Consider the following 70,382-nt stretch of genomic DNA (forward strand, 5'->3'; position numbering starts at 1 on the left):
ACGGAGGGATCCTGCATGGCCTCCCAAAAGAGAATGATGAAAATCTTGTAGTAACCGTTGTTTCAAATCGGCGTTGTCAGGAATCACTAAACGACCTTTCCAACATAATAATCCTTGCCGCATAGAGTAGCCAGAATTGGGATTGCCTGCTGCCTGTAATTTTACAATCATGGGTCCATATATCGGATCCTGACTCTGCAACAGTTGTAATTCATGGAGAAAAGATTCTTGAGTCTGAGCCGATGTGAGAGCAAAACAACGAGACAGTGCATCCGCCGCCACATTATCCTTGCCTGGTTTGTATTCAATTACAAAATCAAAGCCTAGGAGTTTAGGAAGCCAGCGTTGTTGCTCAGGTGTTTGTATGGTTTGCTAACAAATGTGTCTCAATGCCTGCTGATCTGTGCGGATGGTGAATCGATGGCCCAACAAGTAGTGCCAAAATTTAGTCACAGCTTCAGTGACTGCAAACAATTCCCGAACATATGCGGATTGGTTTTGCATTCTTGCTGACATTTTCTTAGAGAAATAGGCTAGAGGATGATTATTCTGACTCAAAATAGCGCCAATTGCCACACCTGAAGCATCAGTTTCTAATGTGAATGGAATAGAAAAATCAGGTAATGCTTACACAGGAGCAGAAACCATTGCTTGTTTGAGATTCTCAAAGGCCAACTGAGCTGCATCAGACCACCGAAAAGAGTCTTTCCTAAGCAAATCAGTTAATGGGCGTGCCAAAGTGGCATATTGTTGGATGAACTTCCTATAGTATCCACTTAAGCCCAAAAATGCCCGAACTTGTTTAACAGATTGAGGCAGTGGCCATTGGATAATAGCTGAGACTTTGGAGGGATCCATTTCCACCCCTTTAATAGAAACCAAATGACCCAAGTACTCGATTTGCTGTTGGCCAAAACTGCATTTTGACAATTTAGCATACAGTTTATTCTGGTGTAGGGTTGATAAAACTGTCTCCAAGTGTGCTAGATGAAGGGGCCAAGTCTTACTGAAAATCAGTATGTCATCGAAGAAGACCAAGACATATTTCCTTAGAGCAAAGTGAAAAACTTGATGCATGAGAGATTGGAATGTTGCTGGAGCATTAGAAAGCCCAAAGGGCATAACCAACCATTGATAATGCCCTTGATGAGTTCTGAATGCCGTTTTAAATTTGTCATCTGGATGCAATAATATCTGGTGATAACCCGATCGCAGATCCAATTTAGAAAAGAAAACAACACCATGAAGTTCATCAAAGAGTTCATCCACTGTAGGTATAGGATAAGCATCCTTAATGGTAATCGCATTTAATGCTCTATAATCAGTGCAAAAACGCCATGTTCCATCCTTTTTCTTTACTAGAATAATTGGAGAAGAAAAAGGGCTCGTACTGTGTTCAATCAACCCATCAAGTAGCATTTGATGCACCATTTTCTCAATTTCCTCTTTTTGCCTATGAGGATACCTGTAGGGTTTTACCTTCACCGGTGCACTGCTTGGTATAAAAGGTATTTGGTGATCACAAGCTCTAGAAGGAGGTAAACCGGCAGGACTTGAAAAAATTGAATGATATTTCAGCAACAATTCAATGAGATCTTGTGGAGTAGAAGGAAGTAATGTGTCACGAATTTCTGTAGATAAGTTGTGTGAAGTCGGATCCATATGTTGTTGATGAAGATTATCTGAATAAAGTTGTAGTGAATAACATTCTCGTACAGCATTCGTAGCACAGAACCTGTGGAATTGATGTAAGCTTGCAAAAACAGGCTTCTCCACGTGATCACCTTATAATTTCATAAATTAACTATTGTGATAAAATTGAATCACTTTCTTGTCATAATCCACAACATGTGGTCCCAATTTGGCTAACCACGAGGCCACCAATATTAAGTCAGCTCCAGCAATGTCCAATACATAAGCAGGGACTAATAAGGTATAGCCCTGAACTTGAACAGACAATTCTGGAATATGCCCTTCCACTTGCAAGGTTTGTCCATTTCCAACCAAAACCTTCAGTGGTGATGTCGGCAACACATCCAAGTGCAAAAATTTAGCCAGGCTTGGTTGAAGAAATGTATCATCACTGCCTCCATCTAGTAAAATCTTAATTTGTTGGCCTCCCAAGGATCCTGTGAAACGCATAGTTCCAGAAATCATTGTACTGGACATGGCATTTAAGGATAGTTTGGTTCCAGGACCTATGTCACACCCACCCCTTCTACCGAGGTAAATGTGGCACCCATCAGTTAAAATTCCCTTTTAACCGAAACCCGACAACCCTGCTTTTAAAACAAAAATCGCACTCTACAAATCACAATTTACAATTTTCACCAAGTACATGTTCAAATACATAAATACAATAAATATAATCACTCTAATTTATGCGTACAACCGCTACAAGATCACAACACCAACGACAAGAAATAAAGAAATGGGGACCCACCGCAGCTCCCGACTCAACCCCCGACTAGCTCTATACTCGATCAGCAATCTAGGGTCCCGCCTCCGCAGTATCAAAGACATTCATGGGCTATGTCAGAGTGGCTTAATAATTTCAAATACTTAAATACAAAGATATATAAAGTATATAAATACCAACCGCTAAATAATTTTCCAACTTTTCCAAAAATAATAGAATTCTAGCAAAATACATTTTTAAAGAACTTTTTGAAACATAAATTCATCATAAATCAATGTCAAAATAATCGATAATATAAAAATCATTCTCAAATCCATAGCCCCGAAAAACTCTCCCCGACTTAGCCGCGTCAGCGACTAGGCTGGGAGCCGCCAAGGTCTCGTGACTCGACGCTGGCCCATCTGGGTCCCTGTGGTGACCTCGGGATCCCGATGTATCATCCAATCGTGGCCCCTACGCTCCCACCGATCCGGACAAATCAACACCCTGTGTCCACCACGCCACCTCTAAAGGTCCGCCCGGGAACCCACTCATCGCAGTAGGTCGTGCCCAGCTCCGTCACCATCCAAAACCAACATGTAGATGCAAAGAACAATACAAACCGTATAAATCATATCACATGGTCCTTATCCGTGACATCTCACAAGACGATACACGCATAATACCAAGAAAGTCCAACATACAAAAATACCATTCCTACGCCAGAATGAAAACCACTCCCACAAATATCATTTTCAGAAACATTTTAATACACGCATATGATTTCACAAATCATTCCAAATCAAAGCATATATAACCATCCAAAAATAAATTCATGAACCGAATAATTAAATCACATATACATGTATTTCCACTATTCACAAAATACGTATAATTATACAAAACCGATGTATCAATACGATTGTCATAAACATCAACTGCAAGTAAATATACATATATTTTCAATATTATATGCAAATTAAACATTATAAAATGAAATAATTAAACAATTATTTCCAAAATACTAGCCATTAAACAATTATTTCAAAATAATAATAATTAATCAATTATTTAAAAATAATAGCCACTACTAACTCACCCGGTGTCCTTGGGTTCCTTGCTAGACCCTGAACTCCCTCCCAAGACCGAACAACACCCAATGTAATAATATAATAAAAAAATAAATAATATATTTAAACTCAAAAGAAAAATATACAAAAATAATAATCAACCTCTATCGGGCCCACTCACTCCAATCTGTTAAAACACGACTCTGCATAATCCAACTGGCCTCAATTGTATTTAAACCAGCTCAATTTAGGGTAAACATCCTGAATCAATCTCAACCAACCCTAATTCCACTCGAACCAAGTCTCAATTGCACTGAACCAAGCTTAATCAAACTGAACCAGCTTGAACCAACTCAATTCTTATTCAAAAATCTATTGAACCAACTTGGTTCAGTCCAAAAACCCTTAACCCAAATCAACTCGAACCAAACCCAAACTATCTCAACTCGATTTGATCTGCCCAACTCAACCAAATCAATTCAACTCAATCAATTCAATCCAACTCTGGTTTAATCCAACCAAATCAACTCTGGCTAACTCAACCCATTTCAATCTAACCATTATCATTAACACATTAATCATCATCATTATCAACTTAATTAATCAAACCAAACCCTAATCTCGTCGCTACAAGAATCAAGCTACAGAATTCCTAGTAATCTCATCTCCATTTCAAGAAATTTTCAACTCAAATATAGGCTTTTCTCAAAACAATTTCATACACTCATCATCTACAACAACATACCAAGTTTTTCTACTCAAATCCATCATATTTCTTCATCAAATCCACCAAATACACACACACATACATTCAAGTATATAAATAAATAAATCATCAAAATACTTACCAAATAATACTTCATCCATTCTCCCCTCCAAATACCAAACTTAATCTCTTCCAATTTCTCTCCAAATCTCTCACCCTTTTTTTCTTTTTAACTCTCGGGTTACTGTAGCAAAATGGTGGAGAAGAAGATGAACAACACTCAAGCTCTAGATTTTTCTCCAAATTTAACTTTCAGCCGAAATTTACATTTAGTCCCTCAAAACATAATTCCTTACAAAACAGTCCCTGAAAAACTCATGAATGGTCCCTGAATTACAACATAGTATTCTCAAAAGATCCTTTTAAATTATCCAATGGTCCTTGGATTATAGTACAACATTTCAAAAAGATCCCTTCCATCTTACCTTTCAGTCCTTGGATGCCAGAAACATTTTATATCAATCCTTTTTCTATTACTCTTTAACCCAAAATCTTTTATAAACTTTTACACTTAGGTCCTTGTTATTTCCACTTGGGGTTTCTCAACAAGATTACTCAGAGAAAAAAATTTTCATCAGAATCGTAGTAATACCCCCGAATATATTTTCCAACGGTATCCAAAGGTTCGTGGTATTACAATCCTTCTCTTAAGAAAAATTTCGTCCTCGAAATTTCCTTAGCACGCATCAACTGATATCACCGAATTTCACTTACTTGTTCCAAATCTGTTCTCTTGTTCCAAATATGCTCAATAGTAAATAATAATATCGTGAAAGGATGTCCAAGTATCCTCGACGATCAAAGTGAACTCGATTCCTTCTATACGGTGTTATACACTGTGATACAACACTCTTCCTGATGTGTTACTCCGGCTTCCTCACTTCCAAAAACTCATACAATAAAATAATCTTAGTATTTTCCACAATCCGTAAGAAAAAGCAACTTCTTATTCACAAGTAGGAATACATCATACTCGAAATACACTGTAGAATACAAACATCTCAAGCACACAAACGATAATACAAACAGATTATTCTACTATTCACAAGTTCTCATACGTCTACTGAACCTCATCCTTGTCTACTGTGTCATGGCTCAACCTTTCTTGCCCATCTGCTCAACCGGCCGCACTCATAGTTAAGGATCTGCACGGGCATCATCATACGCCGCTGCAAACTCCCTCGAAACTCCATAGCCTCCTTCACTCGCATACGACTCGCCTCAGCGTGAAAAACGCTCCATGTAGATATTCCTCATCCAAGCAACTATAGAGCTAAAATCTCGTATTCATGGTTACCACATAACGAGCTTCAGGGACATAAACATCACTCATCGCTTGTTCTTGATTACCATGTGCAATAATAGAACTAGAAGATGTCGAGGCAACAAGAGCAGAGCTAGAGGGTACTTGCGTGCCAGTGATGGGTTTCCATCTCTTCTTCCCTCTTTCGTCCCCTCCTCTCTCCTCCTCCTGCTCCTCCACTTCTCTCTCTGCTCTTCTTCCTCTCTTTCCCCGCCTTCCAGAAATATCTCTACTCTTTCTATTATACCTGGAGGAGGTCCTCGCCCCGCCTGCCCCCAAACGCCTCTGGTTCCATTACTCAAAAAAATCATTAAGACACTAAAAATTCCAATCGATGAAAAAACGCAAGTCCGATCTTCTCCTCTATTTAAACACAACTAAACTACACTTAGAGGAGCTCGGCCATAATTCATCCAAAGTCCGACAAATCAAACTCGAATCAACGCTCACATCATAACACACCTTTTAAGAATCAACGAAAAGGTGATAAAGAAGACTCGGTTACTCACGTGCTAATCTCCATATTCTTAAGCAATGTATGTCTCAAAGTATCTTTCAAATCAAATCAAGAATCATCGCGTGCCAGTCAACAAAGAGAATGCCAAATACCCTTCTTCGCAACTTTTAAGTTAACTTATTTCGATAAAACCAATTCCAATAAATATCTCAACCTCGTGATCCCGATCACAGCAGCACCGCCGCCTTCACGAAAATGTCAAAAACCTACTACCAACCTTATTCCTAATACGCAACTTAGGTTTTAAACCCAGATCGAGACTCTTAATACTTCTATCGGGCCCTTAACTTTCGCTCTAATCCCTACTAAACCTCTAAGTCTAGACACGACTTATAAACTTAGGGCTCGGATCACAACCCGTGATCTCTACCAACCAGTGATATCTCAACCCTACACTCGATACTAAAAGATGTCACACCCACCCCTTCTACCGAGGTAAATGTGGCACCCATTAGTTAAAATTCCCTTTTAACTGGAAACCGACAAACCCGCTTTTAAAACAAAAATCGACTCTACAAATCACAATTTACAATTTTCACCAAGTACATGTTCAAATACATAAATACAATAAATATAATCACTTTAATTATGGGTACAACCGCTACAAGATCACAACACCAACGACAAGAAATAAAAGAAATCGGGGGACCCACTCGCAGCCTCCGACTCAACCCCCGACTAGCTCTATACTCGATCAGTGAATCTAGGGTCCCCGCCTCCCCGCAGCTTTACAAGGATATCTCAGCTGGTTTCAGAGTGGCTTAATAATTTCAAATACTTAAATACATGATATATAAAGTATATAAATACCAACCGCTTAAATAATTTTCCAACTTTTCCAAAAATAATAGAATTTCTAGCAAAATACATTTTTAAAGAACTTTTGAAAACATAAATTCATCATAAATCAATGTCAAAAATAATCGATAATATAAAAATCATTCTCAAATCCATAGCTCGAAAAACTCTCCCCGACTTAGTCACTGGCCGCGACTAGGGTCGGGAGCCGCCAAGGTCTCGCACTCGACGCTGGCCCATCGGTCCTGCGTGGGCGACTCCGGGATCCCGATGTATCATCCAATCGTGGCTCTACGCTCCCACCGATCCGACAAATCAACACCTGTGTCCACCACGCCACCTCTAAAGGTCGCCCGCGGGAACCCACTATCGCAGTAGGTCGGCCCTTAGCCCGCCCGTCACCATCCAAACCAACATGTAGATGCAAAGAACAATACAAACCGTGAGTAAATCATATCACATGGTCCTTATCCGTGACATTCACGAAAGACGATACATACATAATACCAAGAAAGTCCAAATATAAAATACCATTCCTACGCCAGAATGAAAACCATCTCCCACAAATATTGCTTGTAGAAACATTTTTAATACACGCACATGATTTCACAAATCATTCCAAATCAAAGCATATATAACCATCCAAAAATAAATTCATGAACCGAATAATTAAATCACATATACATGTATTTCCACTATTCACAAATACGTATAATTATACAAAACTGATGTATCAATACGATTGTCATAAACATCAACTGCAAGTAAATATAATGTATATTTCAATATTATATGCAAATTAAATATTATAAAATGAAAATAATTAAACAATTATTTCCAAAAATACTAGCCATTAAACAATTATTTCAAAAATAATAATAATTAATCAATTATTTAAAAATAATAGCCACTACTAACTCACCCTGTGTCCCTGGGTTCCTCGCTAGACCCGGAACTCCCTCCCAAGACCGAACAACACCCAATGTAATAATATAATAAAAAAATAAATAATATATTTAAACTCAAAAGAAAATACAAAAAATAATAATCAACTCTCATCGTCCCACTCACCCAATCGGTTAAAACACGACTCTGCATAATCCAACCTGGGCCTTCAATTGTATTTAAACCACTCAATTTAGGGTAAACACTGCCGAATCAATCTCAACCAACCCTAATTCCATCGAACCAAGCTCAATCTAGCACTGAACCAAGCTTAATCAAACTCGAACCAGCTTGAACCAACTCAATTCTTATTCAAAAATCCATTGAACCAACTTGGTTCAGTCCAAAAACCCTTAACCCAAATCAACTGAACCAAACCCAAACTATCTCAACTCGATTTGATCAAGCCCAACTCAACCAAATCAATTCAACTCAATCAATTCAATCCAACTTTGGTTTAATCCAACCAAATCAACTCTGGCTAACTCAACCCATTTCAATCTAACCATTATCATTAACACATTAATCATCATCATTATCAACTTAATTAATCAAACCAAACCCTAATCTCGTAGCATACAAGAATTAGCTACAGAATTCCGCAATCTCATCTCCATTTCAAGAAATTTTCAACTCAAATACAAGGCTTTTTCAAAAACAATTTCATACACTCATCATCTACAACAACATACCAAGTTTTTTTCTACTCAAATCCATCATATTTCTTCATCAAATCCACCAAATACACACACACATACATTCAAGTATATAAATAAATAAATCATCAAAATACTTACCAAATAATACTTCATCCATTCTCCCCTCCAAATACCAAACTTAATCTCTTCCAATTTCTCTCCAAATCTCTCACCCTTTTTTCTCTTTTTAACTCGGGGTTACTCGTAGCAGAAATGGTGGAGAAGAAGCATGTAACAACACTCAAGCTCTAGATTTTTTTCTCCAAATTTAACTTTCAGCCGAAATTTACATTTAGTCCCTCAAAACATAATTCCTTACAAAAACAGTCCCTGAAAAACTCATGAATGGTCCCTGAATTACAACATAGTATTCTCAAAAGATCCTTTTTAAATTATCCAATGGTCCTTGGATTATAGTACAACATTTCAAAAAGATCCCTTCCATCTTACCTTTCAGTCCTTGGATGCCGAAACATTTTATATCAACCTTTTTTCTATTACTCTTTAACCCAAAAATCTTTTATAAACTTTTTACACTTAGGTCCTTGTTATTTCCACTTGGGGTTTCTCAACAAGATTACTCGAGAAAAAAATTCTTCATCAGAATCGTAGTAATACCCTGAATATATTTTCCAACAGGTATCCAAAGGTTCAGGGTATTACAACCTACCTCTTGGTCCTGTACCTTTGAAGACGGATGTGGATCAATAATAAAATCAGTGTCAAAGGTTTCAGTGTCATTGTCGTCCCATTGCAGCAATAGTAATCGCTTATTTGGACAATTATGGGTCGGAGAATACTTGGCATCACAATTAAAACATAAACCCTTTGCTTTCCTGATTTGGCATCTCTTGGAAGCCCATTCGACGAAATGCTGTTGGTGTAGAGGAACCCATGTGTCTAGAATTGGAATTAGGAACACTCTGCAGATTCTGTCCTGTAGAGCCAGTAGCAGGAGAAGTCAGCATAGGTGTTGGGCCTGGTAGGGGTTTCATTCTAGTGTCCGGAATATATAGATTCTTGGTGTAAGTTGATGTCTTCCCCAATTGGAGCTTTTCTTCAACAATTCTGCTAATGAAATGGCCTGATCCATGTCTTCAGGATGCCAAGGAATAATTTCAGCTTGCAATTCCTTTTTTAAGCCACTGATAAAGCTATCCAGTAATATGTCTTCAGGTACACCATCCACCCGATTAGCCAAAGCAGTATATTGATCATAGAATTGAGCGACCGATCCCTCTTGAGTTAGGCGAAATAAGGAGTATCTTGGGCAATCAAATGCTGATGGACCATAAGCACACTCCAACGACTTTGTGAGAATTTTCAAGGAAGTCAATTTTCCTGATTTTCGGAGTCGCTGAAACCATGGTATAACTGGGCCATCGAAATGTACTGAAGCAATCCGCAATCTATGATTATCCGGGACTTCATAATAGTCAAAGAATTGCTCAGCATGAAAAATCCATTGCAAAACATCAGATCCTGCAAATCTTGGAAAATCTATTTTAATGTTCTTCACAGGATAACTGTCTAATTCTGGCTGAATTGCTACTTGTGAAGAATCATCCACCAAGGATTGTGATACAGGAACATCATTTGGAGATTTTAGATTCGGTAAGGCTTCCATCATTTGGGACAATCCAACTAAGGATTGTTGAATTAACGGCAGTGATGTGAGGGATTGTTCAATGATTTTAAATCGCTGCTCATTGTTGTCCATTAATGTAAACAATGTCTCCACCTTAGCATTTAGTTCCTTCAAGCGAGTATTATCAGCCATTGAAGGGAGGAAAGGACAACGAAAGCACCAATTGTTATGCTAATAAATATCAAAGAAGTAATTCACAGGTAGATCTACTTGTGAGAATTAATTCCACAACAATTTCACTAAATAACTGCAGAAATTAAACCCATTACCCTGCCAATCCAAGAGAATTCAATGCAGCAAAACACAATCCATAACTCCCATTCATAGATCATTCATCCCTAGTATCCAGATCTATGAAACTAAATGCAGTGAAATTAAGTACCCAAAAAGAAACCCAGGATTCAAGTTGAGAACAATCTCACCCTGATTACACACATTCAAGCAGAGAACACCGATCTGGAAAATCTGAAGAAATTCCTAAGAGAACCAAAAAACCAGAAAACCAAACTCCCTGCTCTCACAATGGAGAGACACCAGGGCCTTCAATCAATCACCAGAGTCAAGCTGCCCCTCTCCCCTTGCTGGCCTTCCTTTTATGTTATTTGGAGTGGTTGGTAAGATGTACCCCCGCAGCCTCGAGCTTAACCTCCTCTCGCGTTTACTAAATCGACGCGTGTCTTCTTCTTTTTCTTCACTCATTGTCTCTTTTCCCTTTTCGTTGACCAGTTTGACTGGCAACATAACATCAGTCCACCTCCTCGACCCCTAGCTTAGGTCCCACACGACATCTACTCAACGAAAGCACCAATATTGTAGCACACAAGGGTGGATCCACGTCCCAAAAGACTGGTTTAGTAGAAAGGATTGCCCACCACTTATATGCACATGACTCTCTATCAATAAACTAATGTGGATAAACTTAAAATGGATTATATAATGAATTAAATAAATAAAACAAGCCAGATGGAGAAAAATATTTCATATAAAACACTACTATAAAATCTAAGAAAGTCACAGAGCTATCTCATTTTTATATTAGTCGGATTTTTATTTTTTAATAAAAATTGATAACCCACAATTTTGTTAAAGAGCAAAAGGCGATTACATCAAACAAGGAAAAAAAGAAAAAAAAAAAGAAAAAACAAACAAACAAACAAACAAACATACGTTTACAAAGACAAATGCATAATGTAACAAATGAAAACAAAGATGAATGCAAGACGGTACAAACATAAACAAAAACAAGAATTGAAACATACACAATAATGAAAAGACAAAACCATAGGATCCATTAGAGTTGGATAGCTAAAATCACAAAAAGATAAAAAATAGTATTGCCTCGGAAACAACTAACAAAAGGATCATTTGTCCATAGTCGCACTATTAGGATGAGGATAGCTCTTAGTCGATACCAGAGATAGTCGCAATCTCCTAATGATTGGCGGCACATGATCCAAAGAACTCGCGACTTTGCTTGACAAGGGAAGTTCAATTTGAGAGTTTACCCTTATTGCATTAGGAGCTACAGAAACCCAAAGAAGAAACAAATGATTAATTTTAAAATAGTCCAGAATGGCAAGAAAGATTTGCCATTGAAAATTTGATCAATCATTCCAATCAAATATGCCACACAAATGACCTTGGAAAGCAAATCCCATGTATAGAGGGGATCAAGATTCGATTGTTAGGAACCCTATAATTTGCCCAAAGAACTGGGAAGCTAGGAGAGATTGAATAGCTAGCCAAAGTAGTTCCAAATTTGGGAAACAAAAAGGCAAATTAGGAATAGGTGATTGACAATTTCAATCACCTTATGGAAGAGCACACAAGTAGTAGTTGGAAGTTTGTTACAACCCTTGATTGCAAGATTTTCTAGCGTTAGTATCTTGCAGTTCGAGGTAAGCATTTATTTTCTTGGAGCAGGTCTCTTTTCATAGTATTGTAGTCAAAGGACATCGCATACCTCCATAACTAAGGAATGTATTAAATAATTTAATTTGAGAATTGTTCATTGGAAATTAACTCTTAAACTATGCGAACCTTACTATTGGGCCTAAACTGAAAAGTTCTCCAACTAATCTTGAAAAGGATGTTATCAAGCTAGGGAGAAGAGATTAGGATGGAAAAGAAGGTCATGAGTTGTTCCCATTGGAAGTTGTGAATTTTGGAAGAGCTTTAACTAAAATTCTTGGGGGTTCAACTGTTAACCTTGCAATTATGGCAAAAGAGTGTAAAAGCACCGTCTCTAATGACTAGAGAAACTCATGATTGGAAGGCAAGCATGAAACATGTGATCTCTCTCCATAAATAAGAATTCCTTTCCGAATGATTAAGGTGGAGTTTCTAGGGAGGATGATTCTAGTAGTAGTTAAACTGGATAATCAGAGACCAATAATATTGAGAACTTGATGTGATCTTCCACCACTATTTACCTAGGAGAGTATTATTAAAGTCCGAGAAGTTAAGAATTCCTTAGCCTCCTTGTTTAGGGGATTTACAAAGTCACCTCCAATAAACTAGTTTGCAGCTATGGTTGCCAAGGTTAGGCCCAAACTATATCTAGAGAAGTCTCTTCAAATCCTATCAATCGACTTAATGACCTAATTAGGTAGCTTGAATACTGAAATCCAATAAGTTTGGATAGATTAAAGAATTGAGTTAATAAGTGTCAATTTTCAGCCCACAGGGAAAGAAGTTTAAAGAATCGAGTTAATAAGTGTCAATTTACCGCCCATAAGGAAAAAAGTTTTAGACTTCTACAAGCCAAGTCTGGGTTTGATTACAATTATGAGTCTTAACCAATCTTGACAGCAGGAACTCCTCCCAGATATTAGCACCCCAAGATAGGTGAATGGGAAAAGTTTGGTAGGGTAATTGTGGGTCCCGACAATAGATAGCGCCAGGTTAATCTAGGGGCCCATGTCGTCACCCATGTATAGGCTAGAGGACCTCGTCATAAAGCTAGCCAGTCAGTTGTTATGCTAATAAATCTCAAAGAAGTAATTCACAGGCAGATCTACTTGTGAGAATTAATTCCACAACAATTTCACTAAATAACTGCAGAAATTAAACCCATTACCCTGCCAATCCAAGAGAATTCAATGCAGCAAAACACAATCCATAACTCCCATTCATAGATCATTCATCCCTAGTATCCAGATCTATGAAACTAAATGCAGTGAAATTAAGTACCCAAAAAGAAACCCTGGATTCAAGTTGAGAACAATCTCACCCTAATTACACACATTCAAGCAGAGAACACCGATCTGGAAAATCTGAAGAAATTCCTAAGAGAACCAAAAAACCAGAAAACCAAACTCCCTGCTCTCACAATGGAGAGACATCAGGGCCTTCAATCAATCACCAGAGTCAAGCTGCCCCTCTTTCCTTGCTGGCCTTCCTTTTATGTTATTTGGAGTGGTTGGTAAGATGTACCCCCGCAGCCTCGAGCTTAACCTCCTCTCGCGTTTACTAAATCGACGCGTGTCTTCTTCTTTTTCTTCACCCATTGTCTCTTTTCCCTTTTCGTTGACCAGTTTGACTGGCAACATAACAATACCCCGCTCATAATCGAGGACCTTGTCCTCAAGGTCCAGCTGAGGATACTGAATAAGTAATTGATCAACGTCCTCCCATGATGTCTCTTCAGGTGCTAGACCATGCCATTAAATAGGTATAAAATCAGACATGCCTTTAAGTAGGTATAAAATCAGCTTAATTAATGATCCTTAAATCCTTGATCCCCAGTTATGATAACAAGTTCATTTGCATATATATTAAAGATGACATATATTACCTTATCCCAAGAGGCACCCCATGAAATACTCTAGAAGTGAGCACATGTGTGAACATAGAACTAAGTGCATCGGTAACCATAACAAAATGGTCTCTTTGTCTGAGCTCAAGCTATGACGCTGATAATGAATATTTATACTCACTTGGGGCACCATTAATGAGGATACTCATTTGGAGTAGTGGAAGATGCTTTTAACCCATCTCTACTATTTTCAAGTGGAATGTATTATTATAATTATGATTATTTTATTATTTTATTTTATTTTATAATGTAAATAAGCCACTACACACGCATTTATGTCTCAACTATACATTGGGAGTGATTTGAGTTCTTAAACTTTTGCATGGGAGTCAAATACTGCGTGAGCTCTCAATTTTTACAACAGTGGTGAATGCATTGTGCATTTATATGATTTTAATAACCATGATCCATATCATCTCAAGTGCCACATTAATAGTATAAAAAACAGTGAAATATGGAACATGTGACACGGATAAGATGTGAATTAGTTAATATTAATTAATGTGTTTAAAGTTTGATTAGAATAGTTGATTCATTTCAAGGTTAATTAACTTAGGCCATCTCCAACTCAAAACTCTATATTTGACGTTTCAGTACACAAAAAATACAGCTTCTACAGTGAAAATTTCTCCAACCACCATCTCTATTTTTAACTCTAAAATAGAATATTCTTAGAATATTTCTCTCACTTCACAATTTATATATCTGGAAATGAACAAAAAGTCCCTCCAAAGTTCAGGTATTCACAAAAAAACCCCATGACTTTGAGTATTTCCAACAGATCCTTCCTTTTTTCTGACAGGTTATTTTTCAGACCTTTCTGACATAAAGGTGATTGATGTTGACATAAAGATAACAGATATTAACTGGGCTGACTCTCGGTTTTTAAGGGAAAATACCAAATTTTAAGCGGAAACCCATAATTTTAAGCGGAAAAGTCAAATTTTAAACGCAAATGTGTTATATGTTAAGTGAAAACTTATGTAGTTAAGCGAAAACACCAAATTTTAAGCGGAAACTAATAATTTTAAGCGGAAAAGTCAAATTTTAAATGCAAATGTGCTATATGTTAAGTGAAAACTTATGTGGTTAAACGAAAACACGCAATGTTAAATGGAAACTATATATTTTTAAGCAGGAAGTACATGTTGTAAAATAGAATAAACTAACAGAGTAAGCTGCATTAATTGAAAAGTACACTGTCAGGATTGAAAAATAAGCTGTCAAAAAAAGAAGTGACTGTCTGGCAAATTCAAATGTCAGAGGGTCTGTCTGAGATGTTTTGAAACTTTCAGGAACTAAAAAATAATTTTTCCTTTATATATTTATACTATTAATAAATTTAATTCTTTTTAATTCTTTTTCAGTTTTAACATTGAATTTAAATATTGTATTATTTAAAATATAAATTTTATTATATATATATATAATAAATATTTATTAAATATAAAATAAAATATGGTTGATAAAAAAACAAATATAAATTATAAGTTATTAATTTGATTAAAATATAAAATTTTAATGAAGTTATATTTGGTGTCTTATTTTTGTTAATTTTTTATTTTTTATTAATTAAAAAATACAAACTTAAATTATAAGTTAATAATTTGATTAAAATATAAAATTATAAATATGAATTTTATAAAAAAAATAGAAAGACAAAAAATAAAAAAAGAGAAAAAATAAACTGAAAATTAAATCTGAAAAAAAATAAACTGAAAATTAAATTGAAAAAAATAAATAAATATTAAACTAAAAATTAAAACTGAAAATAAAAATAAAAAAAGAGAATAATAAACTAAAAATTAAAACTGAAAAAATAAAATAAAATAAACTGAAAATTAAAACTAAAAAATAGAAAAAAAAAAATTAAAATTAAAAAACAACAAAAGAATAAAAAAACTGAAATTAAAACTTAAAAAAATTATAGCCCTACTACAGTGACACGCAACATGATGTGGGTCACTGTAGCAACTTTCATATTTGGAGTTCATCTTACACCAAATATGATTAAAAACTTTATTTTTGAAAGGCAGGTTGGAGATGGCCGTAGGGGTGCAAGAAATGGATCCACATTGCATGTTACTCCATGTGCCTCTTTGTTATTTCTATTTTTTTAATTATTTATTTATTTTGTTTTTAAATGAAATCCGTAAACTTTGTTTTATGCAAAGTCACTCTTACAATAATTGGGTGAGTAACTTATTTGACTTTCAGTATGAGAGGTCACTCAATCAACTCCCATTTTATGTAAGATTAAAGTTTAGTAATAAAAACCAGGTTTATGTCATGATTTTATTCATATTATTAAAAAAAAAAATACACACACAACAAAAGCACAAATTGTCCTGACATGTATATATGAAGGAAATTGAATAAATTTCAGAGTACCAAGGACCAAAAACACCATCATATGAAAGTTGCCATGTTTTTAATATCATCATGATGTTTTATCTCCAAAAAAAATATCATCATGATCTTTCTTCTTCATGTGACATTTATTCACCTCTCAATTTTATAAAGAAAATTAAAAAAATAAGGTTAAAGAGAAGAAGAAAAAACAGTAGAAACATATCAAGTACAACCTTCCTCTTTAATTAATGTGGTTTATCTATTTTTTTCAACATATCAAGTACAACTTAGACATAAAATGGTCCGAGTTTATGTGAAGGAAATCAAGGGATTTAATAGTACCAAGGATTAACAACACCACCATATGAAAATTATCATGCTATCTTCTTTGATCTTGTGACATTAATTCCACCATTGATTATTCATTTATATATATATATATATATATATATAAATATGAGGTTTCATTTGTCCATGTTTTTTGTTTGTTCTTGTATTTTCAAGGCCCTGATCACTATATAAAATCATGATATAGAAAAAATGATCAATTTGTATTTTTAGACATAACATTACAAATTATATCCTTAATTTTAAAAAATAAAATAATTGTTAGAGTAAGTATTTTTAATAAAAAAAAAGACTCTTTTATGCATTTTTTTTTTGTTCAAGCGAAGCTTCATTAATAAAGTGATTGTTTATGAGGTCCAGTTTAAACTACAATGATTTATTCTATATATATATATATATATATATATATATATATGCCATACAAGGAGCATCAAAGATTTTCATTAAAAACTTAAATATTGAGGCTAATATATACATGGTATTGAAAAATAGTCTATAGAATGAAATCTAAGTGAAAATTAATTTAAAAAAAATATATATATCTGATATTTCCATGCAAGTTAGGCTTCACAAAATTTTAGAAAGACACCTTAATTAGTAATTAGAATTAAGTTTTGAAAAAGCATGTTTAGAAAAAAAAAGGGTATCTTAATATTTCCATTCAAGTTACTCTTATAATTAGGATTCAAGAATTTCTCAAATTAATTAGCCAAACATTTGTATGAATTGAAGCTCTTGAAGAGTTGTACTTTAAAGGATTAATTTGGAACTTGACCTTAACTTGAAACCAGTTGGCGTTCACTAGCCAGTCACTGTTACAATGGCAGCCCCTCATCTCACAATCAAACTCATGCAGTGCCACATTTATACTAACATATAAATGCATCTGCAAGCCAACACCAACCACATAATGTCTTCATCTATTGCCATTTATTATTTCATGAGAAACCACTACCAACCATATATATGCTCTCCCTAATTGTTATATATATATATATATATAGACACCAATGCTCTCTCACTCTCAAACTCCACTTCTAGTGATCATCGTCTCAGTGAAAATGAAGGTAGAGATGAGTGGAAAATGTTTTCTCATATACTGTTTCTTAGTCTTAGTTCTTGTTTCTCAGCAAGCAGCAAGCTCAATGACCAACAATGCTGATATTCAGACAAAGAACACCTACTCTCCAGTCTTGTGTCACTCTGCCAGACGTAAACCCTTAAAGAACACACCTCTCTACTCTTTCAAAAAGTATGCATGATGTATGGGTTGTCTTGTTGCAGGATCACAAAAGAAGCCACCTTGTGATCAGGACCCATCTCCAAGCACTGGAGGAAGCTATGGAAGCAATACTCCACCACCATCTCACCATGGTGGCTACTATAACTCTCCTCCAAGCTATGGCAGTAGCCCTCCACCATCTCCAGTGGATCCTGGGACTAGAACTCCTTCAATCCCTCTAGTCCCTCCAACTCCAACTACACCTCCATCACCTTTCATTCCAGATCCAAACACTCCACCACTCATCATAGGCCCTGTCATGTAAGTCATTCATTTATATATCTTAAAAACAGCATGCATGCATTACGTACTGAGTCACAAACTCACAACTCATGAACTTGCCATGCATCATGCATGCATTTGTGTGCAGTTACTGGAGGACACACCCAGGAGCCATTTGGGCTCTCTTCGGATACTGGGGGACCATTGGCCACTTCTTTGGGGTGGCAGCCACGTCAACGTTTGGTTCAAACCTAACTTTACAAGAAGCACTTGCAAACACACGTAGAGATGGACTTGGTGCTCTTTGTAGAGAAGGCACTGCAGCTTTGCTTAACTCCATGGTTAGCAAGAAGTATGCTTATTCTTCTCTGCAGGTGAGGGATGCCTTCACTGCTGCTTTGGTGTCAAACAATGCTGCTGCTACCCAGGCTGAGCTCTTTAAGCAAGCTAATGATGCCCACTTTGCTTGAGTGTTAAATGTTGTATTTGTGCTACTTTGTCATGCTGTGTTTCTGAATGTTTGAGTGTTTAATGAGATTTTAATTAGTAGTCATGTCATCTTCAATGAAATTTAATCAAGTTCATGTCCCTTTTATCACCACAAACATGCATGCTCAAGTTCATGTCCCTTTTTTTTTTGAAAAGGACATGCTTATATATATCCTTCTCCAAAATTATTTTATTTTATTTTATTGTTTTAGAAAAAATAGATGGACCACTTCCATAAAATAAAAAGATCAAATACAGTCATCAACCGCACTCAACCCAAAATAAAATTTTGAGTTTATATATTTATTTTCTATTTGAGCTAGCAAATATTAATTTAGCCTATAGACATAAATTAAACATAATTTTAAATTTTTGTAATCAAAAGAGATATATATTTGAGTGGAGTGGCTCTTTAATAAATTGAGTAATTTAAATACGTATAGTACTTGTCGTTTTGTATGCTAACAGAATCTCGGGTACATTAGTACAAGTACTTAATGTTATTTACCGTAAGATTAGTGTGAGTAATGAACATTTTCATTGTTCCAGTTACTGCAGCAGCTTTAAATGAGAGGAAACGTTAGCATTAATTAATAGTGGTTATAAAGTAGCTTCATGATGTCTCCAATTCAACAAAAGGAAACACCTTCCTTGATGGAATTATAAGGAAGACCAAATGCTAGGTAATTAATAAAAGCAACATTGCTGTTAAAAAGTGTCAAGATTGGGACTTGAGACATCTAGTTAAAAAAATGATAATAAATTTTTTTTCTCAAAGTAGATAAATTACACTTATAATTAAAACTTAAGATGCATATACACAAAACAAGGAAAACAGTTACATAAGAGATAAGAATAAAAGAAGGCAAAACTTTATAATATATATATATATTTATATATATTTATATATTTATATTAAAATGTTACTAATTCAAACTCTATGAATCTATGATAGCCATTGTTGTAATGGCCACACATAAAAAATAAAAATAAAATAAAATAAAATAAAAAAACTCTATTATAAATTTTTCAAAAATCTTTGGACCCATATATATAGACATGGACTTGCCCCCTTCGGTGAGAAGCAGCTGATAATTTATAACCTGGGCCACATGGCCCACGTAGGACCCATATATCTACTTTTTTTTTGTTTTTTTTAAAAGGTGGATAAACCACAAATATATTACCCATGTATCTACTTCTCCGTGCTTTCTAATTATTTATTATTTTTTTTATTTAAAGAATATCATCTTATTATCAAGCAATGAATAGCTGAAACAACATAGAAATTTATTTTATTGTTGATCATATCTAGACCGAGCCTGTTTTTATTTCATTCTTTGAATTGTAGTCATCAAGTACAAACCATTAAAAAAAAAATCTCTTGTAAAAAAACATACATAAGCAGCTTGATTTAGAATATATATATATATATATATATATATATATATATATGTATAATGTTATATGACTTTTTAGTAGCTTTATTATTTTTTATTTTTTTTAAGAAGTGGATAAACCACGTGCATTAATTAAAATAAAAGAACACAAGATCCACTAGAAGTAGAACAAAAAAAAGAATACAAGGAAAAACAAAGCAATTAAAAAGATAACACAGATCACTTTGGCTCAAGAGAGTACCAGAAGACCACAAAAAAACTAGAGAACTATTCCTCCTGATCGCCTCCCACCCTTGTCTTGTCTGGCCACTAAGGAACTCCAGACTCCGCTTAACTGTAGAAGTGACCCCCTCTAGATTAATTCTTTTGGCTTCTGGAATTGCAGAGAACCAATATAAGAACATATAAATAAGTTTCAAAATCACAGATTGATGAACAGAGAACTTGTTGTTGAAGATACGAGTATTTCTTTCCAACCAAACATTTAAAAACAATGATTTAATCAATAAGTCCACAACACTCCTGTTGGAAGCAGGAAAAAGAAGGCACCAACTCCCCCACAAAATTGCTAAAGAGTAAAGAAGGGGAGGAAAATTAAAGTGAGTAGTAAGAAATGACCACATCTTCTCACCAAATGGACAGAGCAGGAAAAAATTGTTCACTGTTTCAATGCCTGCATTGCACAACACACAGATAGCTGTTGGAAGCTTGTTACAACCTCTAGCAGCAATGTTGTCCAAAGTAAGGATACTGTTGTCCCAAGCTAACTAGTTAAATATACTAATTTTCTTAAGACGGTGGGCATTTCAAATCATAAGAGTAGTTTTGCAGCTGACACCTGATTTTTTATAGCATTATTCCCAAAAAAAAAAAAATAATAATAATAATAAATTTATCCAAATTTCCAAAAAAAAAAAAACACCGGAGTTGGAGATTGTCTGGTCCCAGCGAGTAATTCCTTCAAAACAAGGGGGCAATTTCGTAAACGTAGAAAAAAGAGACGACGTATTTGACCATTGAGTTAATTTTGATTAATTATTTTTAGAAAACAAATCGTGATTAGGAGGTTTTACTTAAATAAGAAATGGACCATGTCCAGCCGTCGTCAACCTGACACGTGTCTCATTTCTTATCGTTGGATTCGGCGGAAATCAAGCATCCACATGAGATCTATTTTCCCCTTTATTCCCAAAATACCCTTCGGCCCCTATTTACTCCATTCCCAACCCGCGTATGACTCTTGTTTCACGATCCACACCGCCATTGTTGCGAGCTCTCTCGGCTTCTCGTTGCTGGTGAGTTCTTCTCCTTCTCCTTCTTCTTCTTCTCTTCATATATGTCTTCTTCTTCCTATTGCGCTGGTTCGCTAGAAGTTAGATCTGGTTCTATATGTTGGTTTTTTCGTATTAGATCTCTCTGAATGTTGCTTTCTATGATCCCTAGTTCGGATTGATGTTGCATCTCATTGGTATAATCTGGATCGGATTAATGGTCAGATGATTTCGCTTGTTTGATTTTCAACCCCTTTTTTTTGTTTGTTTTCTTCGAGGAGATCTTCCTGGATTTGGATCTTGGGAGTGAGATTGTTTGATTGGTTTTTTGGAATGCGGATATTCTGTGATTTTGTACGCTTTTTTTTTAAAAAAAAAAATTTATTTTTTGTTTTTCAAGTGAAAAAAAAGTATTGATCTTCGAATAGGACTTGCTGGAAAACGCATGAGTTCACAAGTTTTAAAAATGAGTTTTTGATGAGAAGCCACAGATCTGTTGTCTTGAATTATCTGGGGATTCTAGTTTTATTGGGCCCTCTTTCTTTGGTTTTTTTATTTTGGGAAAATGGTGTTTGAAATTTGTCGATCTGTTGCCTAGGATGTAAAGTTAAATTTTTTGCAGAATTTTCACTTTGGAAACAAGGAATTTAATTTGATATTGTTGTGAATCAGCAGATCGTCCATCCATTTGTAACTTGGTTTCTGCATTATTGATTCAGGAAAAGATAGGACTTTCAAATGGCAACGTATAAGCCAAAGAACATTCTTATCACTGGAGCAGCAGGGTTCATTGCTAGCCATGTCGCCAACCGCCTCATTCGTAACTACCCAGAGTACAAGATTGTGGTGCTCGACAAGCTTGACTACTGCTCCAATCTCAAGAACCTCATTCCCTCTCGGTCTTCCCCTAACTTCAAGTTTGTCAAGGGGGATATTGCCAGTGCTGATCTTGTTAACTACCTCCTAATTACTGAGAACATTGATACTATTATGCACTTTGCAGCTCAGACTCATGTGGACAACTCCTTTGGCAATTCTTTTGAGTTTACCAAGAACAACATCTATGGAACTCATGTACTTCTAGAGGCTTGCAAGGTTACTGGCCAGATCAGAAGGTTTATCCATGTCAGTACTGATGAAGTGTATGGTGAGACTGATGAGGATGCTGTTGTAGGTAACCATGAGGCTTCCCAGCTCCTTCCAACAAACCCATATTCTGCAACAAAAGCCGGAGCTGAGATGCTTGTAATGGCTTATGGAAGATCATATGGTCTGCCTGTCATAACCACACGAGGAAACAATGTTTATGGGCCAAACCAGTTCCCTGAGAAGCTTATTCCAAAATTTATCCTCCTTGCAATGAGAGGACAGGCGCTTCCCATTCATGGTGATGGATCTAATGTGAGGAGCTACCTTTACTGTGAAGATGTTGCAGATGCTTTTGAGGTTGTTCTTCACAAAGGAGAAGTTGGCCACGTTTATAACATTGGGACAAAGAAAGAGAGGAGGGTAATTGATGTTGCCAAGGATATCTGCAAACTTTTCTCTTTGGATCCGGATAATGTTATCAAGTTTGTGGAAAACAGACCATTTAATGACCAACGGTATTTCCTGGATGATCAAAAGCTTAAGAATTTGGGCTGGTCAGAGAAGACTACTTGGGAGGAAGGGTTGAGAAAGACGATGGAGTGGTTTATCAACAATCCTGACTGGTGGGGAGATGTCTCTGGGGCACTCTTGCCTCACCCAAGGATGCTAATGATGGCTGGGGTTGAGCAGCAATATGATGCTCCTGAGGATATTGAGAGCAAAGTTTCTAAGTTAACAAACAGTCCTAGCCAGAACAAGATGGTGGTTCCTACTTTAAGGGCAAATGTTGGTTCTCCTCGGAAGTCTCCTCTGAAGTTTTTGATTTATGGGAGGACTGGGTGGATTGGAGGCCTTCTTGGGAAGATATGTGAGAAGCAGGGAATTCCATATGAATATGGAAAGGGGCGACTTGAAGAACGCTCGCAACTCATCATGGATATCCAGAATATTAAGCCCACACATGTTTTTAATGCTGCCGGAGTGACTGGTAGACCTAATGTTGACTGGTGTGAATCTCACAAGCCAGAAACAATACGCACCAATGTTGTTGGTACTTTGACATTGGCAGATGTATGCAGGGAGCATGGTTTATTGATGATAAACTATGCTACGGGGTGTATATTTGAGTATGATGCTGAACACCCTGAAGGTTCTGGCATTGGATTCAAGGAGGAAGACACACCAAATTTTGCTGGCTCATTCTACTCGAAGACAAAAGCCATGGTAAACTATCAATTTCTTGATAATAGTTTGGCCTATCAATTCTTTATTTTATTACTTTCATGCAATATTGCCATTTGTAACAACTGAGTTAATTAATGCTTATCAATCTCAATGCAGGTTGAAGAGCTTTTAAAGGAGTATGACAATGTCTGCACCCTTAGAGTTAGAATGCCAATATCCTCTGATTTGAGCAATCCTCGCAACTTCATCACCAAGATTTCCCGTTATGATAAAGTTGTGAACATTCCAAACAGCATGACAATCTTAGATGAGCTTCTTCCCTTGTCTATTGAGATGGCAAAAAGAAATTGTAGGGGTATATGGAACTTCACTAATCCTGGTGTTGTGAGCCACAATGAGATTTTGGAAATGTATAAGAAGTACATTGACCCCAGTTTTGAATGGAGTAACTTCACTCTGGAAGAGCAGGCCAAGGTCATTGTCGCTGCTCGAAGCAACAATGAAATGGATGCATCAAAGTTGAAAAATGAATTCCCTGAGTTGCTAGCTATCAAGGAATCGCTAATCAAGTATGTTTTTGAGCCCAACAAGAAGGTTGCTGCCTGAATAAAGTCCTCCATCTATATTTCAGGATTGACCTCCACATTATCTAATAGCACGATGCTCCTCATTCTTCTGTTTGGATTTATAGTTACTGTAATGAGGTACATTGTTTTAATGAGTTCTGTTTGATTGCTTCAGAGTAGGGCAATTGTTCTGGCATATATATCCAAATTATAGATTAGATTTTTCAAGTTCTGGTGTGCTTGCCTACTTTGATTTGAGTGGCAGATTTAATTGGTTTTCCATCTTCTATATTTAGTCACGCTGTAACTTATCAAATATTGGTAATGAAAGTTTTGACTTTGGGAATCTATTCCCTTTTTACTTGTATTCTCAATTTTTTATTTTTTTGTTCTTTAATTCTATTATTCTGTTGAAGTCATGTCGGGTAGAACTAACAATGGTAATCTAAATCCTTAATTAAAGTGTTTTGACATTTTTTTTTTTGGGTGCAATACTGCTGAATTTGTTGAAAGTTCCCTTTTGTTACAACTGTGCCATATTTCTTCCCTTGTTTAGGAGTTTGATTCATTCATTTTTGTGCATTGTGTATGATTATGCAGACTGTTCCATGTATGGTTGGGTTAAATAAATACACACAAATGTAGTTGTTTATTCTTTTATCATAAAAAATTGACAAGCTTGTGGACTATATGCTCCGATAAAGGACACTATAAAACAATATTAATGCCCGATTTTTGTTAGTCAATTTGGTCTTCATTGTTTGTAGACTAGTTTACTTTTGTTTTTCTATTGCTCTTTTTCCTGTTTAAAATAGAAAATAAAATCATTTCTATTTTCATAGGAAGTGGAGCATGGTTATAATATGAACTTATTCAGTGACATAAAAATAGCCTTTGTAGCTCATGGAACTTGCATATCTGAATACATGTTTTCATGCTAGTTTCTGGAAATCTTCTGATCTTTTAGCGTTGATTGCCTGTGCCACGCCAACGAAGAATATTGATATGTGTGTTTCATGTGTTTATCATATTTGGATATTATAATACATAAACCATGCTGTTCATGTATGTTTCATGCGTTTATCGTCTCTGTTTTGCTATGAATTGTGTCAATTGTAAGCAACAGAGTTCAGATCACTCAGAAACTCCCTTTGAATATTTGGGAATGTATTTAGGTTCAGTCCAGCTGCATTACACCTGTACTTTGTTTATTTATCTCTTATGTGAAACTGTGAGCCAACATGCTACATGCCAACAAGGAATGAACTGAAGCAACAAAGAGAGGATTCCTTGAAAACGTGAAACAAGTGTATATACTTTGTCTATTTAGGTGACTATCATTGCACAGCTGCATCACCCCTTGCAAAATTTGACCTTGCATTCCAATGGTTTGACTGATGGAAGGTTGAAATACATTTCATCAGATCCATAACTATCAGTAATTGAGTTCATTGTCTGTATTTGGATAAGTCAATGAATTGTTTCCTCTGAATTGCAGGAAAACTAGCATTTTCAGGCATAAGGAAACAGAGAACTGCATCCATCTGGAGATAAGAGGTGATATTATCATTCTCCATACTTATTCTTGTGAGATTTGCATGCAGTCTCCTGTGGTTTCTCTTTATGTTTTAGGATGGAGTTTCAGGGTGAATGCCTCAAGCTCTGGCATTTAGCTTCTCAAGCCTTTCCACACTTTCTCAAAAAAATATTAGATTCAAGTTCTGAAAGACTGGGAGATTTACTACAGAAATCATAACTTTTTTTGCCACCAGATGCTTCAGGGAGGAAGAGCTCTTAAGAGTTGGAGGTTTTGGCAGGGCTCTTCTACCATCAGTGTCCTGTTCTTTTACATTGTCCTAGAGCTTACTAGGATAGGCCGGGCCACCACTGGCATGGATGTCTTTTTTATTTTTTTAAAAGGGCAATAAACGTCTATCTCTATGATGCATAAGTGTGACTTACGACATCACCCATGAGTTAAATTCCTCCAACAAGGATTCAAACCCTCACTGCTCCGTACATTGATGTCTTTGTATGGAGTGTTGTTTTTACTTGAGGTTGCATAGATTGGGTGAGGAGATATTGGAGAAGAAGAGTTCTTGCAGTTTACTAACACCCAAAACTGGGACTGATTTTGAGGTGCAGGAATTGAAGTTGATGTCAAAACTTGTGTTGATATGTTCACTGCCTTAGGATATGAATTCCATGATCCTAAAAGATATGGTAATTTAATAGTTTTGTTTTCAGGTTCAGTAAGCAGCTACTTCAAATATTTATGATGATTTGCCCCTAAAGGAAAAAGAGATGAGGTTGGGGCCACAATTGAACCAGGTGAACCACTCCTTGATTAAATGAACTGCTTGTGACTGCAGTAACATTTGAACATGATTATATTTACATTAGACAAACTCAGATTTCATCCCCCCAGATTTCTTGATGCTTGAATGATGTGGCAAATATTCTTAGTGGACTCAACGCGCCATCTAAAAAGAGCCAGAATTTTCCAGCCAGTTATGAAATCATAAAAGTGCGTATAAGAAACGCGGCTTTTGACGTCAGTGTAACATGAAATATATATATATATATATATATATATATTTGAAAAAATTTATGTAAACCATGTGACAGTTAGATATAAAACAAAATTACATGGGTATAAAATATTATAAATATTATAATAAGGCAAATATCTTCTCAAGCTTATCATGCTTTAAAGTTTTAAACCAACAACCCACTTCCTAGTTCTCCAAAATGAATATCACCAAAAATTAATCAGTTCTTAATTTTACATTAACCATTTCCTAATCAGTCTTACTTAAAAACCTCTTCCTTGAAAACCGGGAATACACTTATTCAGTTTACCCCTTTTTGTCGGTGGTTAGGTTTTCAATTTTCACTAATCACGAGGGGCAATCTGCAAAACTTGCCACCTCATTTCCACACTACTTAATAAACGCGCCTTCACTGCGTTTTTCTCACTCTCCTTCAAAGCTAAGAACCCTCGATTTCAATGGCGATCCTTCTTCTCCACTGCGAAGGGCGGAGCAGAGGATGCCGATGAAGTCGAAAGACAAGGTGGGAAGGCGGTTCTCTTCCCGGTCGGTGTTGCCGCTTGTCTTGGCCGCCGGTTTGATCCTCCTGCTCCTCTTCATATGCTTCTCTTACTTCGTGCTCGAAGCCGGCGCTTCCATCTGCCTCTCCATCGGTAGTTGTGTATTCATTCCTCTTTTTGGGAGAAAATAAGTGATTATTTTCTCATTTATTAGGTTTTTTTTATCTCCAATTTCGTGCAGGTTGTTTGCGGTGGAGGATCGGTCATGCATTCCTTGGCAGTGGTGATCCGTCGGAGGTGAGCGAAAAACAAATCATTGCAATCTTGCTTTGTAGATTAAATAATAGTAAAAAAAAAAAAAATTACAATAGAACTGTTGAATTTGATGACGCCGTGATGATGGAGATGGGAAAAAGTTGAGGTTTTTTTAATTGTTTGCCACGCATGGTTCTGTTTGGTGGTCGATCACGTGCATGCGTTTTTGTTCCATTGTCTGTTTGCCGGCATTGTGCGTCTATTTTAACATAATGTGACTGTGATTTCTGAGCAGGAGCTTGTGAGGGAGCTGAGAAAAGCTTTTGTGGGTGATGAGGATGGGAAAGATGGGCCCTTGGTGGATCAGATGGCTTTGGATGCTGCTGCTGAATCATTGGACGCTTTGATTGCGGAGATGGCCATTTCTACGTCGGACTATAATCAACACATTGATGTCAAGACTTTTGCTCACAAGGCCATGGCTATGGTACTTTTCCTGTTCTTCTTTATTGAATTGCTTTCTTTGCATTTAATGCTTGTCTGGTATTTAATTGTGGATATAATTGCTTTGGAAGATCACATGCTTGTCTGGTATTAAGGACAACGGCTTGCCTGTCTTCAAATTTCTAAGCATGGAATCCATGTTTGTTTCTTTTTTTGTTTGAGAAAATGTCTAAAACATGTTACTGAACAAACTGTTTTTGATGAATCTAGAATGGCCCTAAGTGTTTTTTGTTCCAATTCTGTTAATGAGTCCCATACCAGCTGGCAACTGAACTGTAGTGCATCCGTTTTAGAGTTTGAATGGTGATCCAAACCACATAATGGTTTTTGGGAAGTATGTTTCTCTTCCCGCTTTATTTTTCACTTGCACAGTTAATACTCAACCAGATCAAATTCCAGTTCAATTGATTTGTCTTTGTGATGAAAATGAAGAAATTTAAGTGGATTCTGTGTGTATGTGTATATATATGGCACAGTAACTGTTTTAATAATATAGGAGAACTATGGAAACTAGTCTTAACATGATTTCTGAATTGCAAATCAGATCATGAATATGGATCGAAAAGTGAAGAAGGCAAGGCTGCAGGAACTGATTTATCAGCAACTAGCATCAATTGGGATCCCAGTGAGCATGCACTGCCTTACTCTACTGCTTGCTGATGAATACACAGCGAACTCACTTGCCAGATCCTCTCTGCCACCACCTGAATATTCCTCTCGCCTGACGGATGACTCCTATATCCACATAGCTCTCCTAACCAACAATGTCCTTGCAGCAGCTGTAGTGGTCTCCTCCACCTTGGCAAGCTCCACCAGCCAGGAGAACTTGGTATTTCACATTGTCACTGATAAGAATACCTACACAGCCATGCACACATGGTTTTCTCTCAACCCTGTCTTTCCTGCCATCATAGAGGTCAAGGGCTTGCACCAATTTGACTGGCCTGCTAATGTGAATGCATTGGTAATGGAAACAGTACAAGAGATCCACCATAGCTCACTGGTTCATCATCAACTCGCCAGAGTAAATGAAGAGTTTGGAAGGCTTCAAACTTTAAATCCAAGTGCCTTTTCACTCTTGAATTACCTGAGAATTCACCTCCCTGAGGTAAAACATGGAATGTTCAAATTGTACTAGGATTAGTGAAAGCAGAAAACTGTCCTGATTCATTATAATTGTGCTTGATATCATCCAGCTATTTCCAAAACTCAGACGGGTGATTTTTCTGGATGATGATGTTGTTGTGCGGCAAGACTTTACAGAATTGTGGAACTCTGATCTTAATGGGAATGTTAATGGTGCAGTTACCGCAGCAGTAATTAATGACAAGGGCTACCAACAGTGCCTTGGGAAGCAATATCAGGATTACTTGAATTTCTCAAACCCAATTATATCATCCCCTTTATTAGGACTAGAGAGTCAGAAATGCGCATGGCTAGGCGGAATGAATGTGTTTGATCTTGAGGCTTGGAGACAAACCGACATCACCAAGACCTATCAGCACTGGCTTAAACTGGCAAGTTCTTCTAACCAAATAACTTATACAATTAAATGTTAACAATTGAAATAAACATTGGTTCCTATATTAAGATAACTAGCATGGTCTTGCAGAAATTCTATGATCAGGATGAATGATAAACTGCCACATTGATTTCCTTTTTAAAATTATGCAGAACCGAGAATCTGGTTTTCACTTGTGGCGAATGGGAGCTCAACCACCGGCTCTAATAGCATTCAGCGGCCAAGTGCAGCTGATTGATCCCTCATGGCACTTATCAGGACTGGGTCGAAGACTGCCTTATCCTGAACTCCTTGAATCATCATCTGTTCTGCATTATAGTGGACCTCGGAAGCCATGGCTTGGAACTGGTATACCTGAGCTACTAGTCTTCTGGAGAACTTATCTTAATCATTCCAATGATTTCTTAAGCAATTGCAAAGTTATGGAGTAAATTAATCATCAGAATAAACCATCAAATAAAGCACTACTCTGCAGCTACATACTGGTTTGAAGTTTGAGCAGAGGGAAGTTGGTATTGCCTTCAGTCTCTGCTTAGACTAACTTTGTATATAATGTGTATGTATTGTATTTGTAGTTGGAGCAGGAGATGCCAATAATGGAAGTGTAAGTACTACATGTTTATCTTGTGTTGATGAATAAGAAGTTCTAATGATCAGTTCTCTAATCCATTGCCTAACATTGACTTAATGCAGGAATTTTATCTGAGAAAGAGAGCAATGAACATTACCTAATCATGATTGAATTGTAGTGAGCCATGGATCCAAGTCAAATTTGGGATTCATTTTCAATGGTGGGATAATAGTTGATTTCAAGGTGATGTGTTAGCTTTTGACACTACTTGCTAGATCAGGATTTTTTATTAAAATTTATAAAATTATTTGTGTTTTGAAATAAAATACCAAGTCTTGTAGGGGTGGTTTAATTTTTGTTTTATTATGTGATTTTTTTAAAAAATATTAATTATATATATATTTGATAAATATGGATGAGCCACGTAATAGGGATGGACACGTGCATGGAACACAACAGTAAGCTCAATAAAAGTTGTGCTTTCATTCAGTGCAAGTTGACATTCAAACTTGTTTGCTCATTGAGATATGAACATTTTATACAAGCGATTTAATGTCTACAGACAAAATTTATTGGAAAATGGATATAATTTTTTTTTAGGTCATCCAAAGCTTCAAGATTACAAGTTAATTGTTTTGCAGTACACTGTAATGAAGTAAAAACCATGGACAGAGCACCTAGAAATAACACCCCATCTTTCTTTTGCTAGAGAAAGTGGATAAACCAAGATTAGATTAAGAGCATTATCTAGATTATTTTAAGGGAATATTGATAAATGCCTGTTGATGAATTGATGGGGATATATACTAGTGGATGCCAGAGTCAAACTAACTTTTTCTAATGATACTGACATGTTTTAAATTTGGGTGGAGATATCCATTAATATGTAAATCAAGAAGCTTCTCCTATTAAAATAATAACTTCAAGGACGCTTATGCAATTACTTAGACTTCATATACAAGTACTTAATTTCTGGGATGTGGCCCAATCATGTTTGTTTTGTGGTCATTTCAATTCAGACGCAATACATTATCTTTATATAATTAACCACCTTCAAGAAGTTAGGTACTATACCCAAAATTGAATTGCCTCATCAAATAATCTTACGAATTAATTCCAAATAAATATCTTATATAAACGTTATTTGTTATATAAAAAAAAACATAGCTTCTAATATATAAAAGACATCCGTCTGGATGGATGATCTCTTTCATTATTCTCCAGGATATCATTTGCTCTCATTTAATTAATGATGTTTTCAATGTTATTATTTTATAAATATCTATTTTTAATGGACTCAATATCTCTTTTTTAGTCGTTTGTTCTATGGTTTTCTTTATTATTTTTTAATATACTGTTTTGTTTTTATAAAACAGTGATTTATTTTATTTTTATAAAAAAATAGAAAATAAATTAAATTATGAGAGTGAAACATGCAGCTTAGCAATCACAACTTAGCTAAGAGTGTACATACATGTTAAATTGGTAATATTTCGAGTTCATATTAAGTATTATTAATTAATTCATCCCTCAAGGTAGCCGGTCATACGGAGCACAGAATCACGGACATGTCTTAAGTCACGGCCCTTAAGTGTACGGCCATGACCGGAGCACAATGAGAAGGCCATGTTGCCGGTCTTTCCTCGCCGTGAAACTAACACATGTGGCGGTATCATCTCCGTCTTACCATCATCATTAATACCTTCATCTTCATCTGTAAGGTTGCAATTGAACTGTCTCCGGTGTCTCGTTTTCGGGACGCTCACGGCCGTGCTCTTCGACGTTGTAGTTGATATAAAGCTCACGGCGGTGCTCCGGTGTTGCTCCTTGTTCTCCGGCTCATATAGCTCTTCCATATCACATGCACATAATTGTTTTTTTTTTTTTTAAATGGTTTTGATTGAAATGGATGAGATTGGTGAGTTTATATAGGCATGATAAGTGGTAGGATTGATGATTATGACACATGATTATAGTATGTTTGTTGTAAACAATTATTGTGGCTTTTAATTAATATTTGTGGTTATAGAACGAATATCGTAAGCGAGATGCTGATTGATGCTCAAGGGTAACTACTAGTGTTATTATATTGAAAGGATAAACTAATTTTTAATTTTATTTTTCACTAATTTCGCTTTTCTTTTTAAAAATGTTTAATATGATACTAATATTATATCTTTGTTTTTGTTGGTTTGTTTGTTTTTTTTTTTATTTTTTTGCCTCTAGATTTGAAAAATACAATTATTTTAGAAAATATTTTAATTTATAATAAATTTAGAGTAAAAGTAAATAGTGATATAACTTTAAGGTAATCAGATTTTGTCATATTAGCATCTTATATATAAAATGTTTTAAAATTTTTAAAAAAAAATTCAAATTAGTGAAAATAAAATATACTAAATTAACAGCCCATAGGATAATTAATGCATTCTAGTAAAAGAAATGGATGATCAATAGTTGACATTGATGGCTAATGAACATTAACAATAAAAAATAACAACACTATTTTAATTTATATGCACTAATAAATCAAAACCAAGAAAATACTTTTGACACGGATCTAGAAGTCTTATTGTCTTACAAAAGACAGCAAACCTGAGATAAGGATAAATACAACATGATAAACTCCACTTTAATTAAGTTGCATCAACAAATTAAAGCGTGCAACAATCTTGGCATGAAGTAGGTGTGAGAACTAAGGAAGGAAGTAGAGACGTGGAGTTAATCTCTACAAAACCATGCATTGCCACGTGTGATATGCAATAATATTGTGATTTAAATAAATAAATTCCTAATACTTCAACCAGTGGATACAGCCCAAATATATAAGTCTTATCCGAAAGTGAATCATTACCATTGCCATCAAGACAAAGAGAAAGGAGTGAACTCTCAAGCTTAAGGAAACCATTATATATATTTATATATATATATATATATGGCTTTAATTTGCTTTTAGTTTTCCTTAATGAGTTTGCATTGCTTGAAAGAAGAGTTCTAGAACAAGGAAACCACAATTGGGCTTCTCACAAAGTGGGCCCCATCACTCCACGAATAAGAACCTGACACGTGGGTCCCACTTAGGCTTGGATTTGCTGTGGCTTTGAGTGTGATAGTGAAGTTCTTCTTCTCTCCCACTCGTTTGAAACGGAGAACCTTGGGCTTGATTTCCACAGAGATATGGGCCGGTTCAATGATGCTAACGTGGTACTTTGCTTTGGCCCGGCCCACGTTGGTGACTGTTCGATGGACGGTGATGGTGCCGTTGATTAAAACAGAGACGGAGATGGATGGATGGTTGAGATTGGAAGGAGAGGGGGGTGAGTCAGGGCAAGGTGTGGTTGGATCCATCTGGGCTTTAATACTCGCGCATACGAAAAGGAGGTAATCCTCGTATGATGCATCGTAAATCAGGCCTGGATCCAATGCGTATGTGGGCCTTAAATGTCCAGAACCCATATCCAACGGCCCAGCCTCCTCCATGTCCGCATTTATTATAGCCAAGCCCTCATTGTTAAATATATTTGCTGAAAAAATAAACATTATTATTATTATTATTAATTTACTATAATAATAAAATTATTATTATAGAAATGGTTAATCAAGTCAGGTGTGCAGACCAGTGGTCATGAGTGCGGATCTAATGGCAGCAGAGGTCCACTTAGGGTGTATTGACTTGAGAAGTGCAGCAGCTGCAGAGACATGTGGGCAAGACATTGACGTGCCTGACATGATGTTATACTTGACACTTCGTTTGTCATCTTGAAGCTTTGTGGGTGAAGATGATTCACTCCATGCTGCCAATATGTTTAGCCCTGGTGCTGTTATGTCAGGCTGCACCCACAACACACAACACACTCAACATTCATCATATATATATATATATATTATATATATCATCATAATATGTTAATTTGTACCTTGAGGATGTTGTGTTCAATGGAGTTGGGTCCACGAGAAGAGAAGGCAGCCATGACTGGAGCTGGACTACTACCAAGAACAGTGTTGGCTCTCTCAATCATGGCAATAATTGGTTTACTTCTACTACTCCTGCTACCATTGATGTAACTTAGAACAAGAAGAACGTCCTTGGATGATATAGCGGTCGCCGGAAGTACGTGTGCGTCCACTGGAATCTCATCGCCGTTAGCAGGAGCATTGCCGAGTATCATGGCTACACCTCCTGCTCTCTTTACCTCCATTCCTTTTGCCACCCTTGTCCCACTCCCTCTCATACACACTACTATCTTTCCTTTAACCTTCTTATCCTCCAACGAATTTGGAAGACATTGCCTGTCGTATGTATAGAGTTAGTTCAAAGAATGAAAACTATATAATAACTTACTAATTAAGGTTTTGCATGTATATATATATACCCTGTGACGTTGTTTGGAGTGCCATGCAAGACGACGTTGGCAGAGTAAACCAAAGGGTAGAGCTTCTTTTTAAGTTTATACGGTGTGACTGTTTGTCCCTTGATTTGAAGTCCATTTCCAAGCAAGACGTGGGAGGTGAATGCACGGTCAATGGTGCTAGCAGCAACAGTGATCATCCATGGAGCAACGTTAGACACGGTGGCCGGAGTTGGCCCAGAGTTACCTGCACTGCATGCTACTATAATGTTCCTCTTAGTTGCATGCAAGGTTCCAATAGCAATGCCATCATGTGAGTACATTTGAGGTGAACCATTAGCACCAATGGAGATGCTAAGGATGTGAACTCCATCTCCGATGGCGTCGTCAATGGCGGCGAGCATATCGGCATCAAAGCAAGTGTTTTCAAGATTAGGATTAGGTCCTGGGATAGGCCAGCAGACCTTGTAGATTGCCAGACGAGCAAGAGGAGCTCCGCCGGATGCCGTTCCCCGGGCGAAGCCACCGAGAGCTGAAACATTACGGACAAGCCGGCCGGCCACCGTTGAAGCAGTGTGTGTACCATGACCATCATGATCTCTAGGTGAACGGTAGGCATATGACATGTTAAGTGCACCATAATAAGCTTCATATCCTTTGAGATAGTATCTAGCTCCAATTATTTTCCTGCACAATATATTCATATAATTAATCAAATTATATTAATATATTAGAATATTGCTCAATGATTAATATCATTCCATTGTCCTGTGCAAACTAAGCTAACCAATAATTGAACCGTGATGGAGTTAGTCAAAAAATTTAAATATTTTAGATTACAGACTTGCAGCATTGTCATCAATATGTAGATGAAAGTATATATATATATAAATAGTGGGAGTTTGTCCTGTTCCAAATGGGTGGAGAGATACAGTGAAAGCCAGAACCATCCTTTAGAGAAGGTAGGGACCAATGCATGTTGCCTAACAAAGTGAGAGGAGTTGAAGTGGAAGGTGGGTTCTTCTTCTTCTATATACCATATGGGACCAAATTAAAAGACTGGAAAGAGTTCACGAGATGAAATATTATACATGCACGGGATCATTTTCATCTCTCTCTCTCTTTAATTGTGAGTGTTGTTGATGTTGCTATATCACATCTATCAATAGAGGGTGGCCGGCAGGACAGGCATGCAACCATTGTTTAGAGTTTGGACCTTCTCAGAAACTTAGACAAGACAAACAAGTCCCACTGTCCAACATCAGAAAAAAAAAACTACAAATAGGGTTGGAAGAACGTGACCCTTTGGAATTTTGTGTCTATATATATATATATATATATATATCTTTATATATTTCATGATCATAATCCATTTTTCTTATGTATTTTAATTAAACTATTTGTATTAGACATAATAAATGAACTGTTAAGTAAAATTCAACTATTCTGGTGGAAAAATGTGTGTGTACTTCTATTATATTTTATGTCCATTGTTTGGACAAAGAGAAAGAAAGAAAGAAAGAAAGAAAGAAAGAAAGACTTATTATGTCTCCATCTCTTGGTAAGAACTTTGTATGAAGTATATAGAACACTATGTACTCGAATAGATGAATGATATTGATGTATGAAAACAGAGTAACATTTCATGAGATTGTATAGTAGAGGTCTCACCTATTGCAGTTGGATGAATTGAAGGCATCTCCAGCTTCACAGATTCCTTTCCATTGTTTGGGTATAGGTCCCATTCCATTATCTGCAAAACTTCTTGACTCTGGCCATATACCTTTATTCCAATTAAACTAATGTCTTAATTGTTTGCATAAAATATATGGTTCAAATCATGCACATGAGGAAGAAATAAGAAATGAATATCCAACCAGAATCTAGCATGCCAACAATGACATCTTCTCCATGTTTAGCTCTGAAGGGCATTTTGTAGTTCTGTGAACCTTCAGTTCCTTCTTCATGTCCTATGAAGTCCCATGACCTTGTTGTGTGCAGAGACCAACTCCCTGTATTGCTTGGAAAAACAGAGACCACATCCACTATTTCTATTGACCAACAAAAAAAAAATCATAGAAAAACATATCAAACAATGAATTCTACTATTTATATATATACAAACACTAGTAACTGATTACCAGTTAGTTTGGCAGCTTCCTCTTCAGTTAGCAATGCTGCAAACCCATTGATGCTGTTCTTGTAGCTGTATATAAGTGCTTCCTGTGCCTCCTCTTCACTAAGAGACAAATAAATGGATAAGGCTTGATAAGAGTGCCTAAACAGAGAAGCAAAGAAGAGATGAAAAGAAAGAGAAATTAAATAGTATGTCACCTCACCTGCTCTTGATAGAGATCAAGTTTGAAAGATGATCTTCTTGAATTTGTTGTGTGGTTTTAGTTCCACTATGCTCTCCCATGTACACAATGTAGACCTATAAATATTGACACAATTAACATTGAATCTCAGACATGAAAGCAAAGTAATGAAGTAATACTGGCCTGAGGCTTGTGAAGAGAGAAAACAGAGGAGAAGATTGAGAGAAATAGGAACAGAATGGCTTTGTTCATCTCTCAGTTTTTAAACTTCAAGAATGGTTTGTTTGGTGCTTTGTTTAGAGCCAATGGGCTGTTTATATAGGGGGAAGGAAGGAGAGAGATAGTGTCCAAAGATACATGGCACTACTTGAATGGAATGAGCTTATGGTCCAGTAACTTATCCATTGAAACTGGGCAAGTGTGGTGTTCTTGAAGTTCACCCACTAATTAGAATTCTTCTCCAGGAATCTGAGATAAAAGTTGCTTGTATTACATTTCAGAAAAATATATTAGTCCAAAGAGTTCACCATGCAAAACTGTAACTGACGAACCCATTTGAAAATGTATTAGTTTTGGCTCATTTTATATCTGATGCTATGCATATAGTGAGTAGTATTCTTAGTTAATTAATATATATTTTAGTAAGTAGATTACACCTAATCACATCTAATTTACTTTCCAAAATATACAGTCATTTATCAAGAATACAATTTAGTACTATATACTTACCCAATATTTTAAGTAATAAAAATGGAATGGTAATTCAAGTTATATATATAAACTTTTGATTTCTTTTCCTGCAATTGCTCACAATCACAGATTGATTAATTGTCCTAAATCATAGTTTTCACAACATATTCAATAATTCTATATGCTAAATATAATGAAATTTTAAAACCGTGGATCAAGTTGTATTCATTAATTATTTTCATTTTCATTCTCAAATAGCCCCTGCAAAATCAGCAAGCATGCAGCAATGAAGCTTTTGATTAAGAAGACCAGACCAGAATAACACCCCAAATGAACAGAACAAACAGAAGAAACCAATGTGATCCAGACCTGATGATCACGGCACAAGCTTTGGCTCTCAATTTGCAGCAGCAACAAGCAAGACAGCCACTAACTTAAAAATTTCCAAATCTTCCAGTACTACCACAAGGATCTCCTTCATCTTATCAAGATAGAGTAGCTTAGATTCCTTTGTTTTCTTATCAATAACTTGGCATCTAAGTGTAACTATCTTTAGAACATTCATATAGGTTGAGCATTCTTGTTTTGCCGGTATTTCTTCTTAGTGTCCATCATCATCATCATCATTAATCAACAACAACAACAACAACAACAACACCAACATCAACTTGATGGTGCCTTCCAAACAAGGGAATGCATGCACAAGTTCACTCTTCCAATTGACTGCCCTATTTTCAACTCAAAGTAACCATCTAACACTGTCCCACACCATGCACGCCCTGAAAGCTCAGCTCAGTAAGTGGCTACAATTTGATCTTTCTAGGTTCTAGCTTTCATTCATGATAAAGGCCTAGAAACAGACATTGAAACTGAAAAAGGTGCCATATTTACAGTGGCTATGCTTGCTGTAAAAATTGAAGATCATCATACTATAGCCAGCATGTTCTTTTCCTACAGACTTTCATGAAGGTCATGTACACATGATTTTTTTTTTTTTTTGGGTCATGTTGATTAGCATCTGGAATCATTTAAGAACTGTGCAGGTGAATATCATACTCCTGTCATGTGATCAGGCAAAGGCTTTTATTCTTGGGCAGATATCCGCCGCAACTAGGCTGATTCATGATTTCCCATCGGCTTCATTGCTTGCTTCAGCCAATTGCTTGATGAACATAACGACATCGTCGGATGAGTTCAGCAGGTACCTTGCATTCGAGCGTTTCCTTCCCACCGCGCAAGAGAAGTAGTTCTCGCCTTTCAGATCGAGCACTGATGATCCTTCATGCCATGCTGTAATCTCCTGAGGAAACTGTCCTCCTATTTGGGGACTAGCAGGCATTGCTACTTTCCTTTCTGGACCCACTGTAACCTTCTGTGTTTTTCCATGAGATGGCTTTGAGTTGCTTTTGTTATTAAATGGCTTCACTGCAGGGCCCCTGTCGTTGGGAGCCTTAGCATCGGCTGCCTTTGCTCTGGTTGAACTTACAGATTCAGGAGGAAGCTCTGGCTCGAAAAATGTATATATGTCTTCATCCTGAACCACAATATTCACATTCTTTGAGACTTAAAATGATGATAATAGACCATAAAATAAAGACGCATTTAGTACTGATGCAAAGCTAATGCAAAGTAGTAGGATAAGCATCGAGACCAGCCACTTAATAAAGAAAATTTACCTTTCCTAGGAAGTGGCCAATGCACAAAACATAATCAATTGGTGTAACCATGCTTTTGCTGTGAACTATTTCTCCCAATATTCGATCAATTGCGGCACCCTACATGAAACAAGAAAAAAAAAAATTTCAATGAAATAAAGTAAATTTTCTGATTTTGCCAACTAGATTAGTGTGAGAAGTGAAACTTCAACTGTTCTTTCAACATATACGTAACAGGTTCAAAATTATAAAATAGTATGATGCCAACAAGAGACTCATCACAGTATCACGATAAGAAGCAATGAAATATTCTGAAGCTCTCTACATTCACCAAACGGGGCAAAAATTAGGCAATCTGTGTATCCCACTTGATGGAAACAATCTAAAGTACTGTTCCTATTGTATAAATCAACCGAGTCATAACCATACCTTGGTAACTCCAACTGATCGGACCTCAACAGATCGACTACCTTGGACAACATCAACAGCTGCATTGGAGATTGGGCCTGTCCACAAATGTTGTAGCATGTCCCTTGCTTGAAGCCTTCCAAATTCAATATCTACAAAAAATAAATGATAACTCAGAGAGAGAAAATTCAATCACAACTAACCAGATTATCATTGGATAAAGTCGCTTACCTGCATACTTGTAATTCCACACTAGTGAAGTCTCACGGTGTTCAAAATGAGATCTCGGTGTTCTGGCAGTGAAGTAGTCAAAAACATGCTGCAAAATTTTCATTAGAATAACAACTCTAGTTCAGTTAAAAGCACATCACATCATCATAACTTCAAAGCAATAATATATAGATATATAAGCACCTTTACACTTTCAACCCAGTCCATGTTCAAATGCTCTGGCATTGTTGTCATCCAGTCACCCTCTGTCCGGCGCAGAAACATCCCATTTTCTGCTGCCAGCCACATATGGTACTCGCCAAAATTCTGTAGGAAGGACAAAAGTTTCAGCACTGCATATACCTACTATCGAGGACTACACATGAACTACATGAAGAAAACGTTACATCATCTAAAACACTTCGGTCACTCCCGCTGAGTACAACAACAGTTGTCTTTGGGTCATCACATAGATTACTTAGAGGGCCTTTTAATTCTGGGTGCAATTTCAGCTCCATCTCTTTAATTTGATCACCTCCTCTTCGTCCAGACGATTCAACTGATCCTGTCAGTGTTGAATTGAACCCCTACAGTTAGCAAGGAGACATGATTAGTCAAATTAACTCAAATCATTTAAGTGAAGGATTGTAATAAATCATAGTGTTATGCAAGCATTCAATGAAAAGAACTCAATACAAACATATTTTTTTGGTAGCATACGACGCCCAAACAAACAGTTCAAGAAAACAGCAACTTTCATTTCTCGGAATTAGACCATTGGCATCTCAAACATCCTTCTGCCAAAAAATAAGGTAGACTAAAATGCGTGCTCATGTCTAATAAGCACTGTGGGAAGTGCAATATTGCTTGTCAAAAGTCCTTAATGATATTAAATCCTTAAATAATTTGTTTTTGTCATAAGTTCAAATGTAATTTTGTCTTGACTACATACAATGTGCACCAAGCAGGAAACAGACCTTACAGTTAAGAAAGCCCGAGCTCAATTCATCAAAACATATAAGAAAAAAGAGCTCATGAAGATACAACCTATTCAATTTAAAAGGAAAAGTTATGAGACATGATTATTACCAAAATGAGTAGTCGGTTTTTGGCGTGCATATATTGTTCAACTGCGGTCTGGGAAGGAAGCAAAGGTGGAACTTGTCTTGTTCTTATTTGAGCCTCAACTACAGTATCATTCAGTTCACTGAAAGCAAAATATTTGTTAAGATGAACTTTGTATGAACATATAGACCGCATTTAACACATACGAGCATTTGGCATATAAACCAAATATTATATCGCAAATACAACACACAAATTAATCAAGTAAGAAGAAATAAACTATTTGCACTCATAAGTAAAATATGTTGTGAAGTACCAAAATATAGACAGGTAAAACATTGACTTCATCAGGGAGAAATCAAGGTAGGCACCCATTCCACTGTCTGAGACTTGTGAAACCAATAATATAAAAGATATAACAATTGCAGGGAAAGGCTTTGTCCATCAAATTTCATTTTACATACAAAACAGTGTTGATATGAGTTGATTTTTAATAAGATTTGGAAATTCAATACTCATCCAGCATATTTTTTAATACACGTGCCACCAAGTCAACTATGCACAGTTCAGTTCATTTATTTCAAATATTCTTTACATTGCAATCGCCAATGTCAAGATTTTTGTTAAATTTAGTTCAGCATTTTGAAAAATTAAAATTTCTGGCACATACAGTAAAAGAAAAATGAAAGGAAACGAGAAAGGTTTTCATGACTCACACTGAATGACAAATTAAGCTTTCAGATTCCTACCTTACAAAGGTTTGTGCCCACTCTTGAGCTGTGTGTGTAGTCACATGTGCAAAATTATGTCTATGCCTTTTTTCTCTCTCCTCAGGATTCATGGTTAATGCAATGAAAATTGAGTTAGCGACTTCGGTGATATTCCATGGGTTCACCAGAAGGGCGCCAGCCCCGAGAGATTGTGCTGCTCCAGCGAACTGGAACAGAGAGAAAAGGGAGAAATAAGCAACCTCGAGTTTGGTGGTGTGTAATCCCCTAACTTAAAAAACATAATAGATAACAGAATGGAAATAAATAATGAGGTCACTTGCTGAAGACATAATTAAACTATAATTCCAATTCAAATATTCTTCCATTTTTGTGCAAAAATTAATTTGCTAGGATTTCTCGATATAGAATAGAAGGCTTGATGTGAACATATCCAAAATGGAAATGGTAATGATACCTCACTAAGTATGAGGACCCCTTTCTTTGCATTTTGGCATGCCACAAATTCATAGCTCACAAGATTCATCCCGTCTCTCAATGACGTCACCAGAGCCACATCTGGAATCACAAAGGGAAAACCGGCAATAACATAATAGTTAAGTCAAAAGGAACAGTTCATGGAAGGCCCTTGCTAAGCATAGACTTCAGAAAACCATGAGCAGCAATGATTATGGCCATGACAATCTTATTACAGAATCTTTTTCTCTAGCATGAGTCAGCTTCTCATCAACAAACTTTCTGGTGAATGGATTTCCCCATCTACCAGAAATTTAGCAATTGTCATATCAACCTTTGACCTTTTTGAAACAATTTCAATTGGCTAGTCTCTGAATTGCAAAAATCATTTGGTAGTTGAATGTGATTACATAATAAAGGGTTACCATTACAGCCAAGAACTGTAGCATTAAAGAAACAGAAATTTCAGCATGCTATCATCTTTACTGTTGTTTGACTCGACATGCTAGTATGTAGCATTAGTCTATGGATACAAGTGCAATCCCTGCAACCGATGAGCACAGCCCTGACATGAGTCACATAAGCATGAGACACATAAACCAGGGCAACTGACCCAAATAGTTGAATCGCAGGTTTCAAGAAGATCTCAAGCACAAGCCTTGTGTATTTTTACTTAAGCATTATTACACAAATGCAATAAATTCAAAGATGATACTATCCAAAATTTTTAAAGTTTTGAACTTTAAACTAAGACCAGATGATTATGCCCCATTTACTTAGCATCAGATGAAATGTTTAAGAAGAAACAGAACCAAAATTCCATTTCATAATTCCAAGTAGATTAAGCTTCAATCCCATTCTAATTTTAGAGCCTAAAATACAGGTACTCAATACAGACAGATATGAAAGAATCAAAGAAATAGAGATATATTTAATTAAGACAAAAACAAATATCAATGGCTTTTATATCACTGCCGCAGATTTACCAGTGATAAATCTGCTGCATAAATAAACATGAAGAAATGTGCTGGTAACACAACAGGCAAATCCATTACTAGGAAAGGGTAAATAAATATAATGGATTCCTAAGTTACCACATAAGAAAGAAATGGAGAACACTAATTCAGAGTTGAAGTACGTACCAGTAACAGCATACAGAGCACATAATGCATGGAAATCGAGGGAGCGATCCTGCAAAAAGAGAAGAGTTTCATTGAGAAAGTGACTTTCCTTCATGATCATAAATGAATAACAAGTGATGCATCATAATTGAAAACATAAACACATCACATAGGAGGTTGAAAATTGTACTAAATTCATAAAAAATGAGCTAGGGTACTAGGCATTGTCCACATTTGATAACCACCCCGCCATAAAGAGATTGCAAAGACTACATTTCACAGAGGAGAAGCATTCACACTCAAGTAAGAGTTTTCATTGATGACCAGGATGAGGTAGGGACTCGGTCTCTCCACATAATGTCTGCATATATTTAACCTCCAAAAGCTCCTTAAAAGATAAGCCTTAAAAACAATCTACATGAAAATGATCCAATTACGAAGGGGAAAAAACCTAGTTCAATATATTTTATTAGATAAAAACAAATAATAAACCTCTACAAAACATTTGGACATATCAATCACATAAAAGATCAAAATAAAAGCACAAGATTTAATGGGCACAGAATCTATCAAAAGAATACTCAATCGACTGCATCATGAGGTTTTGTCAAAATTTAGAGGATGAGATAGTGCAAAAGACTAACCAGATGAAGTAAGGGAACGCCTGTTAGTGTCCCAAAACGGCCATTTATGCGGCCGACAATTTCATGGACCTGACTGGTAAGTTTCTGATCTGGCAAACCAAAAAAAAGCACATAGAATCAAAGTAAACTCAATAACATTTTTAAAAAGGCAACAACATTTCACATTAAAAATAAATAGTTTATAGTCAAGACGCTGTTCTGCAATACTATGATCTCAAGCTAGTACAAAGACAGTGATACAATGGAAGAACCACACATAAGCTCCTCAAAACAAATTCTACAAACAACAAAGTTAGTAGTTACATTTTAAATAACTTGTCCAAGCATCAATGAGAATAGCTAGATAGATTGCTGAAGTGGGTTCGCATTCAAAACACATAAAATGATTTCTTTCCTTTGGTTGTTAATTATTTTAGTTTGTAATATTTAAAACTTCATATCTCCAACTGTAAGAATAAATAGAAAAGAGGCAAAAAGAGATTATCGCTTTAATATTAATTGAGCCAGAATATGAAGACATATGAAGTGTAGAGCAGTTAATAAGATGGTACACGTACACTCAGGAACATCTGTTCTTGTTGGTACAGCAATTTGCAATAGAACTACTTTATCATGCCATGATGGATTCTCCTCTAGGAACTTTTCAAAGGCCAAAATCTTTTGAGGGATCCCTTTTATCATGTCAAGACGATCAACACCCAACATTACCTAGCCATTGAAGGTATCAAGATAACAGAAAAGATAACACAAAAATTGGTACCAACCAAATGGCAGCAAGTAATACAGAAACAAGTGTAAACTTGCAGCCGAAATTCAGGAAAATAATGAAAAACACACAAACCTGAGCAATAAGGAAAATATTGTGCATCTTGACACGGCATAGTTGTTGTTAACTTGTTATATGATACAATTTTATAAAGACAACAAATCCTTGGTCAAGACTTGCATGGTAAACCAAGTAAAAGATAATCAAAAAAATTAAGAAGCTTGCTATTAGATGAAGTCAATAAGCAAAAAGTTTCATTCAAGCTTTTGTGGGGCACTGGTAACTTAGATTCTTCAGATTTGATGGTGAGATAAGGCAAATGGCATGGTTTGTGATAATAGTTTAATTGATAGATAGCTCTGTGATAATATTGCTCTTATGAACAAATTTGTGGTGAAGATCAATCTTTGGATTTTGTGCAAATCTAGGAGTTATCTGTTAGGGAAAAAAAGCATTTGTGCATGCACCCATTCACTAAGCTATGAATAGATGCAAAGTAATTTGCTCATTACCTTTCGACCAGCAAATCTTTTCTCCAGCTCACGGATGCGCTCTTTCACTGTTGAAAGTTCAAGAGCTCGTCTAAACCGATCAGAGTCTATCCCAATTGGAAACTGAAGTTTAAAAGAGCAATGCATCAAAAATAGGATCTGGCAATGAATGCTTGCAAGTAAAACATAAGAATATGAATATAGAAAATATAACTTCCAATTATATAATACTTCACATTACAAATACAAATGAAAAAGGTAATATTTATCCACATAAGCTTGATGCTTAGTATATCATGCACATGATAAGATAATTTGTGTGAGATTTTACCGCAGCAACTCGAGTCATCTTTCCTTGATCTTCCACCCCTTCTGGTGTACCCTCAAGTCCAAGGATTCTTGTGCAAGCACTAACAAAGTGCCTTGCATAGTCATATGTGTGGAAACTGACCAATCAAAAAACAAATCATCAAAGTTACATGATAGATGATTCTTAAATAAACAGAACAAAACTTCAAGAGAATACTGCTCAAACATGGGATTTTACATATCACTTGATTATGTGATGCCATAATATATAGAACTTTCTCAAGAAATCAGAGGCAGACTGGCCAAATGGATAACAAATCGTGCTGAGCTACAACCACAGACCTATTGACCTGATTATATATGTAGATGATGAAGCTTGTATTGTGGACAAGATGCTTCATATGTGTTCTAAAATATGACAATAGCATTCCTAAATCCTTGGATGAAAAACATTAATTTTCATCATAACTATGCTGCAACATAAAAATCAGGGACACCAATGAAGACTGGATCCACAAGAAATGGATGAATCTTTTCTTCACTTCTTTAATTTAATGACTTATGATTAAAAAACAAATGCAGGGGTCATATTCTTGAGAAAAACATGAAGGCCGAGCAAGCAAGCAAGGAAAAAATCTTGTGATGTTCTCTAGTTAGTATTCCATTTTACCTGAAAAATAAAGGCAAAGATCCCAAATAATGATATTGTGACGTTAGCGATTGAGCAAGAAACGACAAACATATGTGAAAGTAACACTTGCATATGCATAAATTGCAAGACAACAAATAATTGGGGGTCCATAAGAACCTGGCTCTTCGTGTGATATAATCGGTCCACGTTACAGGTTACGTCATTACTAAACATGTGCACCGTCCGAATTCACTTGTTTATTACGCTTTACTTTACCACAAGATTCTTCTTTATTAATTATATAGTAATTGAAGTATAGTAAGAAGCATTTCTATCATGTCTAGAAGACAAGGTAGAGAGCCATTCTAGTTTGTAAATTCTCTAAACATGTGCATGCTTTCTGAGTGTGTGCCATGTGGCATAAAAGTTGATCTAAGAGTGGAATACAGATTGCCATGAAGTGCTAAACAATTCTGACCACTATCAAAAGTATTTAAATTAAATAACTGCTTACCCGACTAAATCAGCTGCAAGAACAGATCTCAACAATTCTGACCGGGATGGCAAGGTCCTATGAATTTCCGACGAGGGGAATGGTGTGTGGAGAAACCAACCAACTTTCATGTTTCTATCATGCTCCTTCAAGCATTTTGGAAGAAACATGAGATGGTAGTCATGGCACCAAATCACATCCCCCTCTTCATAATGTTGGCTTACAACATCAGCAAACATCTGGTTTGCTCGCTTATACGCATCAAATTGGGATTGGAAACTACGAGTGGTCGCAAGTCGATCTTCTTGAGGGAGCCCAAGGTAATGAAAAAGGGGCCACAGGATATTGTTGCAGTAGCCATTGTAGTACTGATGTACTATTTCTTCATCAAGAAAGACCGGAATGCATCTCTGCATCAGTGTTCCAAGACGTGTGGTTCAAGAGGCAAAAGCACAATTCTAATTCTTGAGAAGAAAAACATCGAGGTACAAATAAGGCTAAGCTATCAAACAATAAACAGAGCCCATGGACATCCAAAGTTTCAATTTTTTTCACATACCTTTGTGGCCAATGCCTTTGTAAGGGCTTTCTGCCCAACCTCATCTGGCACATTCACGCCAGCCCATCCAATCCATTTAGCATCAACATCTCTCACGCCTGCAAAGGAGAAATCATTGTAACCACACAACAAAAAATGGTGGTGCCTGAATCACATACCACAAACGCCTTGCTTGCATAATGCAAAGCAAATCTTGACAGCAACCAGCAAACAAAGTAAATCATAATTTGATTGCGCAAAATCAAAACACATAAATAGAAATGAAGCTGAAGAAAAGAAAAAAGAAATAAAGAAATAAAGAAAAAGGAAACAAGAAAAATATTGGCCACAAGAACCACATACGAAAGAAGAACACATCCTCCACATCCAGCTCCCTCCATTATACGCTACACTATCAAAAGGAAAAGAGCGATAAATGCCACCATTGATCCCTAGGGTTATAGGATCGCTAAACGACATGCTTCTTCACAAGCAAAACCGGCATATCACACAGTGGAAAAAGCAGTCAAACAAACATCCAAAACAGGGGTATTGGAAACATGCGATGCGAGCCTTTACCAAGAAGAGCAGAGACGAGGCCACCGGCACTGATCTCCAGCGACCACGATTCCTCCCCACGACGGATGGCCGAAACAGGCAACCGATTCGCAACGACGAGCAAGCGTTGCTTGAAAGGAGTTCGGTCCCTGCCAATACAGAAGCCCTGGCTGGAGTTCATTCGTGGAATAGCACTAGTATCCTCAGAGGTCTCCTCCTCCTCCTCGTCGTCGTCGTCGTCGTCGTCGTCGTCGTCGTCGGCAACAGCAGCAGCAGCAGCAGCAGCAGCCGGGGTTTGTTCGTCCTCGGCGTCGTGCTCAATAGGTCCAGGGCCCCAAGGGATCTCACCCCTGCTACTCCCTTCCTCGAAGTTAAACGCGCGGTTTAGTTTCCGCAGCTCGTGCTCGCGCATCAACCGCTCGACGCGCGTTGAGTTACGGTTACCGCACTTGTTGCCCGGCATGTGTTCGGTCTGGAACCCCGCCGATGCCAGCTTCATCCACTCCTGACTCCGCCCTACATTGCCAAATACCACTCCTTCATCACCAACATTAACCAAATCAAACCCAACCAAAACCAGACTCAATTAAAAACACCTAATTAAATCCAAAACCAAAACGGGAAGGATAGGATATGATTGGTGACTGCTCTCCTGATGCTGGATGGTCTATGAGAGAGATAGAGAATAATAATGGAGATTACAGGACCTTTTCCTTCTCGTTCTCTTTCTTTTTTTTTTTCTCTCATAACAACAGCAAGACATGCACCGCATGGAGATCACACAAATCAAGGCTGATTCGCAGAACCACACCCCAGCCCCTTCTATTCTTCTTCATCGTGTGCTGCGTCATCCATCCCGAACCGAATTATATATATATATATATATATATTTTCGTATTTTCCGTAACAAACCACAAAACCAAGAAACAAAAACTAATAAAATAAAATAAATAAGAAAACCACGTCCCCACTCACAGCAGGCACAGCCACGAAAACCGCTGGAGCGATGGTCGGAGAACTGCTAAAGATTTGGGTTCGATTGGGCGAGACTGGGGAGGAAATTGCGAGCTATTTATATGTGCGCGTGTGCGTGCGGGTTTGCTTGTGCGTGTGCGTGTGGGGACGGCAAGGCCAAGTTGGGGGCCGATATTTTTAGTGTTTCCAAGCGGTGAACTATGTCATCGAGTATTAGTAGTATTATTATTATCATTATTATTATGATGATGTTTCATGTTTGTAATTGTGTGTGGTGAGATTGATAGAAGATTATAAAAACCAAAAGAGTTACCCGGGTTTGACGATGAGATCTTGTTTTAGAGTTGATGAATGAGGAACGAAGAAAAAAGCAGCTGTTTGAGTACTGGTACTAGAGCGCGTGGTTTTGATGATAAGCACCGCTCGCTTGCTCTAGCTTTTAGATCTCTTTATAGAAGAGAGAGAAAGAGAGAGAGAGAGAGAGAGAGAGAAACACAAGGGGGGCGGTGTGGAGGGGAGAGAGGGCATGGCGCCATGCAGGACATACTCACCCACACACACATATATATATATATATATATATATACAAATCCCTTCGACTGCACACCCCCATTTTCTTTCTTTTGAGTGTTTTTATTTTAATTTTTATGTAATGTGTTATAGGGGAAGTATTATGGTTTTAATTATTGTTTTTTTAATGTAGAAATGGGGATGAGTAATTTGGAATGGTGTTGTAATAAAAAGTATAATAATTTATTTATAAAAATATATATATATTGTTTTTGTTGAAATGTGTTTATTTGATATGGCCCTCCTACTTTAAATTTTGATTTTTTTTGTTTTACGGAAATGTATTGTCGTTTTTTATTTTTTGGATTTGTCAATCTATATAATTATTTAAAAGCAACACGTGCTGTTAATATGTTTAATACAATGTATGTGAAAAATATTTATTATATTCCATTTTTTCTCTAAAAAATCAAAAGAATTAAGTTATAATTTCCTACACCGTTCAATATATAAATATATAAAACAATACCAACAAATAAAAAAGATAAAAAGAAAATAAAAAGAAAAGAAAAACCCAGTCCATGAAGAAAAGAAAGGTGTGAGAATAACGCATTTATAAATTAAAAAAGAAATAAACTCAAGTGATAAACATAAGGTGTTATTAGCTGTACTCCAAAGAATCCAAACATCAAACCCCAAAATGGAAGCCTCGCCAGCACCACAAATATATCTGGCAAGCAAAATGTAAAATGTAAAGCCCTCCCAAAATAGCATTTAAATCTAAGGCCTATCTTACTACTCAGTACAAAATTCCAACAAACATAAAGAGAGAGAGAGAGAGAGACTAAAAGACAGGGATTTTGATGGTGGTGGTGGTGGTGGAGGTGGAGGTGGAGGTGGAGGTGGTGATCCGTGAGTCCGTTCTGAAAGGACAGGGAGAGGTACCAAAAACATGGGCACACACCTCCGGATTCGCACGGATAAGTTGATGATAAATATCTAGGCATGTCCTCTCTTTTCATTACAAGCACGTACGTCTCATAAACTTTATCTCATGTTGATGTCTTACTGTGTTATGATTGCAGGTTGGAGAAGATGGCAAGATAGAAAGAGAGAGAGAGAGATTATATGGAGATGATCATGGAGCTGCTGGTGCTGGTGCTGGTGGTGCTGGTGGTGGTGCTGGTGGAGCCATGAGTTCCTCGTGAGCCTTGCAAACGAGATTCATTTTCAACGCACGGCCTTTGATCCCTGCTATTGTTGCCCCCCAAGATGGGTCACTCTCTTGGACTTGTGTTCCTGAAAAAGAGCACCACCTCGTGCATCACTTTGACTCCACGGACAACAGTGTGCCACCTCTGAAATATCATTCCAATTATTCTCATTATTATATATTATATATTTATTATTTTCCACCGTCTTTCTTTGACCAGCTATAGCTAGCCTTTTTTTTTTCTTTTTCTTTTTACACCATTTTTCACAAGAGATGAAGAAATTAATGATAAAGTTGTAACATTGTATAAAGAATTAAGATAGAGATATTAATGTGTGTATATGCATGCATGGCAATAATATAGCATGTTTCCCGGAGTAAGGAATGAGAAAGATAAGGACTGGTAGGAGAGGGTGGTGGACACAAAGGAGCTTCTTATCCCTCTGCTTTCAAATATCTTTTATTGAAGTTGAAAGGTAAGGATGGAAACAGGCGGGGATGACAAGTTGAGATGGAATAAGTTGCAAGGATACAAGCAAAGATATATTGGAATAGGATGCTGGCTGGGGATGGAGAGGACAACCGCATATATATATATATATATATTTTTTTTCTCCTTATAAGTTATGCAGTCTGCGTCAAGTGGTTGATTGAGACCTTCTTTTTATCTCCATCTTTGTGTGTGCTGTGTGTATGTATATATATATTTATAGATATACGTTTGGGTTGATTTTGTTCTTATGGATGGAGAAATACAGACAGAGAAGACTAAAGAGTGACTGCTTTTGAGATAACTACTGTATATATATATATATGTATATGTTAGCCATCATCCATCAGCACCCACACCTTGTATATATACTAGAATAGAATGTCTGGTTCTTCCTGTATGGGGGTATCAGCTACCACGTTTTCTTATTGTTATTATCACTATTATTTTATATGAAGTTTATTTGAAGATATTTGTGATTTGCATGACAAGTGCCTCCGCTGCATTAATGATACATACGCTAGCATTTATATATATATATATATATATATATATATATATATATATATATATATATCCTTACCGTTAAAAGAAAGAAATAAATAAATATTTTTTGCTTAATTAAGATCACTCATGTATTTTTTTTTCTTCTTATTTTATAAATAAATAATAAACACCTCATTTAAGAGAAGTTAAATACATGCACAAAATTGAACTCAACAATAAACTGAATAAACACTTAATTATGCCTTCATCTTAATGCAAGAACCGGTCAGTAATCATGTGATATTTTTTATTTACTTTTATAAAAATAAATAAATCACTCAAAATATATTGAAAAAAATATGCATAAATAACCGGAAATCACACCACAACATAAAAAAAATAATAATAAAAAAAAATCCTGTCTAAAATTATAATTCATTATTTTTTAATTTTAAAATTTAGTAATTTTAATATTGTTAGTTTTGAATGTTGTATTTTTTTTTATATAATAAATAGCTACAAGTCCTTTCCATTTAAGAGAAGTCAGGGGCCTCCATAAATGTAAAGTTAATATATATTTTAACACATTTTGTACCCTCACTTTATATGGCTTTTGGAGGTTTGATCTCTTGTCTTCTTGAAACGAACACCCTATGCAAAAATATTCGATATCAATAAATTAAGAGGTTGTTGATATATTGTACCAAACTGTGTATCGAATAATGAATGAGATGAAAATTTAAATTCATATTATGTGTGGCTTGAAAGAGACATACGAGTGACAATTACAATATTATTTTTCTAAACCATCTATACATATTTTTTTATTACTACATATCAACCATACAGCAAGTTAAACTCTCAGCTTCCTACATAAGAGTAAAATATCTTATGATACATCTATTGTGTCGGGAGCATAGTTTACCATATGGAATTCAATTACCTTACTTTTGCGGGGGAGTTTATAAAGATTGTTTGATTTAAAAAAGAATTATTGAAAAATTAATTACTACTTGACTTCCAATTATATGCGTAAGTTAATTTTATGAATTTCATATAAATATTTATAAATTGTCTCTCACGACTTTTCTTCAATCATGTCATTCGCCAAATAGGAGTGAGATCTAAACTAAATAAAATTTAGCAACTAAATCGAACACCTTCTCATTTGAAAGAGAAAATTAATATTACTTCTAATTGGTATACCAACTCATGCTCTTCATGCATAAAACATATAATAATTGGCTGACTAGCTTAAGTGGCAAGCATGTCTAAATAATCCTTATTTCCTCTTGCAAAACTGAGCTAGGCTCTCACAAATGAAGGCAAAGTTAAATAATATATGTATATATATATATAGATAAATTACAGTTTATTCAAAATAGAAAATTTAACAAAAGACTGAGAGCATAAGGAGGGAGAAGCGAATAATTAAAAACATAAACATAAACATGGACTATATATATATAGAAATAGATATTAGAAGATTACAACAAAGTTCCACTAACAATAAATGAAAACACTGGAAAAGAAGAAAAAAAGAGGGTATTATAAAGTTTTTCATAATAAAAAGATTTTAGTTTCGTGATATTAGTCCTAACTACTACATAAAAATTAATTTATAGGATTTTCATCATTTATATTCAAAATGAGGTAACACATAGTAGTAATACCAATGGTCCCCGATTATAAGAGTAGGCTTATTATCTAATTTTTGTGTTTGAGGGTTAGGGTGTACAGGATAACTGCTATGTGCGCACGCTCTTGACTGTACATGTACTTGTAACATTTGTCAAAAAAAAAAAGTTTTACTTCACTAGTTAGAATTTTTTTTATTGTACCTTATATTATTTATTTATTTATAAAATAAATTTATTTGTTAATTTAGAAAATACTCAACTATATCTAAAATCAATAGCTGATATTTCAATTTTTTTTCAAGCAGAAATTTAGCATTCTAGAATTCTCCCCTTCTCTGTGTCTCTCTGGCTATATATATATAAATATAAAATATAATATATATTTTTATGCCTTTAGAGTGGAGGTATAATCCAAGTTTATCCCATCTAAGCACCGGCAAAGAAGGCTGCTAAAAGTAGCATGGTATATGTAAAACATGTTGAAAAGGAAATTCTTGGTGGGGGCCTTTGTGGATCATGGTCCTTTGAGAAACTTTTCACCACATTATTAATTCATATATTTATTGTCCCCATTATAAAAGTGTGTGAGAGACTCATCACATCTCCTCTCTCTCTCTCTCTCTCTCTCTCTCTCTCTCTCTCTCTCTCTCTCTTTTTTACTTATTTATTTAACAATAATAATAATAATAATAATAATTTCTGAAAAGATCAACGTCACCAAAGCTAGCTTTCAATACTCACTTCATTTTAACTCATTCTTTGAGCATACGAATTATTTATCTTAATCTTATCTTCATGGTATCTTTGATCTTACTCTTTAGTCTTTATCATTGTATATATTTGAATTGAAACATTTATTTTCAATTAACATTTGGTTTGACATGCTAATTAACGAATTAAGAGCACTAATTAATAATATTAATTAGTTAGTGTGCAACAACTCATGATCCTCCGAATCACAAAATAAAAACAATAAAAATAATAGAACTCACTCACAATTGAATCTTCTTGGAAATTATGCATAACCATACAAGCTTCTATTGTGGATTAAAAAGCATTGAAAGAATAAATTCTCTTGTATTTTTTTAAACAAAGGTGTGATCTTTTTCTTTTTTTTTTAATTCCTTTTTTTTGTGTTAATGTGCCTTTGCAAAAAGTTATTTGATGACATCATTCATTCATTAATTAATTATCAACTGAATTTAGTAGTTGATTCCAATTAAAAAAAGGAAGATCTTATGCAAGATCGGACAGCAGTAATTCAAAAGCTAACTTCATTGACAAGCTCTGAAATATTTTGTCCCAAAAAAAAGTAGCTTTGAGATAAAGCCAACTCCATCTTTACAGTCAAATTGCTGTCTTTTTCTTTATAAACATATATATTATTTAATTAACGGATTTAAGACTATTATATATCTTTAAAAAGAGGATTTAAAACAACTTAACAGACAATGGATCACTCTTTATAATTAAAGAGGAAATAGATGAGTGATCACATGTTTCATCAATCAACCTAAACAATCTCATATTTAATTATTCATGGTGTCTTATAAGGTGTGTTTGCTTGGAGGTTAAGATAACAGGGTTAAAAGTTTGGTCAATTCAATTTTTTTTTAAAAAAATTATATATTTTTTTAAATAATAGATAAATCATAACCTAATTGATAAAGTGAAATACACACTGATAAAAAAAGTAAACACTACAATATAGACCCCTCGTAATCCACTACAAATAAAAATAAAAGAAATAACAATTGTAAAATAAAAATATTAGTGATATCCATAGGGCAATGGTTGTACGAGAACATCCATTTTGATTGACACGAAAATGGGTTTAGTGGTTGATGATTTTAGCTGATCTGATATATTTTAAATTAAAATTAATTAAATAAATTTATAAGATGTAATTTTGATATTTGATTATTATTTTTTTTCATGGTGATGTGAACCACTTGAAACTGATGTAGTTGACGGCATGATAATAGTGGCACGTCATCAAAATGTGGTATTAATATTATTGTCCACATGCATAAGTTTCTTTTAAGAGTACTGTGTGTCCGCGTGGCAAACTATTGGAGATGGAGGGTTTTAGGGGCTGTTTGTTTGCAAGGAATGGAGTTAAGGAGGAATGAGATAGGAATGAGAATAAGGGGGAATGGATTAGGAATGAAAAGAAAACTGTGTTTGGTTGGAAGATATAGGAGAGTAACTCATTGGGAATGGGAAAAGTAAATAGAAGAAATATGTAGGAAATGTCTTTTATGCCTTTATAGAATAAATATTAAATAATAAATATATTAGCCAATAATATTATTTAATTTAAAATATATCATCATTATTTTTATAATTTAATTTTTTTTTTTAAATTTTTTAATTAATTTTACAATCAATTAATTATTATTATTATTATTATTATTCAGTTTTTCTTGCAATAAAAAAAATAAAATGTTTATTATTATTACTATTATTATTATAAAAGAATGTTTATTATTATTAATTTTAAAATTTAAAAATTAAACATAAATAATTTAAATAATAAAAATTCATCCTCAATTCTATCGTTTATTATTCGGTTTTCTTGCAATAAAAAAATAAATATTTATTATTAGTACTATTATTATTATAAAAAGAATGTTTATTATTATTAATTTTAAATTTTAAAATTTAAACATAAATAATTTAAATAAAAGAATGAACAACTATTAAACAATTGGTAGAAAAAGGGGTAAAATGGTCATTTCTACCGTCCGGATTGGGCAATCCTTGAGTTTTTGGATGAATCCCAATCAAGGTTCTCCCTTCATCTCATTCCTCACACTAATCCTCTCTTACTCCTATGCCTGCCAACCAAACAAAGGAGTAAGCCCATTCCCAATCCAATCCCACTCCATTCCTTGGAACCAAACATCACCTTAGTTGCTTAAACTTAAAGAATCAGACTCACTTTGGTTTGGAACTTTGGGCTAGGGTTTTAGCTATTCTCTTTTGCAAAAAGTAGTGAATAAGCTATTACATATTGCATACTAGGTTTGCTTATTATTATTATTATTATTATTATTATTATTGTAATTTATGGACAAGCCACGAGAGTACGATTTTAATCTTTAATTTTGATATAGGAAAGGAATGAAGTACCAATTTGGCTATTATATTAATGGTTATATGACTTATATCTTCATTGTTTCAATAGAGAAATCATTCAAAAAGTTTTTCAGATTTAGTTATATTTTATTTTTTTTAATTTTTAAAGCCTTTTATACTATTAAATGTAAACTAAATATATTATATATGTCTGATTCAGACAATTAGAAAACTTCACTAATAAAATGAGTAATTAAAATTTATACATTTAAAATTCATATTTACTACATTAACTAATATAAGACGATTAATTACTGTAATATGATCTTTTGATATGTCTAGTTTACTTTAATTAGTCATCTTTACAAAAAAAAAAAAATCAAATAAATCAAGTTTTAATATCATGCTAAATGCAAACCAAATATAGATTATATTTTAATCCATATATAATTGTTTTCTAACATAAGTGAATATATTTTTTATAAAAATTTTTTACGAGCCGCTCATCTTAATCAATGTTGTGACCAATCAATATTGTGAGAGGGAGTTGTTACTTTAACAACTCACTTAGTGGTAAGGGAAGAGTTGTACGGCGGATCTCATGCAAATGTGACTGTAACAGTAAAAGTATATCAACTTAAATAAAAAAAAATATATATATATATATTATAATTATTGTTTTCTGGAATCTTGATAAAGGAAAGAAAAAGGAGTAAAAGTAGTAATAAGAAGATCAAGAAGCAGCATGTCACATGGAGAGCACAAGTAATAGGTAACAAGGGTGATTGGCGCACCAAGGCATGCTTAAACATGTTGAACATTAGAATCCAATGATCATCCTCAATAAGCTCACAACAATGGCCCATCCACATCCCATCCCATCCCATCCCATCCCATTCCATTCCATTCTCTCTGCCTTGCTCTGTGGACTCAACTGTGTAAAGACTAAAGACATTCACCTCTTTCTCTCTTTCTCATAAAATTCTAAGTCCCTAATGGTAATGGTTCAAATAATTGGGTCATGGAATGTTGTTGTTTCCATCCAACACCTCAAAACAGTTGCTCCTTTTCCGTATCTATAAATTTGGTTTGGTCAGAGGAGAGATATGCAAAGCTAAGATTTAATTCCCCCCCTCCTTCCCTCCTCTGAGTCCTCTCCTTTTAAATCAACTGGTACTTTTGTCCGGAAACACACCTTTATGGGACCACCCCCTCCAATTTCCACCCTCATAAACTATTACTTCTTTTCTACTATGTGAGATTTCCAGTCTTTCTTTTCCTTTCTTTTTCTTTATTCATTTAATCATTTTTTTTTTGTATGTTATGTATGTGTGTGTGTGAATGTGTGTATAAATAAATTTTATCAATATATATATATAAATGATTTGATATGGGGGGGTATCAGTATCACTTTCAGCTTTTAGTAAAGACAGTGGGTTTGTGCTGCAGTTTTAAGTAAGTGCTGATCATTCAAGCAGAGAGAATATCTGAAGCTTTATATAGAGGTGGATTGGCAGCAGAACTTTGGGCAAAGATATCAAATTATCAGTGTTTCTTTCTTCCTCTTTCCTTTATTTATTTAAATATTTATTTATTTATTTTTTATCTTATGCAGTGGGGCATGCTGCTAGTAGCTTCCAGTTTTATGGAGTAGTACTAGTACTATTGCACTGCACATAGCTGCTGGCTGCATTCTCTTTTTGATCATTGTTAGGTTTAAGTCTTTACATCTTCAGAAATATAAACAGTATTTATTTAAGTATTTTTTCTTTTTCAGACAAGATAAGATATGTAATGTGAGTATATCTGAGTTCACATAAAGGTCTTTCCTTTTACTGCTCACAAGCCAGCCTCACTTAACTTTTCCTCTGTCCTACCACAAACATGAAAATCATTACTTCAACATCTATTATTTTTTTTTTATTATTATTTAAAAAAGAAATAAGGGCCTAAGAAACAATTAACAAATTAAGAATATAAATATTATATATATTTTCAAGAAAATAATGTTAGAAAAAGTTTTCCCTGGAAAATTGAATAGTCGCTCACAAGTTTCTTGAAGATATTCAAGTCTGTCTTCTGAAGGAGGAGACAAAGCTGTTAAACAAGGACCAAGTTGGAAGGGGCTTGATTTGGACTTCTAATGGGCCTTCAGTACGGACCAGATCACCCTCTTAACAGTCCATATCATTATCAGGTGTACATTTATATATATATATATATATATATGTGTGTGTGTGTGTGTCTGACCTCATGACTATTTATCTTCACACATTGAACACCACTAGCTCCTTCATATATTATTCTCATAACAACAACAAAGTTTTAAAATGTTTCTAATTAGTTTGTAATCTTTAATCCTTATCTTTGCATTTCTGGTTTATTCCTTTATCATCATCATCATCATCATCATCATCTTAATTCATGGGACAAAATAACTCTGCAAAATTAACCACAGTAATTTATAACTTGTGAACAGACAAATCTCCCCTAAGAACTGTGTTTGAATAGTCACAGAAAGTGAATTAAGTCTTAAAGAAAGAAACACACATATTCAATGCACAGTGATAAAAAGCTAGGTGGAGTGCATGAGCAAAATCTAAAATCTTGGCTATCCTTTTGGGACAAGAACTAATGGACATGACAAGACCCTTCTAGGTACTCTGTTGTTTCTTGTCTCAACTCCCACCTTATTTATATTTTTCCATTTTTCTTTCTTTTCTTTTACCTTACTCCTTTGGGACCAGAGTGGGAGAAGAGATGTTATAATTGTAAAGAAGAGAAATTAAGATATATCCCTAGAATCACTCATCTTCTCTCTCTCTCTAACTCCACCTCCATATATATATATATATATATAAGTTCAAAACCCTAGTGCAACTTGCAAAGAATAAAGCTGAGCCTGCATGCCACCATACAAGAAAACTCAAAGCAAGAAAATTAACCACCATGCATGCAACTATACACATGCACTACTTGTATACTTTTTTTGTTGTTTTTTGTTTTTTGTTTTTTTTTAATTAAAAAAAAGAAAATAAAAAGTAAAAGAGTGAGTGTGTTTTTGCTTTGCATGTGTGGTGGCATTTGCACCACCTTGTGGCTGTCTGTTTCATGCATTCATGCATTTGTGACCCATTCTATAAAACAAACATGAGGTGGATCTTGATTCCTTCAAAGCCTTTGATTCTCATGAGTTGGTCTCATATCTTTTTACTATGTCTCTTTCTTGTTTTTCAAAAGTTGTGGCTGCACCTTGCATTTGCTACAGTGAAAAAGTTTCACTTGGTAAAAAGTGCTCTTTGTCCTCCTACTGACCACATGCATTTTATATATGTATATGTATATATTTTTATACAAATATATATATATATATATATATATATATATATATATATTGATTCTTGATTGATGGTTGGAGAGAAAAATTTGTGCCGACATGGGACCTCATAATCAAGAACTTTATCCGGTGTGTTTGGAAGAGATGAAGAGTGGAATACCTTTTCTTTTTAATCAAACTAACCATCTTCTTCTCTTTTGAAACCACATTTAAAAATACTACTGTACATGCATGTATGAGAAGATCTGCTCTTTTAGCTTTCCTTTTTCTTTTTGATGTCTTTTATCTCCATCTTTATCCCCTCTATAAAATATAATTCATAGGATTTGGACTACCCTAGGGTCCATTTATTAATTTATAATTTATAATTAAAAAATTAATAAATTGGTTGGATGCTATTACATGTTTTAATTATATATATATACATAAAGAACATATATCATAATTATATATATACTATATATCTTTATATTTTATTGTTTATTCTTAGAATAGGATTCTCATAATGGAGTATATAATATTTATCTAATAAGAATAACCATTTAATTAACACTCACAATATATATTATATATATATATGAGGTAAACTACAAAACTAATTTGAGATTGTTTGTAATTTTCAAGCTATATTTTAAATTTCAAAATGAATGTTGGTAGAAAAAAAAAGATATATTTGAATATATAATTTGAATATATACTTTTATTTGGACATATAGAACCAAGTAAAAGAATTTTATATAAAACAATTTGCTTTAAATTTATTTTTTTATAAATATAAAAATTAATACTATGCGCGTGTCTCTCTCATACATGTGCACAAATATCATCATATTTAACTTAGTATGAAATCAACATGGAATAAAAAATGATCTTTTTTTTTTTAATTAACGAAGGCATGATATATTCACATTCATAAAAAGAATTCATAATTATTTAATTGTATGGAAAGAAAAAGAGCATATCATAGCCATATATGTTAAAATGTGCCAGTTATATGTATATTAATGCACACACATACATATATATTATATAATATGATATATATGTTTTAAGTGGATAAAAAAATGATAAATATGTGATGCCGACTCTTGTTTTTGTAAGAGTATGAATATATGGTTCCAATGTGCTGATCTTAGGATTCGTATCTTTATCAGTTATTATTTAGTATCTTACCAAATTGGCCCAAATCTAACTTGGTCCATCCTTAAAAAAAAATTCTTGCTTTTTTAAATATCAAAATCAATAAAAGTTCCTTTATCATTTGTAAAGATTTTTAGTACAAACTTGAATGAGATTTTTTTTTCTATATAATTTTGAGCTATAAAGAATGCTGAAATGTTTTTATTATAGGATGATAAATTTACCTTCGATTTAAATGAGATATGGTTAATATTTTATATTAAAAATAATAGAGCACTTTTACCAATTGTAATAGATGAGTTGTAGTTTAATTAACTTTTATTCGATGGTTTGGCTCTTTTCTAAATCATGGTTAAAAACTTAGGATGTGTGTGGTGTGTCGTGTAAAAAAATTACAAAAATCTTTTGTTTATTTATTTATATAAAGATAGTTAAACCACTTATATTAAAATAAAAAAAAAGAACATACAAAAGAAGGGTGACAACAAAAACAAATAATAATAACAAATATATAAGAAAATGGATATTGGTGGGCCAAGCCGGCCCAATCAAGGAGCCCATTAGTGTCTAAGTCATGCAAAAAGTTTTGTTACCTGTATTAAAGAAAGGGCTATAAATAGACACGGACGAGTTGATTGAACTCGTTGTCGCCGTAATTACCTCTTTTTTGTTGGGTGCCATATATGATATGTGTGTATCTATATGTATATATATATATATATATGTATGTATATATGTGTGTGTTCATATGTATGTATGCATGCATGCATATTTATATATTACTCCTTCCGTTCCTTTTTATTTGTCATAAATCCATGTTTTTTTTTATCTGTCATTTTTAAACATTAAGAAGCATTTATTATTATTTTTTTTCAAAATTACCCTAACACCCTATTCAATTTTTTTATTAGAATTTAATATGAGAGATAAATGTGAAGATATAAATTAAGGATAATTTAAAAAAAATAACTAATTTTTTATTAAATTATATGAAATAATTAATTTTCTTAGTATGTGAGATTGGGTTATTCACAAGGACAGATAAAAAGAACGAAGGAAGTATTTGAGAGATTGATGTGTTAAATAGAAAGTATGAAACCATTAATTGAATGGCATGACTTATCTCCTCATCTTCCAAAAACAAAAAAAACAAACCCACCTTCTAGTCCCTCCACACAAAATTATTGTTTGATGGGAAGGTGTGCATTACGATGCATAGTAAGGGCAGCTCTTGGTGATCAGTGTCGAATATTACTCCCTCTATATATCCTTTGATTGTCTTATTTTGGATTTTTTTTTTACTCCCTTCGTTACTTTTTATCTATCACAGATCCATGTTCTTTTTTATTTGTTATTTTCTAACATTAAAAATATTTATTATGTTTTTTTTTTTTTTTTTTTTTTTTTTTAAAATTACGCTTAACACTCTATTCAGTTCTATTCTTGAAATTAAATACTTTCTCCGTTCCTTTCTATCTGTCGTGAATAATCGAATCTCACATACCAAGAAAGTTGGTTATTTCACATAATTTAATAAAAAATTAGTTATCATTCCAAAATTACCTATAATTTATATCTTTACATTTCTCTCATATTAAATTCAAAGAAGAGAATTGAATAAAGTGTTAAGATAATTTTGGAAAAAAATAATAATAAATGCTTCTTAAGGGTTAAAATGGACAGATAAAAAGGAACGGAGAGAGTATGAGAGAGAAATGTGAAGATATAAATTAGGGTTAATTTTGGAAAGATAACTAATTTTATATAAAATTTTGTGACATAACTAAGTTTCTTGGTATGTGAGATTTGGTTAACCACGACGGATGAAAAGGAATGGAGAGAGTAATTCATTTTATATATCTATTTAAAAAATCTATGAAGTATATTAAATAGATTTTTTTCCCTACTTTACCTATTATCTTTAATATACATTTTTTAATCAATATTTTTAAATAAACATGAATTAATTACAATGAACATGCAAATAGGACGGGAAGGATGCAAGTCTCATGCAAGATCCCACTTAGTTAACTACATGTACGCTTCATTAATTTTGTCATTGTTTCATTGCAAACTCTTCCCTCTCTCAGTCTCTCTCAAACACAAATTAATTAATTAATTAATTAATTTGTGTTGGATGTTAAGCAACAAAACAATCATCCTTCATAACAATGCAATGCAATGCAAAATTTATGACTGAAAAATTAAATGGACAATTTCTCTTATAAATTATTAAATTGAATTGCATGCACATGTTGTCTTCTCTTTCCCTAATTAAGTTGACTTTGATGTCGGTAGCTGAAAATGTATATAATAGTGTTGAATGTCATCTAATAAATCCTCATGTGGTGAAGCAAGAAAAAAGGTCCTCTCACCACCAAAGAAAGAGTAACATGAGCAAGCACTTTTATGGCACATGGAGTATTAATTAAGGGTGATGGGTGGAGCTTCATAACTCCACTCGGAATATGGGGCCTCTCAATCAGAGTACTGTCTCTCTAATTAACCAAATGGTCATCATCTCATGTAATAATACTATTATTATTATTCATGCTGGTAGTGGTGGTGGTAGTTGGCCTTGTTTCAAAAAGCCATGTGGATTTCCTCCTACTTTCACAAAGCCTTCATTAATTTGGCCTCACTTTAATTCAATTACTGTTTCAAATTAACCATATATATATATATATATGTTTGATTTATCACCCTTGATCAATTCCAAATGCATATATGATGTCAGTATTACATGTTTAGATTTTTTAAAAAATAAAAAAGAAAAATTGAAGTGATAACATATATTTGCCCATACAATTTCGCCATCATACTTTAGATTTTTTTAAAAGAGTAAATAATCCATGTTCATTCAAAAGAAAAATAAATAATACAACAAGAAGAAAGAGAAAAAAACAATAATGAGAAAAAAAAAAACAGATATAAAATACATAAAGAAGATTATATCATCCATGAGGGATGAAGCTGTGTGATGCAAAAAAAAAAAAAATAATAATAATAATATAAAATAATAATAATAAAATTGTGGATGCCTAAGAAAGGACGAGTTTCTATGCAAAGCGTCCTAATCATAACACATGTGCTATAGCTTGTGGGGGGTTTGAAAGCCGGTCTCTTTAATCAAGCGAAGAAGCACCCAAAAAATTAAAACTCTGTTTGATCATGGGAATGGAGGCATGCAAAATTGAAACTCTGTTTGATCATGGGAATGGAGGCATGCATCTTGAGTGGCTTTAAATTTCTTCTATATTGTATTTTTCATCTTTTATGTACCTAGCCTTCTATTTTATTAATTAATCCCCCCATTCTCAAATACAAGTTGTTTAAAAATTTTACACAAAAATTAAAAATAACATTGAAATTTTAAAATTTAAAATAAAAATGAATTAAATAACTAATTAAACCACCATGTTTTTCGCAAAACTATGAATATAACTCTCTTTCATCTATATACCTTATAAAAAAAAAGATAAAATTAGTAAAAAAAATCTTCGTTATTTTAAAACAATATATTTTTTTAAATAACTTTAATTATTTCATGATGGAGGGAGTAACAAATAACACAACTTCAATGAACATTCCAATTTATTTTTTAATAACAGTAATGTTTTCTATATGCCATTTTATTATTACTTTTTTTTTATAAAAAAAAAAAAAAGAATTACCTCACCCTCAATAAACAAGTCGGTTAACCTAATGAAGAACAGACGACGTTCATGTACTCTTTACATACATTTAATAATGGGTGCAATTACGAATGCCACATGAATGCATGGAAGACATAGCATGGCTTTTAGGACCAAGTCTTAAGCCCAAGCCTGTCTCAAACTTTGATGAAATTAATACAATACCAACTCCCTCAACTACCAAACCCCCAACCAAAACCCCCATTTCATCCAGGCTAGCTCCTTCTCCCACTGCATGCATGCCCTTCACTATATATATATACACACACACCTTCTGCTTCATTGTCTTCATCTTTTATTTATTTATTACAATTCATTCTTCTCCACTTTTACTATTAACTTTCTTTCTGCATAACTGCCTTCTCTGATCACAATCTCAAAGAAGCTGCAATGTCAGTGTTGGTTATATTCTTGTCCCTTTTTCTTCTTGGTTTTGTCCAGTCAGACCCTCAAGTTCCATGTTACTTTATCTTCGGTGATTCTCTTGTCGACAATGGTAACAACAATGACATCGCATCGCTTGCTCGTGCGAATTATCCACCCTATGGCATCGACTTCCCCGGTGGCCCATCCGGACGCTTCTGCAATGGCTTGACCACCGTCGATATCATCGGTATATATACTCTCACATTTTATTTTTTATTTCAAAACGATGTTATTTTTACATACTAGACTTTTCACTTCTCAAATGAGGTATCAATATTAATTAGTATAATAATGTTTTTAAAAATTAATTAGTGTAATAGAAGAACAATTAATGAGAGCACGAGAATAAGGTACATGCAGCTATATATATATATATATATATATGTGCACCTCTAAATTAATAATATTGTCAGTAGGTGGTATGAAGTCCGTGTGCCATATTAATTGTAACAGATAAAAACAGATGAGTTCTTTATCTACAAATCCACCACCATATATATTCATTATGTACATCACGAGTGTAGCACACTACATGGGCTTGAATTAAGAGCCATGCATTCACGTACAATTAATGTTATAAATTGCTCTCATCTACTAACATTAATAACTACCTTTGAATAATGCAGCTCAACTCTTGGGTTTTCAAGACTTCATCCCACCGTTTGCCAATGCAAGGGACCAGCAACTTCTCACTGGAGTCAACTTTGCATCTGCTGCTGCTGGCATCAGGGATGAAACTGGACAACAATTGGTACGTAATTAATTAATTAATCAATCAGTCCTACTAATTTATATATTAACTCATTCATCTGTTTTATCACACAAACTCAATGTATATATATATATATATATATATATATGTATAAAGGGTGGTCGTATAAGCTTCAATGGGCAGCTACAAAACTACAAGTCAGCAGTGCAGCAGCTAATTAACATCCTGGGAGATGAAGACTCTACTGCAAATTATTTAAGCAAATGTATCTTCACAGTAGGAATGGGCAGCAATGATTACCTCAATAACTACTTCATGCCAACAGTATACTCATCCAGTCGCCAGTATACACCTGAACAATATGCACAAGTCCTCATCGACCAGTATTCTCAGCAACTCAGGGTATATATATATATATATATATATATATATATATATATATTAACTGCTTATAATTTACTTATTAACAAAATTGAGTTTAATACTACAACTTATTTGAAGTGGAGATTTTTGAGTACGTGTATATATATGCATGTAGACTTTGTATGATTATGGAGCTCGGAAGGTGGCATTGATAGGAGTTGGTCAAATTGGATGCAGCCCAAATGAACTGGCTCAATCTAGCCCTGATGGCACTGCTTGTGTTGAAAGGATCAACTCTGCCATTCAGCTATTCAATAACAAGTTGATAGCTCTTGTTGACCAGTTCAATCAATTAGATGGAGCACACTTCACCTACATCAATGCCTATGATATGTTCCGTGATATACTTCGCAATCCTTCATCCTATGGTAATTAATTCAACTTTCTTTGCAATTTTCTTAAGAAATGTTGTAATTAAAGTATATGTGCGTGTGTTTGATTATAATTATAAATTTGTAATGCAGGGTTTACAGTGACAAACAGGGGATGTTGTGGAGTTGGGAGGAACAATGGACAGATAACATGTTTGCCTTATCAGACACCATGTTCCAACAGGAATGAATATATATTCTGGGATGCATACCATCCAGCTGAAGCTGCAAATGTTATAATTGGCAAACGATCTTACAATGCTAGATCTTCATATGATGCATATCCCGTCGACATTCGTCGTCTCGCTATGATGTGATCCTGTTTATATTGTTTTTCATTCATGCTGGAGTTTAATTTTAAGGCTTGCTAGAAGTACTCAAAATTTTCTTATTTGATTTTCATATAAGAAATATATATAGAGAGAGGGTGATATATATATATATATATATCTATTATTAATTACTGTCAGTTTTATCTTTGGGACTAAGGTTGTATTTCATTATCAAGTTGAAGTGTGACATTTTAATTAGATGAAAGCAAAGTATGTGTCAATGTTTCTCTAATGCTCTTTGGTGCCAGCCAATAATGCTATAAAAATCCAAACTGCTTTGCAAGAGATGGAAAGGGGACCAACAGCAGCTACTAAAGATGGGAAAGAAAAGAGACACAGCAGACATTGTTGTCTCTCAATCAATGTGATTTGAAGTGTCATGCATTCATGTCCCATCATTTAGAATACGGTTGATGGAAGAGCCAACTCCATGACATTGGAATCAATCCATGGAAATATCAAACAAAATGGATTATGTTGTTACTGACTGATGTGAAGCATAATAAAACATTAAAAAACAAAGAGTGGTTGTCCTTTTAATACTTAGTAACATAAGAGAATGTCTTATTACAAAATACAAACAAGGCATGATGACCAAATTTAAGAAACAGTCTTCAATTGATTAGCCATCCTTAAACAGTAAAAAGACTTCCTCTTGATCACAATATCTTAAACATAGCTCTCAACTTGATGGTTAAAACATTAGAGGCAAACATATATAAATATATTAACTGAGTGTTCAAGAGTGATTCCAGTGAAACTAATGGCGATTTGGATCCAGTAAATTCACTTGAAGGAAGTTCCTGGAATCAAATGGAGGCATGAGGTCATATACTGCTGCAGTTGTTGTGACTGGCAGCATGTTTAGTGTTTGTTGTGCCCTCTCATTTTCAGCAATCTGTTTGCAAATAATCCACTCTAGCTCAACTGCTGCAAATATTGATCACAAAAATAAGTAACAGAAAATCCAGTTTACCTTATTCCTTAAATACATGTTATCATTTTGCAGCTCCATCTCCTGCATGATTGGAAGAGAGTTGATTAATTAGTATTTTGTTGATTTTGCATTCATAATGTATATATAAACAGATAATAATTAAGATGTGTTTTTCTTTTTTTTCATGCGTACTCTTTTCTGCATGTACTCTATCTCAGCATATAGCAACTCATTCTGAATATAAAAAAGAACAGTCAGTATCAAAGATCTGTAGAGGAATATTGGAATATGAAATTCTGTTAGATAAATATTATTGCACACCTTTTTGCTTCTTATTTTGCTGATGCCTTTTTCCAATCTATTTTCCAGCTGCTTCAAATCTCTGAGGCTCATGGTGCTTAGAGCCTCACCCATCAAATTCCTGCATGTTCATGTCATCAAATCTTTATTAATATGAGAAAGTAAATTGTGTGCATCGTTTACCTGTTAGAGTTCTGCAGGTTTGTGATTTGCTGCCTCAGTTTGGATGATTCTTGTTGATAGTACTGAAACATTGAGTAAATATTCTTTTTGGTTAGGCATTTCTAATTTTTCAAAACATGCAAACAAGACAAAAAAATGTCCGGAAAAATACAACATGGTATTGCTTAAAAACTAGAAAGAGTAATATAGATTCATTTGATATATTTATTTTAAAGGAGTTTCTCACGTTGCATGCATGAACCTGTAAAATTTGAACTCATATAACTAGTTTTGCATGTGATTGCTGTCTATTGCTCTTCTACATTAATATCAACTTGAATGACTGACAAAAGTATATATAAACTTCCAAAAGTTTTATGACCAAGAGATTCCAGTGTTTTTCTGTCTCTTTTTTCTGTTGGCATGTTCATTTGTCATTCATGTTTTAAAACTTAACTGTTCATGTATTATCTGGATGCAGGATGAATGAACAAAAGCATTCAATGATAAGATAAACGAAGTATCAAAATGTTTCTACTGTTTATGTACCAAGCAAACAAAATAGTCAAATTTGCCAGCAAAGTTATTGAATAATGATGTGACATATGATACAATTAGTTACACCCCACATTTTTCATGTTTATCCATCATTATTCAATTAATACATGTTTATATAGAGAGCAGCACGTAATTTAAAAGTACTTAGATGAAAATTAGAAAGAAATTCTTGCCAATGCATTGAATGTGAAACACATAATTAATAGACAAATTAACCTCTATGTGTTAATTATTTTATCATTAAGCAGCCAACGCTTTAGTACAGCCTAATTAACCTTTCTAGATTGAAGTCTCATGCTTATCAAGATACACACAAATACATCATCAACTCTTAGAGTTCATTGTATCCCTTTATTTGAAAGTTTGCTTCTTCTCTATTTTTAGTCAGAAATATCAGGCTCTACAGCTCTGTAAATATTTTTGTATCTACTGTAAATTATACTTGGCATTTTATTAGCATTAAAGACATCAAATAAAAAAACTGTACTTATTAACCTCTGTTGAAATAAATATGATGAACCAATTCTACTATGTGACTAGTTGCTACTTCACTTATAAATGAACAGTTAATCTGTAAAGTCATTCATTCCATTTAGAAGTTTGGTCAGAGTCTGTCTCATTTAATTTACCAACTCAAAGTCATTCATTACAGTTTTCAGTAAATTTCAATCAGTCTTAATTTATATAAAGTTCTAGTAAAATATGTTTGTGTTTATAACATGAAGGGACAGTAGAATATTTTCTCATCTTTGATCAAAGGTAATTCTATTGGCATTTAAGAAATAAAATTAATCTTCATTTAAAGTTGAATACAAGTTATTATAATTTTTTTTACAAGTTATTAACATCTGCCTTTAGTTAACCATTAATTCTCTCTACTATTAAAGGTATACAGGAATAACTAAAATGCATCATCACATCATCAGATAGAACAAGCTTTTAGATTTTGTCTGTTAACTATTTACCACAAGATTTTAGCTTCTCCTAAAGTGTATATTAAGATTGTTCAATTTGGAGAGCAAATCATAAATCTTGCAATTGCCATCTATCTGTTCTTTCTTACTTCATAAGATCATAAATCAACATAATAACAACTTGCAGTACTAAGATAAACCCCAACAACTTGTGATTAATTGCTTGCATGTATCAAGAGTTATATCTTACAAAATGCAGTAAAAGGAAATATATCTTGCTGTTATAATTCAAATTTCAAATGCAGATGATTAAACTTTCTAGCTAATTCAGGATAAGCAGTTAAAATAAGACAAAACTATATCGGTTAAAATAAGACAAAACTGTAACTGAATTAATTTTTCACTGAAAACTTTCTGGTAGGAACTTTATAAGGAGGAGAAAAATTAAGATCTCACCTGTGAATTTGCTTCATTGATTGAACCAGTATTTGGAGTACCGGAACATGCTTTCTTGTACCTCTCAATGGTTGCTCTAACACTGAAATTATTATGGAAACTCTTTAACAATTTTTAGCATTACATAACTGATCAAATAATTGAAGCCAAACTAAGATCAAAATAAATGTAAACATTATAGAAGCCTCAAACTTTTTTTTTTTTTTTCTGTTTAAATCATGACTGACAGGAAACATGAAGTTTTAATTTCTTTGTGGTTTCTTCAGAAAACAAAACAACTGCCTGGAAAAACCAAAGCATAACAATGTGATTGTTCTTGACATAAAATATAGCATCTAAATCACTAACAAAATGGCAAGCAATTATCTCATGGATTCTAGACTGTTTATCCAGTTTACAAACCTGGAAAAGCTCTTTTATCCAGCACAATTGAATGCCTGGTTTGACTCCCAAAAGAGATGTGAAAGATGTAACATATTCTATTGAAACTTACACCATTAAAAAAAATACAAAAAAGAAAAACAAATGTCAGAGAAGTTAGACCTTTGTCTATTCCCATCACTGTAACCTTAGTTTCCTCGAGAATCCGATTGGCCGGCCTCTGCCACGCTGGCACATGATCCCACAATATGATTGGCTTACACTTCCAACACATACATACATGCACCTCTTCCTTTTACCCAACAAATCTCTCCATTAACCACAATCCTTAAAACTAAGAACTTT

General features: G+C 34.6%; 8 protein-coding genes across 14 annotated transcripts in view; 4 read left to right on the forward strand and 4 right to left on the reverse strand.

Moving 5' to 3' along the window:
- Nucleotides 1–17,668: 17,668 nt before the first annotated feature.
- LOC120251755 (protodermal factor 1-like) lies at nt 17,669–18,752 on the forward strand. The gene is made up of 3 exons (XM_039260399.1): nt 17,669–17,872; nt 17,945–18,203; nt 18,313–18,752. The coding sequence occupies exons 1-3, from the start codon at nt 17,671–17,673 to the stop codon at nt 18,632–18,634; spliced, it is 783 nt and encodes a 260-aa protein (XP_039116333.1). The 5' UTR covers nt 17,669–17,670; the 3' UTR covers nt 18,635–18,752.
- A 2,505-nt stretch (nt 18,753–21,257) lies between these two features.
- LOC120251563 (trifunctional UDP-glucose 4,6-dehydratase/UDP-4-keto-6-deoxy-D-glucose 3,5-epimerase/UDP-4-keto-L-rhamnose-reductase RHM1) lies at nt 21,258–24,527 on the forward strand. The gene is made up of 3 exons (XM_039260120.1): nt 21,258–21,348; nt 22,044–23,637; nt 23,755–24,527. The coding sequence occupies exons 2-3, from the start codon at nt 22,063–22,065 to the stop codon at nt 24,202–24,204; spliced, it is 2,025 nt and encodes a 674-aa protein (XP_039116054.1). The 5' UTR covers nt 21,258–21,348; nt 22,044–22,062; the 3' UTR covers nt 24,205–24,527.
- Nucleotides 24,528–27,134: 2,607 nt separating this feature from the next.
- Nucleotides 27,135–30,405, forward strand: LOC120251719 (probable galacturonosyltransferase 15). Of its 2 annotated transcripts, XR_005533476.1 has the most exons (7): nt 27,135–27,369; nt 27,458–27,513; nt 27,767–27,958; nt 28,520–29,083; nt 29,172–29,492; nt 29,650–30,101; nt 30,191–30,405. XR_005533476.1 is itself a non-coding variant. In XM_039260354.1 (6 exons), the coding sequence occupies exons 1-6, from the start codon at nt 27,216–27,218 to the stop codon at nt 29,926–29,928; spliced, it is 1,566 nt and encodes a 521-aa protein (XP_039116288.1). In that variant the 5' UTR covers nt 27,135–27,215; the 3' UTR covers nt 29,929–30,162. The 2 variants fall into 2 exon arrangements, 1 of the variants encoding a protein (XP_039116288.1); XM_039260354.1 differs by lacking the exon at nt 30,191–30,405 and having other exon boundaries at nt 29,650–30,162.
- A 1,086-nt stretch (nt 30,406–31,491) lies between these two features.
- On the reverse strand, nt 31,492–31,999 carry LOC120251720. Its single transcript, XM_039260356.1, has one exon. The coding sequence runs from the start codon at nt 31,922–31,924 to the stop codon at nt 31,592–31,594; it is 333 nt and encodes a 110-aa protein (XP_039116290.1). The 5' UTR covers nt 31,925–31,999; the 3' UTR covers nt 31,492–31,591.
- Nucleotides 32,000–32,900: 901 nt separating this feature from the next.
- LOC120251233 (subtilisin-like protease SBT5.6) lies at nt 32,901–38,112 on the reverse strand. Of its 2 annotated transcripts, XM_039259776.1 has the most exons (10): nt 37,795–38,112; nt 36,919–37,203; nt 36,757–36,851; nt 36,559–36,656; nt 36,295–36,468; nt 36,089–36,200; nt 34,442–35,104; nt 33,986–34,358; nt 33,686–33,899; nt 32,901–33,592 (listed from the first exon to the last, which is right to left on the reverse strand). In XM_039259776.1, exons 2-10 carry the CDS (start codon nt 36,985–36,987, stop codon nt 33,063–33,065), a joined length of 2,328 nt encoding a protein of 775 aa, XP_039115710.1. In that variant the 5' UTR covers nt 36,988–37,203; nt 37,795–38,112; the 3' UTR covers nt 32,901–33,062. The 2 variants fall into 2 exon arrangements, with proteins under 2 accessions (XP_039115710.1, XP_039115712.1); XM_039259778.1 differs by lacking the exon at nt 36,919–37,203 and having other exon boundaries at nt 32,902–33,592.
- Nucleotides 38,113–38,295: 183 nt separating this feature from the next.
- LOC120251231 (alpha,alpha-trehalose-phosphate synthase [UDP-forming] 1-like) lies at nt 38,296–49,017 on the reverse strand. Of its 4 annotated transcripts, XM_039259772.1 has the most exons (19): nt 48,474–48,672; nt 48,206–48,340; nt 47,520–48,014; nt 46,962–47,059; nt 46,424–46,812; nt 45,301–45,415; nt 44,991–45,092; nt 44,270–44,420; nt 43,713–43,801; nt 43,090–43,138; nt 41,949–42,049; nt 41,513–41,700; nt 40,788–40,905; nt 40,106–40,285; nt 39,903–40,025; nt 39,720–39,807; nt 39,510–39,640; nt 39,102–39,200; nt 38,296–38,959 (listed from the first exon to the last, which is right to left on the reverse strand). In XM_039259772.1, the coding sequence occupies exons 2-19, from the start codon at nt 48,243–48,245 to the stop codon at nt 38,546–38,548; spliced, it is 2,970 nt and encodes a 989-aa protein (XP_039115706.1). In that variant the 5' UTR covers nt 48,246–48,340; nt 48,474–48,672; the 3' UTR covers nt 38,296–38,545. The 4 variants fall into 4 exon arrangements, with proteins under 4 accessions (XP_039115706.1, XP_039115707.1, XP_039115709.1 ...); XM_039259773.1 differs by lacking the exons at nt 48,206–48,340; nt 48,474–48,672 and adding an exon at nt 48,787–49,017; XM_039259775.1 differs by lacking the exon at nt 48,206–48,340 and having other exon boundaries at nt 48,474–48,670.
- Nucleotides 49,018–64,330: 15,313 nt separating this feature from the next.
- On the forward strand, nt 64,331–66,812 carry LOC120251234 (GDSL esterase/lipase At5g45670-like). Its single transcript, XM_039259779.1, has 5 exons — nt 64,331–64,678; nt 65,118–65,242; nt 65,360–65,605; nt 65,742–65,994; nt 66,091–66,812. The coding sequence occupies exons 1-5, from the start codon at nt 64,456–64,458 to the stop codon at nt 66,312–66,314; spliced, it is 1,071 nt and encodes a 356-aa protein (XP_039115713.1). The 5' UTR covers nt 64,331–64,455; the 3' UTR covers nt 66,315–66,812.
- A 27-nt stretch (nt 66,813–66,839) lies between these two features.
- LOC120251235 (agamous-like MADS-box protein MADS1) overlaps nt 66,840–70,382 on the reverse strand; it is a 4,723-nt gene continuing 1,180 nt past the window's right edge. The window contains exons 2-7 of one of the 2 annotated variants that reach the window (XM_039259781.1): nt 69,657–69,738; nt 67,750–67,811; nt 67,588–67,687; nt 67,459–67,500; nt 67,306–67,347; nt 66,840–67,227 (exon numbers count right to left, since the gene is read on the reverse strand). In XM_039259781.1, the coding sequence (XP_039115715.1) occupies nt 67,090–67,227; nt 67,306–67,347; nt 67,459–67,500; nt 67,588–67,687; nt 67,750–67,811; nt 69,657–69,738 (466 nt within the window). In that variant the 3' untranslated portion in view covers nt 66,840–67,089. Of the gene's footprint in view, nt 67,228–67,305; nt 67,348–67,458; nt 67,688–67,749; nt 67,812–69,656; nt 69,739–70,382 lie in introns of both variants that reach the window. The other variant, XM_039259780.1, reaches the window with a different exon arrangement.

Source organism: Dioscorea cayenensis, chromosome 20 (genome assembly GCF_009730915.1).
Source record: "Dioscorea cayenensis subsp. rotundata cultivar TDr96_F1 chromosome 20, TDr96_F1_v2_PseudoChromosome.rev07_lg8_w22 25.fasta, whole genome shotgun sequence".
In the NCBI taxonomy this organism is placed as follows: domain Eukaryota; kingdom Viridiplantae; phylum Streptophyta; class Magnoliopsida; order Dioscoreales; family Dioscoreaceae; genus Dioscorea; species Dioscorea cayenensis.

Excerpts from the sequence above, each read along its gene's own strand:
- LOC120251231 (XM_039259772.1), bottom strand. The coding sequence starts at position 48,245 with ATGAGAGAAAAAAAAAAAGAAAGAGAACGAGAAGGAAAAG. Across the intron at positions 45,416-46,423 it reads CTTGCAGCTGATTTAGTCGG|TTTCCACACATATGACTATG; the intron begins GTAAGCAGTTAT and ends TTGATTGGTCAG. Across the intron at positions 39,641-39,719 it reads GTGGAATTACAAGTATGCAG|ATATTGAATTTGGAAGGCTT; the intron begins GTAAGCGACTTT and ends TATTTTTTGTAG.
- LOC120251233 (XM_039259776.1), bottom strand. The coding sequence starts at position 36,987 with ATGAACAAAGCCATTCTGTTCCTATTTCTCTCAATCTTCTCCTCTGTT. Across the intron at positions 36,201-36,294 it reads TGTTGGCATGCTAGATTCTG|GTATATGGCCAGAGTCAAGA; the intron begins GTTGGATATTCA and ends ATTGGAATAAAG. Across the intron at positions 35,105-36,088 it reads AATTCATCCAACTGCAATAG|GAAAATAATTGGAGCTAGAT; the intron begins GTGAGACCTCTA and ends TATATTGTGCAG.
- LOC120251720 (XM_039260356.1), bottom strand. The coding sequence starts at position 31,924 with ATGGAAGAGCTATATGAGCCGGAGAACAAGGAGCAACACCGGAGCACC.
- LOC120251234 (XM_039259779.1), top strand. The coding sequence starts at position 64,456 with ATGTCAGTGTTGGTTATATTCTTGTCCCTTTTTCTTCTTGGTTTTGTC. Across the intron at positions 64,679-65,117 it reads GACCACCGTCGATATCATCG|CTCAACTCTTGGGTTTTCAA; the intron begins GTATATATACTC and ends TGAATAATGCAG. Across the intron at positions 65,243-65,359 it reads ATGAAACTGGACAACAATTG|GGTGGTCGTATAAGCTTCAA; the intron begins GTACGTAATTAA and ends ATATGTATAAAG.
- LOC120251563 (XM_039260120.1), top strand. The coding sequence starts at position 22,063 with ATGGCAACGTATAAGCCAAAGAACATTCTTATCACTGGAGCAGCAGGG. Across the intron at positions 23,638-23,754 it reads ACTCGAAGACAAAAGCCATG|GTTGAAGAGCTTTTAAAGGA; the intron begins GTAAACTATCAA and ends ATCTCAATGCAG.
- LOC120251719 (XM_039260354.1), top strand. The coding sequence starts at position 27,216 with ATGCCGATGAAGTCGAAAGACAAGGTGGGAAGGCGGTTCTCTTCCCGG. Across the intron at positions 27,514-27,766 it reads GCAGTGGTGATCCGTCGGAG|GAGCTTGTGAGGGAGCTGAG; the intron begins GTGAGCGAAAAA and ends ATTTCTGAGCAG. Across the intron at positions 27,959-28,519 it reads CTCACAAGGCCATGGCTATG|ATCATGAATATGGATCGAAA; the intron begins GTACTTTTCCTG and ends ATTGCAAATCAG.
- LOC120251755 (XM_039260399.1), top strand. The coding sequence starts at position 17,671 with ATGCTCTCTCACTCTCAAACTCCACTTCTAGTGATCATCGTCTCAGTG. Across the intron at positions 17,873-17,944 it reads CTTGTGTCACTCTGCCAGAC|GATCACAAAAGAAGCCACCT; the intron begins GTAAACCCTTAA and ends GTCTTGTTGCAG. Across the intron at positions 18,204-18,312 it reads CTCATCATAGGCCCTGTCAT|TTACTGGAGGACACACCCAG; the intron begins GTAAGTCATTCA and ends ATTTGTGTGCAG.